Source organism: Bufo gargarizans, chromosome 2, assembly GCF_014858855.1.
Source record: "Bufo gargarizans isolate SCDJY-AF-19 chromosome 2, ASM1485885v1, whole genome shotgun sequence".
Lineage (NCBI taxonomy): Eukaryota > Metazoa > Chordata > Amphibia > Anura > Bufonidae > Bufo > Bufo gargarizans.
Window position 1 is genome coordinate 115144302 of NC_058081.1, and position 72089 is coordinate 115216390.

Consider the following 72089-nt stretch of genomic DNA (forward strand, 5'->3'; position numbering starts at 1 on the left):
GCACATATGCTGTGCTGGTGCGCTGAGCTTGCATAAAATGGCCACCGCCGCCCATCTAACTAACAGAGGGATACAGGTAATTTTTCTGTGTCACTAGGCTCAGGGCAGGGTAAAAAGATTGTGCACTGCACCCACAAAACAAAATCTATGTAGATCGCTGAGTTAATAAGCACTTCAGAATAAATGTCTGTGAAGGTTCTCATTTATCCAGGTCATGGTATATGAACACCTTTGACCCCATGCTGGGTATAATTACCAGATGTTGATTCAGTTACATATTTATTCCCAGAGAATTCTTGTACAGTCACTCAGAATTGAGAAAGCTCGTTGGAAGAACGAGTGAAACGTTTTCAAGAAATTTACAGTAAGTCCAGTTGTCTTGATTTATTCTTTACAGATACTTCAGATTAAAGATTCTTTCCTATTCTCTCCCTCACAGCAGCAGCATCCTATCCATACACTAACCAGAGCAGAGTGACGTGCAGTGCTACGTGACTCCAGCTTATATAGAGCCTGGGTCACATGCTGCACTGGCCAATCACCACCATGCCATTAGTAAGCATGGCTGTGATGGCTTCTAAGGGCACAAGAGTAAAACGCTTGTTGATTGGCTGCTCTGCAGCCTTTCAAAAAGCGTAATTAAATCGCTGAACTCCGAACTCGAACACAAACTTTTACTGACAAGTTCGGGTTCAGGTCCGGTGTCCAAAAATCCTAAAGTTCGGTACGAACCCGAACTTTACAATAAATAAATGTAACACAGCATGCCTTAGATAAAAAGTGAAAAATACAAAATTTATTCAACACATGTTGATACAGGCAACGTTTCAGCTCTCTCACAGAGCCATTATCAAGCCAAGTGAGGCTTGGCTTGATAATAGCTCTGTGAGAGAGCTGAAATATTGCCTGTATCAACATGTGTTGAATAAATTTTGTATTTTTCACTTTTTATCTAAGGAGTGCTGCGTTACATTTATTTGGATTGTGTTTGTACCCCAGAACCCAGGGGAAAATGCTGGCACCTGAATCATTTGCATCACTTGAAGTGAGGAGTGCTGCCCTGCCATCCTTTGGATATATATATATATATATATATATATTTATATATATACAGAGCTATAATAAGTATAATAGATGCAGAATGTACAGATATACAGTATGTGGTCAGTTATTCATTATGATCACTGTGTGTCAGGTATATTAGGTAGTGGTTACTGTAACTGTCTGAAGTATTATATATGAGTGAGCAATGAGTAAAAACAGGACATGGGTGGGGGGGCAAATAAAGAGAAAAGTGGTGGACCTCCTCTTACCATTCTATTCGAGTCTGTATTCTAAAAGACGAAGTTAGAGCAATTTTCCGAATATTTGTAAAATGCACATATAGACCGTAATTTGGCTAATATAGTGCTATAATCTTTTTTTTTTGTCAATTTTTTTTGCCTCTTTTGAACTTCAGTTTTGGAAAATATGTACACTATTAAAAAAATTACTATATCACTATATTAGCTAAATTGCAGTCTATATGTGTATTTTGCGAATATTCGCTTTATTGCTATAACTTTTTTAGAATATTCGTAATATTCTAAAAGACGAAGTTATAGCAATAGAGCGAATAAATTAGTTATTTAGAATATTCGTCTTTTTTTTTCCAATGTGTACTGTTATTCCACTTTGGCATACTGCTCCCCGACAAGCAGCCCCGTAACCATGGGAACGCCTGTGGGTTAGAATACACAATCGGATCTGAGTTTTCACGATCTCAGGGAAAACTCAGATCCGATGGTATTTTCTAACCCACAGGCATTCCCATGGTGACGGGGACGCTTGTCTGGGAGGAGTATGCGAAGAACTGTACAGATAGGAAAAAAATAATGCCAAAATTCTAAATAACGAATATATTCACTATATTGCTATGTATTTGTTTTTTAGAATATTTTTCATTTTATTTTCCATATGAAAACATGAATCCCCCCTGCTTAAGTTGCTTGTAGGCCAATGGCTTATTGACCCACAAGAAAGAAGCAGGGAGGAATCATGTTTTCAGATGTAAAAAAATGACGAATATTCGATATAACGAATATATAGCACTATATTCGTAATATTCACAAATTTACAAAGTTACTATATTCGCAATTAATATTCACTATTCGAATATTCAAGCTCAACACTATTATGCATCACACGGTGTAAAATGTAAAAAAAAAATATATTTGTAGTTATTGATCTATTTGCTTGTGACGGGCCAGCCGCCACCATCTTGATTGAAGATCTGGCACAAAATCTTGCACGATCTGAGATGACATCATCACGCTGGCCATCATACGTCACCGCACACAGGATTTCAGCCAAGATCTTCATTCAAAATGGTGGCTGTCGGCCCGTCATGAGCAAATGGAGCAGGTAAGTATGATTTTTATATTTATTTTTTTGCAATTTCAGGTTAAATTGATTCTCCACCACGAAGCACGAGGAAATTCGGCTTCGCAGCAAATCAAATTCGAATTTGCTCAACACTAGCAGCAGGTCCCCCTCTCTTCTGGACCCCTGGGCAGCTGCACATATGATTATGTCTCCCCTTGAATTTGTCTTTACACTGTCATACACCAATATTTGTGTGATTGGATCAAAACAACAAGAGGAGCTGTTAGTTAATAAAGTAAATTCTGCACCACGTGTCCACTGGTCCTATACACATCCTGGCTCCACATGGCTGCTGGTTCTTGGTCCAGTGGGTATCTCTCTATGTGTCTGACTGAGGCATCCTACAGCACCTGTCTCTCTCCACTGGTATTAATTCAGAACTGAAATGTGCCAAATCCTCCTTATAGAGCATGTCCCTGTTCAGTGGCCAGTACCCTGGTTATCCTCTCCCTCTATCAGTATTCCTAGTGGACGCTGATTTCATTTTTTCCCTAGGCAACAGTCTCAGTGACATAGAAATAAAAGCATTTACCAGAGTGGAGATAATAGAGGACAGACAGGGCAGACGTACTTAGGTGAATTATATGCTGACAATTCAGTGACATTAGTGATGTAGATGATACATCTGATACATAGATGTAAATTCATCACTAGCCGCAAGTGAAAGGGAATTACATGAGATGTGCTGATGTACGTTCTTCTTTCTACAGAAGCTTAACAAAAGAAGTCTTCACAAGAATCTAAATCCCATTAACTACCCCATCGATTAAAAAGGAGAAAATGAGGGATTTGTGTTACATTGTCTGAGAATATGGCAGAAAAATTGCTGCGCTATGTCATTACCAGAGCTAGGACAGTGAACGCTTTTCTTGCTGAATTCCTAGCCTTCTAGCTGAAGAGAGCAGTCATAACGGCTTAGAGTACTTTCACACTAGCGTTATTCTTTTCCGGTATTGAGTTCCGTCACAGGGGCTCTATACCAGAAAAGAACTGATCAGTTTTATCCTAATGCATTCTGAATAGAGAGCATTCCGTTCAGGATGCATCAGGATGTCTTCAGTTCAGTATTTTTGACTTTTCAGGACGGAGGTAATACCGCAGCATGCTGTGGTTTTATCTCTGTCCAAAATTCCGGAACACTTGCCGGAATGCCGGATCCGCCATTTTTTCCCATTAAAATGCATTAATGCCGGATTTATCCCTGAGTGTTCCGGCAAAACAGATCTGGCATTGCGGTCTGCGCATGCTCAGACCGAATTTTTTTTTAAAGAAATAAATGCCGGATCTGTTTTTCCGGAAGACACTGGAGAGACGGATCCGGCATTTCAATGCATTTGTTATACAGATCAGGATCCTGACAAATGCCATCAGTTTGCGTCCGTATTGCCGGATCCGGCGGACAGTTCCGGCGACGGAACTGCCTGCCGGAATCCTCTGCCGCAAATGTGAAAGTACCTTTACTTCTATAATACTTCATTTCATCAATTAGATTTCATTCTAAATGCACATTATTTCCAAATAATGGAAAACTGCTGAGCGCCATGCATGTGAAAAATACCTGCAGTGATGAGAAAGGGATTCTGCCAGTTAAACCTCCTGTGAAAAGGACCTGTCACCTCACCTGACATGTCTATTTTAGAAAATACTGGTATTCTGTAGTATTCTTCATGAAATAACATTCCGGAGCATTCTGTTCTGTTCTCTGTAATCAGAGACATGCACAGATCTCAGCCCCTCGATAAATAAACAAACAAAAAATATAAATAAATATATTTAAAAAATTGTGTGCCTCCCATAGAATTTTTTTATTTTATTTTTTAAGTGGAGGATGTTTTTAAAGGGCTTCTGTCATTAGATTTGTACCAATGAAACTAGCTGACCTGTTACATGTGCACGTGGCAGCTGAAGACATCTGTGTAGGAAGTTTTGATTCATGCAAATGAGACTCTAGGAGCAACAGAAGTGTTGCCTTTACTCCTACAGGCTCCGATCTCTCTGCACCTGCTCTACCCCTTGCTTTTAAGATGATACCTCATGAATTAGACTGAGAGATAAATGTCTGCATATGGGTCATATGACTGATACACTTGAAGCATCTGGAACTTTGGTGCACATCTATAATGGATGGGTGGGGAAGGGGGAGGGGTTGTGGAGATTTATACTTTGTTGGGTAGTTTTTCTTTTTCTTTATTTTTACATGTGGTACTCTCTGGTATGCATAAATAATAGAAATTCATAAAAACTATTTGATTTAAAAAAAATTATACCTCATAAAATAGTTATTACTTAACATTTCCCATATGTCTACTTTATGTTGGCATCATTTTTTTAGAATGTTAGAAGACTTAAAATTTTAGAGCTAATTTTTTAAATTTTTAAATAAATTTCCAAAACCCACTTTAAGGATCAATTCAGTTTTTAAGTCACTTTGTGAGCTTAAATAGTAGGAACCACCTATAAAGGACTCCATTTTAGAAACAACACTCCTCAAGTTATTAAAAACTGATTTTACACACTTTGTTAACCTTTAATTCATGTTTCACAAGAATTAAAGGTAAATGGAGATGAAATTTAAAAATGTCACACTTTTTTGCAGATTTAAAATTTTTATCAATTTTTTTCCAGTAAAGCAGCAAGGGTTCACAGCAAAATAAACCTGAAAATGTATTATCCTAATTCTGCAGTTTACAGAAACTCATATGTTGTCATAAACTGCTGTATGGGCACACTGCAGGGCTCAGAATTGAAATAACACAATATGGTTTTTGAAGGGCAGATTTTGCTGGAATAGTTTTCTTTTTGGGTGCCATGTCATATTTGAAGAGAACCTAAAGTATACCTACAGTGAGACCCCGTTTTGGAAACTACACCCCTCAAGGAATTTATTGAGATGCGTACTGACCACTTTTACTTCACAGCTTTTTAGGAAGCAGGATGATGAAAAGGCGGAAAATCTTCCATTGCTTTTTAAATTTTGTTATGGCGGCGAACACCGTGGAGGAAAAATGACAGGTTACTTTTTTCTGCTGGTCAGTACGATTACAGAGATACCAATTTTATATCATTTTTTTTTTACTTTTTTTTCTCCTTTTACACAGTACTACAAGGATTTTATTTTTTTTAAATGCTGTTCTTGCATCACCTTTTTCTGAGAGCCTAATTGTCTTGTGTAGGGGATAATTTTTCGTGGGATGAGTTGAGGTTTTCATTGGTATCATTTTGGGGTACATAGTACTTTTGACACCTTTTTTTTCTATGGTGTTCATCTGACATGGTAGGACATGTGATATTTTTATACAGCCGGTCGTTGTTGATGTGACTAATGCGTAATATATAAAAAAAAAATAATCTTTTTTGCAATCTTACATAAAAAAAGCTTTTTTGCTCACTGTTAAACTTTTTGTATGGCAACGGCTATTTTATACTTTTTACGGTGTTGACAGGGTAGAACTTGAGAAATTTGGTCGTTAGGAACGCGGCAATACATAATGAGGGTCATTTACTTAATTAGGTTTATTTCAGGTGCAGATAGCAGTGCAATGGTTAGTTGTGCTGCTTGCTGTAACTTTTCACCGCTCACACCAGGTCTAAAATTGTGGGCATGGGGTGGGTGGGAAAGGGGATGGGCCAGCAGGTCTGTCTCATTCTCCATTTTCTACGACTGTTTTAGGCATAGAAAAAGGTCTAAATCTAAGACCACTCAGAAGCTATCTTACATTCAGAACTGGCGCTGGATGCGCAGTAGTTATGGAGAGACCTGCACCTCTTCAAAAATTAGTTGGATTAAAATGTCGGTCTTAATAAATGTGCCCCAATAAGTGCATGTTTATTTATTTATTTATTTTTTAATTATACATAGCGTGATTATTGGAAAGAGTGTTTTTTTACTTGAAACTTTATTGTTAAAAAAATATTTTTTCCACTATTTTATTATTTCTTATTTTTGTCCCACTATGGGACTTCAACATTTCAGGGTCTGATCCTTGTTGCAATGCAGTAGAATACATGCTGCATTGTACTGCATTAACTTTCTGCGTATTACAGTGACAGTTCTCCTATGAGACCCAGTCTTGGGACTGTGCCTCATAGGCCTCTGTAGCTGCCAGGCCCCAAGGGCTTTGGAAGGTTTGGGGCTGCCATGGCAACCATCAGGGCCCCACTATTGCAGAGCGGAGACCTGATGGGGTGAGAGAGGGAGCCCCCTCCCTCTGTAAACCTCATATATGCCGCGGTCAGCGTTGATTATGGCAAAAAGAAGGTTAATCCTCCATCATCTGTGTTTTCACCGATGCTGGCGAATACAGCAGTAGACATGCTGTCTGTAACAGTTAGGCCCCTGCCGAAGATCAACGGAGAGTGTAAGGAATGGCTGGTTAACCGCCGGACGAGAACTCTCGTCCTAATATGTTAGCAAGGAGTTAATGGCAAGTTCCATGGAATTCTTTTGCACTATCTAGTAAACAACATTATTTTTAGTGGGATCCGTAATACGACATATTAATGGAGAATTGTATTTGTGTCATGCTGTCTCATGCTACATTGCACTAAGAGGCCTCTACGTACATGGCAGCAGGTGCTAAAATCTTGTGTATACACGGACCAGGCTTCTTCTCTGGTGTCACTTCAATCTGTCAGACATCTTTGTCAATAAAATACTTACCATTTTCTGCTTAATAGTGGATGCACTGCTAACGTGACACTTATCCCACGACCAATGCATCTCCCAATCAATGTCAATGTGTTTCATGTCATTTAACGTCTTTTTGATTCTGTTGTGAGTGAGAAGGGTCAATATATTTCATTAGTTCGTTTCACCTGAAGGATACATAAATCAGTTTGTATTAGTACAGTGGATTGCCTACAGAGTCGCATATCTGGGTGTGCAGCTGTCACATTACATGTTTGGCTTCCATCAAAAAACATCTACACAACGCTGGGGCAAGAATGGAGCCTTCTCTTCTATATGTCTTCTAACTTATGTACTATTACATTATCTTTAGCACATTGAGATATATTAAGATACCTAAGAGGACTTCAAACTGTTATCTGTTATATGTAAAGCTCAACTGTTTTAAAAAATACAACTTCAGTAATATTTAAAAAAAATCTGTCATTTGCAGACTATTCAATTTTCAGGAACAAGGAAACATTCCAGTCATCTGAAAAACTAAATATGTCTTTTGGATATCATTTGCGCATCTTCTAATGGCCAGGTTCTGGTCTGAAAAGACCATTTCAGTCAAAAATGACTTCCCAACTTTTACATTCTTTAGTCTTTCTACGCATCTACAGATCTTTCTACGTTACTACAGATTTTCCCAGTTCCAGCATTAAATGGCTGCTGACTCCATAGGGGAGATTTATCTAAACTTGCACAGAAAACATCAATCTTCATAAATCTCCCCCATGGTGTCTGCACTGCTGAATGTGCCTAATTTATGAAGAGGCGCAGGTATTGTCATAAATTAGGTGCATCCTTCACTAGTCCACCTGCCTAAACAGAAATCTACAGCTGCCATAAATGTCTGTCTTGTGCCAGAAAAATAGTGCAAATGAAAATAAATGTGACTGGACCACTGGCCCAGCCTCCTGTCCATTCCTCACTATCCCCCCTTTTTAGAAAGTGACAACATTTTTTATCCTCCCTTGCTTGATGACAATGGCTGTGTTGTCAAAATGCTGGGAGTGTCCAAGGTGAGGCATACTTATACCTTGCAGGGTTGGTTGACATGGGGATTAAAGGGTATCCATCACCAGCAATCTGCCTATCAGACTGTTTCCACAGACATATTGCTGTAGTTCACGTTGTTTTATTTTTGTTGATCCGCAGCTCCATTCCTGAGTTATGACACTTTTTCTCAACATGCAAATTAGACCCTTGGTACAAAGAGGGCATCACTGTTGCTCTTGTTGCATACAAACGCCACTCGTTCCTGTGGACAGACCCTCCTTCATCGTTTTGCCAATACCTGGCCCTTTCAATCAAAGCAGGGAGGGAGGGCTGGCTACAAGAAGGAATAGAAGTCGCTATTGATGGATTCCCTTTAAGCCCCATGTATATCAGGCTACATGCAAGCTCTCAGCAAGCTCATAAAACCTCCCCTTGGACACTTCCGGAATTTCGGCAAAACGGTCATTGTCATCAAGCACGGGAGGCTGATTGGTGTGTGCAGGGGTCTGAGTGTCTTATCCTGGTGTTGAAGGGTACAGTACTATTACAAACTTGTTTTCTATGAACCCTGGAAACTAAATGTGTCCATGGGTGTGAATGTGAGAAAAGTATAACCAGATGCCCTTTTAAGATTAGGCTCTGTATATACATAGATTTAAAGAGTAACTATACTTTTCGACAACCTTCCTTTAAAATGTTCTAAATAGCATACAAATGTTGTTTTGGGGGGAATATACTGTATTAATCAGAAATACATTTTTTTCTGCTCAAATGGACACCCAAAGTTTTGGGTGCTATCGTGTATTAAAATTAATTATCCTAGAACAGATTGGAGTATGTATTTCACTGGGGCTGTGCTTCCCTCAAGCTTGGCTTCCTTCTGGCACTGCACATTGGTACCCTTGCTGAGCAGAGTGAGCTCTTGCCTGAACCTACTCCTCTCAGCTCAAGGCTCTCTATAGCACAGGTACAGGAGCAGCAATGTGCTATAGAGAGCATTGAGCGGAGCGGGCTCAGGCAAGAAATCGCTCCGCTCTGCTAAATACTGGCATAGCACATCTGTACAGGACACAGGGTACTGATGAGCTGTGCCACTGTTTCACCAAGCTTGAGGGGTGCACAGGCAGGGTTCTTAATCTGTGCAGTGTTCGCCGTGCCCCCCCCCCCCCCCTGTGAAATCCGCACACCAGTACAGCGCTAACAAGCAGTTCTAGAATAATGATTTTAAGTTATGATAGCACCCAGGACTTCTGGTGTCTATCTGGGCAGGAAAACTGTATTGCTGATTAATAAAGTATTTTATCGGCTATTTAGAACATTTTAAAGGAAGGTTGTAGAAAAGTTTAGTTACAATTTAATGTTAAAAATATAAGAAAATTATTTTAAAAAAGAAGTGATATTTCTCACAATATTACTGTATTACCCAGTCCTGTATGTAGGCTGACCTATGCATACAGATCTCATACCTTGTATAAATGTCACTATGCGAGGCATTTACCACTTGTGCCACATGTAGCAATTATTTTAAAAACATGACAATTGTTGATCAATGATAAATAATAGTTTATTGCTCTCCGTTATTAACACCAAACAATTATCATTACAATTGCTCAGACATGAGCAAATGATAGTGATAATTGGTGAGGGTAAATGGGCCATTAATGGGGAAACTTATTAAGGCTTAGTGCCTAAGGCTGTGTGAGCTGTAAATACTGTATGGCCTAGCCTGCTGTAGAATTCAGCAATGGAAGTATAAAAGTATGAGGCCGTTTTTAAAGGATTGTGCTAGGCCATTAAATTCCAGTGGTCGTGTAACGATGCTGGTTGTGCACAAGACCTCAGAACTGGACTTCGCGTATATATAAGTTGCCTTTCCAAGTGCTAACAATGTCTCTCGGTGCCCAGATTTTCCCAGGACAGTAGAGCTGAACTGAACAACCATACCATAGCTAGAGGTACATATAAAACACATATCTATACTGGCAGACAACAAGGTACTAAAATTAACTCAATGATTTATGACAGGAATCAAATGTTGACATCATGTGGGTTGATATTGGATGAATGACAGTGAGAAGAAATTAGAATGCAACCAGAAAAAGAAAAACCATACAATGGCCGCACATCAAGATAATAAACAATTTATTGAAATATCAAAGTTAAAAACAACAACATGTGCATGGGGCAGACCCCAGGGATGGTACAATAAAAAGTATGACAATAGTTTTATCAATGTGTGATAATGTCCCACAAGTAGATCAATACACAAGCAATTATGCCATAAAATCCCTACAAAAATTGTATCCCTCAATCCTACAGCGGGGACATAAACACGGTGGTAACACACATAGCATACAAAACCTATCCAGGAGGCATGCATTCAAGCCTAACGCGTATCGCTGGTTCCTAGATCAGCTTCCTCAGAGGTTACATGGACCTCTGAGGAAGCTGGTCTAGGAACCAGCGATACGCGTTAGGCTTGAATGCATGCCTCCTGGATAGGTTTTGTATGCTATGTGTGTTACCACCGTGTTTATGTCCCCGCTGTAGGATTGAGGGATACAATTTTTGTAGGGATTTTATGGCATAATTGCTTGTGTATTGATCTACTTGTGGGACATTATCACACATTGATAAAACTATTGTCATACTTTTTATTGTACCATCCCTGGGGTCTGCCCCATGCACATGTTGTTGTTTTTAACTTTGATATTTCAATAAATTGTTTATTATCATTATTCATGTTATATATATATACCAGGCCAGCACTCTGTTCAAATGATTTCTGGTGTGCCCCCCGTGTTTTAGTATTATAGTGAGAAGAAATTAGGCTATACTGAACTGACACTGCTCTGAATTCAATCTAGCAAGACATCAACAACTCAGCAACAAATGTGTTTCAAAACAGAGGAATGAAAGACCACAGGACTACAAATTCCAGAGTACACGGTTTACTCACTGACTAGAACACACTACAAAGAATCTAGAAAGAAATGTGCATGGCATATGCTATCTTCAGCACACCGAATGAAATAAAGCCTGGGCGTAAAAAGTCTAAACAATCAACAACTTCACCCTCTAATAACCAGACCAAGCTAGGTAATAACCTACCCTAATTTAGATGCAAGTCAATTACATAGCATGTATAGCATGCTAGTAAATAGGTGAACATGAAGCAGCAGGGAAATCCCTATAGCACATAGGAGGTGAGTAAATTTAATGACATTTTAGATAATTGTATGCGCCTAACTTTGTGGCAACAGTGTGGAGAAGACCTTTGTCTGTTCCATTATGACCGTGCCACTGTACACAAAAGAAGGTCCATAAAGACATGGCTTGATTTATTCAATGCGGTTGAACTTTAATGACCTTTACAGAGCCCTAAACATAACCTCATCAAATACTTTTCAGATGAAATGGAATATCAGTTGCAAGCCAAACCTTATTCAACATAGTTCCTAAATTCAGAGGCACAAATTCCCACAGATACTCCACAATCTTATGGAAAGTATCTTATGATTGGAAAGAGAGTGGAAGCTATAATGACTGCATAAGGAGTCCTAAATCCATAATAGCCATGATTTTGGAATGGGATGCACAACAAACTCATATAGGTGTACCTAGGTGACCATGTAGTATACCTAATATATTTTTTGGTGTTTTAATCAACAATTTTTAATTACAAGCTGAAGCGATTTCTATAGTCACATATAAACAACAGTTCCTAATAATACATTTAGCCTGTATTTCCTTTCCTTTAGTAATATAATTTTGTAAGCCACCATAAAGCAAGTTTTAAATGCTTTATGTTATAAATTATAAATCAATTCAAGTGTCCACTTGTGTCATTACATAAAACATTATTCGTATTCCAAGTATTCCCTTAATTCAGGCATGTTGTTCAACCCAGTCAAATCAGAAGGTCCATCTCTGGATAGACAACTAAATATGCAAGTATGTATTTCTGCCAGACTACACCAGATATGGTGCTCTTTGTTCTAGATGTGCTTCTAGCCATCTTGTTGCATTTGCAGAATGGCAACATAGTAACATAGTTTATAAGGATGAAAAATGATATACCTTAATTTACTTCAATTCATTCAGTTCAACGTGTTATCCAGCAAAGTTGATCCAGAAGAAAGTAAAAAGCCCTCATGAGGTAAAGCCAATTTTTCTAATTTTAGTGGAAAAAATTCTTCCCGAGTCCAAACACGCAATCAGAATAACTCCTTGGTTCAACGACCCTTCTCCAGAATTCTAGCAACTATAACATGTAATATTATTACTAGTGTTAAGCAAAGTAAAGCATTTAAAGTAATATTGTTGGTCCAAAGTTTAGGAAAACTTCTATTTGCAAAAAATAAAAATTTTCTTGCGCTTTGTGGTAATGAATCAGGTTTTCCTAAAATGGTGGCTGCATGTGTTACAGAGTAAAAGTAAGTGTAGAGGAGGCACGAGATCACCCATGATGCCGTGCAGCCAGCTAATCCACAACCCTATAAAACTCTCATCCCGCCTGTGAGTTGAGCATAGGGAGAGACGTGGCAAGCACTCATGCGCTAGGGACAGTGTTTCTGAATACGATTAGTAGAATATTGGAAACTGCAGGGAGACATCAGTTTTACTTATTTATTCCTACATTTACTTATTCCTACATCAGCTATAAACTAAGATATGTAATTCAATACCAATAAGATGGATGCCTTTATTATTCCACTGCAAACGTGCCAACCAATACCATCCAGTCTGCACCCCTTAGGTGGGGCCAGGTCTTAATGATGACCATCCTCATGTTTTTCTGGCTTTACTTCTTCCAAAACATCCTTTAAAGTCTCCCATGTCCTAGAAAAGTCAGCAAGAGAGGGGAGGATCTGGGGTTGGAGAAGTGGGTATGTCAGAGCTTATTATGTGTTTACTGTTAAATAACCTGCAGGAGATTACAGGCCAGAACAGCAATAATATGCATATTGTGTCCTCACCTAACCAGCCAAACCCCATACCAGCAACAGCCCCTGTTTACAGGTACATTAAAGGTGCCCCCCATGAACTCTTTTAGTGAGGTCACCATCATCACCTCCACTGGCAGAGAGTTCCATAGTCTCACTGCTTTTATTGTAAGCAATCCCCTTCAATGTTGATGGCGAAACCTTCTTTCTTCTAGACATAGATGATGTCCCCTTGGTCACAGTCCTGGGTATGAATAGATCATGGGAGCTGCCTGACACTGGTTGCCACAGTTAACTTTACTATCAAATAAAATTTCTATGTCCTTTTCCATGTAATTGTTAACTAGTGTTTTACCATTTAGTATGTACTGGTGACTTGCATTATTCCTTCCCATGTGCATAACCTTACTTTTTTCAGTGTTACATAGTTAATACGGTTGAAAAAGTCCATCAAGTTCAAGCAAGGGATAGGTGGAGATGCGAATCCCAGAAGGAAGTGCGACTCAGATTTCTACACATTTTCATAAACATTAATGTCATTTACTTGTCATTTAGGTGTTAAACCTCATCTGCCACTTCTCTGCCCAAGCCTCTAATCTCCCATGTTAAGTACTTTACACAGTTTAGTGTCGTCTGGAAAATGTTATATTTTACTGTGCAAGCCTTCTACAAGATAATTAGTAAAATACAGAAGAGACTAGGGCCCAATATTGACCCCTGTGGTACCCCACTAGTGACAGTGACCCAATGGGAGTATGTACCGTTAATAACAACCCTCTGTTTTCTATCACTGAGCCAGTTACTTACCCACATACAGACATTTTCCCCCAGTCCCCCAGTTAGGGTGCTGGCACACAGTGCAGTTGTGACGCAGTTACTGCATCAACAAACATGCATTCACAGCGCAGTTTTTGAATGTAGCCAGCTGAAATTAATTAAATCATTTAGATAATTTCTCCCATGCAGAACACCAGGGTTTAATAAGGTGCTAAACTGGCTAAATTCTATAAACGCGTTGTCAGTGCATGTTTGTTGGTGCAGTAACTGCAAGAAATCAACAGCACATGTTTTCAACTGCATCGCAACTACACTGTGTGCCAGCACCGTTAGAAGTTCCTTCAACAGATTTATTCTAAGCAAACATCTCTGAAGATGTGTTGCCCGCTTCTTATTTTCAAAATTTTCCAACCATTTTTTTCTGCTTTAAATGTTTAAACAAATTCAGACAAACAAAATATTTGAACACCGGGTTAAACAAACAAGCACAGTAAAAATAAAACAATATTGGAGTAGGCCATTTCATCATGACCAACACAATTAATATTGCATATGTGTTTCCAAGGTTGTAATATTTTATGTTTTTGCAGTTAGATGATCTTTCTTATATATATAATTTATATTATTTTTTTTGCCAGTCGTCAAACCTTCTAAAAGACTTTCAGTTTCAGCAATAGAAGGAGCCTTTCATCTCTTGGCTGTAGTCCGTGAGAATGCTCAGCCCAGTGCTGCAGCTTCCTGCGGCTTCAGATCAGGTTAAATCTTTGAAATATTTGCTATCGCTTACCTCTTCGTTTTTTCATGTGTATGGAACATGCTGCTGCCCCTAGCTCTCCTTTTCCCTTCCACCTTTTCATAATCCAGTGTTGGAAACACTTGAAATAAAATGAGAGAAGGCAAGAAGCTATCATAACGGCCCCATGCTGTGGAAGTGGAACTTCAAACCCATGAACAAACTTTATGACCTACTGAGCGGACTTTGTCATGTTCTTACATGGTTATAGAAGATTCTAATTTCCTTGGCCTAGTTTTGTGTCTACCCTTTCTTTGTAACATTAACAAGTGTGTGAAGATTGATGACAAACCAAGACTTAGATATGTGGTGAACTTGGACTTATTCAACCGTCTATGACCACAGAAGAAACTTAACAGCAATATGCTATAACTATCATTGAAGAATTTGTAATTGACAATTACAGTTTCTAAATCTCCCTAATAGGCAGGTACAAAATAAGCATCCACTCAAAATACCTTAATTGTCTGAGAGCTTTATTTTTTGTCATATTTTTAATTATTATGTATGTGTAAATTATGCATTTGGATATTAAAATGGAACTCAAAAGGAAGTTTTCAGATTTGAAGAAAGTATGCACTTTTCAAGTGGAACTATTGGGGTTTGTGGTGTATTTAGAATTATGTATATGTAAATCATGTATTTAGATATGATGTAGTGGGAAGCTGAAAAAAATTCCAAATGGGGTGTTATAAAATACAATTCTGCCACAGTTTTATGGGTTTTGTTTTTATGGTGTTCCCTGTGTGGTAAAACTGATCTGTTATCTTCACTCATTTTTTTATAATCTGTACTTTTCATTAAAACCATTTTGTGGTGTGTGACTTTCTGATCACTTTTTATGAAATTTGTGGGGGGAGGTGATGTAATGAGTAAATGGAAAATTAATCACTTTGAATCTTTTATCTGTTATGCCATTTGCCATATGAGATAAATATATATTTTTATTTGTTTTTATTTTGGGGAAAGGGGATGATTTGAGATTTTCTATTTTTTTCAATTTTTAAAAACTTTTTTTTTTTTACTTTGTTTACTTTTTTTTAAATCACCCTAGTCAGGGATGGGCAAACTGCGGCTCTCCAAGCTGTTGTAAAACTACAAATCCCAATATGCCCAGTCTGTCTACAGCTATCAGTCTACAGCAGGGCATGATGGGATTTGTAGCTTTGCAACAGCTGGAGAGCCGCAGTTTGCCCATCCCTGCCCTAGGTGAAGATAAGGAATTAAGATTTTATTCTATAAAGGATATATATCCATCACAGAATACAGCATTTAGTATATTCCAAAGCAGTGCTGCCACCTGCAGGCCTGATTGGAATATATATCAAGCAGGCTTCAGGCTATCACTGGAATATAACAGCTTCCCTGATCTCAGCTGGAGCAGGAGAGCATTTTCGCATTCACATTTGACCATGATATCTGAGCAGTTATATATCTGTGATCTGCCTTATTCCATCGTGCATGTAAGTTAGTCAAGGTGTTAATGTGGGTTAATGTGGGATAGTTTTTATATTTAAATTTGGCAAAGGCCCTTTGGTACTAAATAATAGGGACCATTTTTTGGCACATTAACACCTTAAGGACCTCACCATTTTTCACCTTAAAGGGATTCTGTCACCTCCCCTAAGCCAAAAAACGATTTTAAAGCAGCCATGAAGCACAGCTTACCTGGATTAGGCTGTGCTCTTTTATCTTGAAATCCGTCCAGCAGTTACTGCAAAAAACGACTTTGATTGATATGTAAATGTGTCCTGAAGGTGCCCAGCAGGGAAGAGCGAGCATCGGACGTCACTGGGCTCAGCGCATGCCCAGTGACGAAGATGAAGCTGCTGCCCTCAGTCTCCTGCTGATCGCACAGGCGCAGCCCTCAGTGGGTACTGCGCCTGTGCGAGAGTTCGTTCGGCGTGAGGGAGGGGGAGGAGAGGGAGGAGAGGCTGTGGCAGGCTGGAGGCGGCGGTTAGACAGTACAAGGAAGGCGGGCTGGGCACTGAAAGAGGGGCGGTACTGGGCTCTCTAAGAAGAAAAAAACGCCCCTCTGGGCACCTTCAGGACACATTTACATATCAATCAAAGTCGTTTTTTGCAGTAACTGCTGGACGGATTTCAAGATAAAAGAGCACAGCCTAATCCAGGTAAGCTGTGCTTCATGGCTGCTTTAAAATCGTTTTTTGGCTTAGGGGAGGTGACAGAATCCCTTTAAGGACAAGGCCTCATGTCACATTTGAAGCCCCCCGATGCACCCCTAGAGTAGAAACTCCCAAAAAATTACCCCATTTTGGAAACTACAGGATAAGGTAAGCAGTTTTGTTGGTGCTATTTTAACATACATATGATTTTTGGTTGCTCTATATTACACTTTTTGTGAAGCATTGTAACAAAAAATTGCTGTTTTGGCACTTATTTTTTGTTATTTACAATGTTCATCTGACAGGTTAGATCATGTGGTATTTTTATAAAGCAGGTTGTTACGGACGCGACAATACCAAATATTACTTTTTTTGGTTGTTTGTTTCAGTTGTACATAATAAGGCATTTTTGACAAAAAAAGATTTTTTAGTGTCTCGATATTCTGAAAGCCATAGTTTTTTATTTTTTGGGTCTTATGTAGGGGCTAATTTTTTTCGGTATGAGATGAGATTTTAGGGTGCATAAGACTTTTTGATCACTTGGTATTACACTTTTTGTGATGTAAGGTGACCAAAAATGTCTATTTTGTCCCTTTTTTTTTTTTTTTTTTTTTTTTTACAGTGTTCACCTGAGGGGTTAGATCATGTGGTATTTTTATAGAGCAGGTTTTTACAGACGCAGCAATACCTAATATCTCTACTTTTTTGTTTATTAAAGTTTTACACAATAACAGCGTTTTTTAAACAAAATAACTGCGTTTTTGAAACATAAAATAATGTTTTAGTGTCTCTATATTCTGAGGGCCATAGTTTTTTTTTTTTGGGCCATTGTCTTAGGTAAGATCTTATTTTTTGCGGGATGAGATGACGGTTTGATTGGTATGATTTTGGAGTGCGTATGGCTTTTTGATCGCTTTGTATTACACTTTTTGTGATGTAAGGTGACAAAAATGGCTTTTTTTTAGCACAGTTTTTATTATATTTTTTTTTACTGTGCTGACTAGACAGGGTGGATCATGATATATTTTTATAGACCAGGTTATTACGCACACGGTGATACTTAAAATGTCTGTTTGTTTTTCTCTATTTTTTACAATTTTATGTGTCTCTTTTTATGGGAGAGGGACTTTTTTATTGAAACTATATTTTTTTCTTGTTAAAAACACATTTTTTCACTTTTTTTTTGTCCCACTCTGGGACTTCAACATTACAGGGTCTTATCCCTGTTTCAATGCAGCACAATACATCTGTATTGTACTGCATTGACTATTAGTGTATTGCACAGTATAATACACTGATAGTTTCCTTATGAGAGGCTGGGCCTCATATGCCTCCGTACATGCCGGGCCCCTAGGCCTTGGAATCGCTTGGGGCTGCCATGGCAACTATCGCGTTCCTGACACTGCAGCGCAGAGACCCGATGGCTAAGAAGAGGGAGCACAAACCTCCCATATGCCGCGGTCAGCGCTGATCACGGCATATGAGGGGTTAATCCACCGGCATCAGCGTTATCACTGATGCTGGTGGATGCAGCAGGGATCCGGCTGTCAATAACAGCCGGATCCGTGCTGCTGATCGTGGCATCGCACATGGGGGGGGAGGAAGGACCGCCGGGCAAGAATGCTTGTCCTGGGGAGCAAAGTACCGGCCATTTAGGATGAGAATTATCGTCCTGGGTCATTAAGACATTAAGATCCATACTGATGGCTATATTATGACTGCTTACAACCTCAGACTTATACAAAGATATAATAGAGTACCAATAGGCTTCTTTGTGGCCTGACTCAATATCTAATTGCCTGTTATAGGAAGACATATAGAGTTTATTTTTTTTATAGTGGTATACTCCATCACATGCTATATACTGTATTATGGAGGTATTGTGCAACGCAGCAGCAACGGCCAGGGCCCCTTTTGTAATTGATGGTGGTACCCAGGTGTAGGAATGGCCGAGTGGTATAGGGTGGCCTAGAATGTCCCTTAATGTTTTGTATGAGTGTCACGGTGCTCCTACCTGGATACGGTGGACCCCAGGCGTTGGCTCCAAAGTAGACAAATAGGGGGAAATAGTTGAGGTATTTTAAGAAATAATTGAGTCCAGACCTTGTGATGTGATGAAGTTGAATAGCAGCTTTACTTTGATAAACTTCCTACAAAATGGTTTACACACTTTGTCTTGGTCCCAGCAGGCTTTAGCATTAAAACTCTGGCAGGCAAACTCAACTCTGCTACAAATGTTTCTTTATGGCCCTGCTGTGCTGACAGGCTTGCTGTATAACTTAGATTCTTCTTTATGCTGCAACTTCTCTTTGTATGGCCCGTCTCTTAATTATGCCAGGGAACTCTCCTTCTGGCTCCTGAGGCTCCAAGCTGTGGCCTCCACATCCAGCAGAGCTGATGGTGCTCTAACTGGCTTGGCCTGTCCATGTCCAGCAGAGACATGCCCAGCACTTGCTTCCTTCCCCTAGCAGGGGGTAAGCTAGACTGCTATAGAAACTGGTCCCCTCCCTTCCTGCAGGACTTGCTCCACTCCTCCACAGAGGGGGGTGTAGAATGAAATGAAAAGCTCCATTCTATGTAGCTCTGCCTTGTTTGCTGCCACCTGCTGGTGAACCAGGCACATTTCACGTGAACATAACAGTTGCAAAATAGGAAAAGCACAGCGTTTGGACCTGGAATAAATACACATGATGACATGAGGTTAACCAGTAAAGACAATAGCGAGGTGCAAAGGTGGTAATGCCACTCTGGGGCATTACAATTGTATACTAGAAGTATGGCAACACGTTCCTCCAAGGTACAAGAGTAGCAGGATGTCCAAAGACAAAGTATTGGTATGGTTATATAGCAGAGTAGCCTAGGCATGGGAAATCATGTTAACTTCTTAAAAAAAATTTCTGGAGAGGTCCTGGCTCTGTCTTGTTAACATTTTTTTTATATACTTCTGATGACAGTAAAGGTTAAATTGCATGTTTTAATTTTTCATGTTTTAATTCTAGAAATCACAGGAAAAAAATGCATCAAACGGATATGCCACTGACTATACTGGCTAGTCATACAAGCAGATATTAAAAGCTGAGACTTTTGCCAATAGATTCCTGTCAGGAACACATCGGAGCCCTTCATGCACCACGTCACGGTCTCTCAGCATGGCAAGGGGTCCTACCACTACGCTAACTATGGTGTGAACACGGTCTGAAGGTGATGAAATCCAGCTCACAGACAAGCTTCCACACTTGTTTGCTGCGGTCCACATGCGGTGGGACTGCTCCCCCTAATGAGAAACACGCTACAGTGTTTGGGGTCTGAGCAGTTCCCTCATATTGGCCACTATATTTATGTGATTTTGTTCCATATGTATTGAATGTGCCTTCACCTGGCATTAAACATTCTTTTGCACCTGGTAGCCTCCATCACCCGGTCTGATATGGGTGTGGCTTACAGTCTTGCTTTTTTCACATTGCATTAGTTGTCCTGCTAATAGTTAGCGTAGTGGTAGGACCCTTGCCATGCTGAGAGACCGTGACGTGGTGCATGAGGGGCTCAGATGTGTTCCTGACAGGAATATATTGGCAAAAGTGTCAGCTTTTAATATCTGCTTGTATGACTAGCTAGTATAGTCAGTGGCATATCCGTTTGGTGCATTTTCTGTGATTTAAATATTTATATATTTTCATCCGCACAATGCTTCGTTTTGTGTAGGATGCCTTTGTGGTGCATGTGGACCATGCCGGCATCCTCCATTGTACGCATTTTTTGCTGGGGATGGTCGTTTGCTGTGGTCCACATGCGGTGGGGCTGCTCCCCCAATGAGAAACACGCTACAGTGTTTGGGGTCTGAGCAGTTCCTCCATATTGGCCACTATATTTCTGTGATTTTGTTCCACATGTTTTAATTCTAGAGTAAAAAATAAGTTTATTTTTGATATTTTTAAACACTGTAATTTAAAATTCCTACCTATAGAGGTGCAATATTTTTATAATATTGAAGGGGTTGTTTATTCTCTACAATCTCTTTTCATGTGTCTACACTGGGAGCCCCTTGGAGGAAGCAAGAGCGAAACGTACGACGTGGTCTGTTTTGTTGTTTCCTGGTGTATTGTGGATCTGCTACTCGAATCATGCTGCACATGTCAGGGATTTATGTACCTGCTTACTTTCATATAGATGGACTTATGTTTGCCTAGATCAGGCATGCTCAACCTGCGGCCCTCCAGCTGTTGTAAAACTACAACTCCTACAATGCCCTGATGTAGACTGATAGCTGTAGGCTGTTCAGGCATGCTGGGAGTTGTAGTTTTGCAACAGCTGGAGGGCCACAGGTTAAGCATGCCTGGCCTAGATTGATATACTGAGGAATTTGGGTTCCTACTTGTTTGTAGGTCTTAACCCTGCTATAATTAATGACATGTGCAGCTGTAATTAGTGATGAGCGGCAGGGGCAATATTCGATTTCGCAATATTTTGCGAATATGTGTTAGAATATTCGTCATATATTCACAAATATTCGTATTCGAGATTAAATCTGCAATACAAAAATCCCGAAAGATTATTTTCATGATTCCGAAAAATCTGCAATGTAAAAATTGCGTAATGCAAAGTGGGTCAAAAACGAATATATAGCACTATAGAATATGAATTTGTTTTTTAGAATATTCATCATTTTTTTTCCCATCTTTAGTGAACAGTCATTGGCCCACAAGCAATTTAAGCATGTAGGAATCATGACTTCAGATGGAAAAAAATGACTAATATTCTAAAAAACTAATATATAGCATACACAGCGTTTTTTAGAATATTAGTCATTTTTTTCCATCTGAAGTCTTGATTCCTTCCTGCTTAAGTTGCTTGTGGGTCAATAACTCATTGGCCCACAAGCAAGAAGCAGGGAGGAATCATGTTTTCAGATGTAAAAAAATGATGAATATTCAATATAACGAATATATGACTATATTCCAAATATTTGCGAATTCTCGAAGTTGCGATATTCGCGATAAATATTTGTAATTTGAATATTGGCGCTCAACATTAGCTGTGATGAGAATCTTATGAATAGGAAGACAACTTTGAAAGTTTGGGTGTGTATTTTTTTATCACCCTTTTATATATATATATATATATATATATATAAACTGAGCGGTGTTGCTGGTGACGACCTCCTGGTTGCCACATATGGGATCAATTTTTTTAAAATTTGTATTGTGAATTATTGCCATATAGGTTTTAATGAGATTTCAATAAAGATATTTGTTATTAATAATAAATGGAGGTGTGGCTTAGGCCTCTTTCACACTTGCGTTGTCCGGATCCGGCGTGTACTCCACTTGCCGGAATTACACGCCGGATCCTGAAAAACGCAAGTGTACTGAAAGCATTTGAAGACGGATCCGTCTTCAAAATGCTTTCAGTGTTACTATGGCAGCCAGGACACTATTAAAGTCCTGGTTGCCATAGTAGGAGCGGGGATCCGGGTAGCGGTATACTTACAGTCCGCGCGGCTCCCGGGGCGCTCCAGAGTGACGTCAGAGCGCCCCATGCGCATGGATGACGTGCCATGCGATCACGTGATCCATGCGCTTGGGGCGCCCTGACGTCACTCTGGAGCGCCCCGGGAGCCGCACGGATGGTAAGTATACTGCTCCCCCGCTCCCCACTACACTTTACCATGGCTGCCAGGACTTTAGCGTCCCGGCAGCCATGGTAACCATTGAGAAAAAGCTAAACGTCGCATCCGGCAATGCGTCGAAACGACGTTTAGCTTAAGGCCGGATCCGGATCAATGCCTTTCAATGGGCATTCATTCCGGATCCGGCCTTGCGGCAAGTCTTCAGGATTTTTGGCCGGAGCAAAAAGCGCAGCATGCTGCGGTATTTTCTCCGGCCAAAAAACGTTACGTTCCGGAACTGAAGACATCCTGATGCATCCTGAACGGATTTCACTCCATTCAGAATGCATTAGGATAAAACTGATCAGGATTCTTCCGGCATAGAGCCCCGACGACGGAACTCTATGCCGGAAGAAAAGACGCAGGTGTGAAAGAGCCCTTAGTGGTGTTAAGTATTTGAGTGGGACCACACTCGGAGTATATGGTACTTGGTATACCGATTAGTGGCGGAGTATCTTGGGAGGATGGTAAAATGTTTGGAGTCAGGCTCGGGGTGTACTACAGCTACCATCATTGTTGTTTCCTCTATACCGTTATCTAGAGAAGACTGCAATTTGATATCTTTTAGAACCGTGACTTTTGCTGCTTTATGTACACTACTACTACTCTCACCATCAAAGAGACTGTTATCTGATTCAATCAACCGGCTGCTTATTGACTCCATCATCAGCGAACCACTTCATCTGCATTTTTGCCTTGCACCCAGACAACACCTAACATCAAGGGCACCCTACCTAACACTAGGCAGGAGCCCCAATACCAGCGAGTGCCCCTAAGGAAAAAAGGGTACGTCCTCCAGCCTCCTACTGTGATTTGTGAGTATTACTACCACCCACATACACATTACCACTCCCATCCTCCTCACAGCACTTCCCTTGTGGGCTCCCTGCAATGTGACTAGTGCGTCAAAGGGTAGTCGCATTTTAGAGTCCATATTACACTCAACCATAATCTTCTAAAATGCGGCCACTAACAGTCTAAAAGTAATGTATGCTCTTTTAAAGGAATCTTTCATGTAAATCTTTAAATATAGATATTTTTACTTAGAAATTGCTCTGCACAGCAACTATATCATTAAACAGCTAAAACGCATGATGCTGATCTGGGATTTCCATCAACACATAGAAACAGAGTATGTCCAAAGTTTTAATAAAACATTTTCCTCCTCATAATCAGTCTGCCATGCTAGAAGTCCCAAGGGGTGTCCAGAGTTTCAGAATGAAAAACAGAACACAGATGCTTTTCTGGATTGAAGCCTCAAAACCCTCAATAGTCTGTGCCAAAATGTACACATGATGTAAACTGCGGCTATTTGGAGTCTTAGGTCTTATGTAAGAAATACTACTAATATTATAGTGCAGGATTTGGATAATCATGTAATAATCCACTCCTATAAAATGCAGGATTATCTCGTAGTTATCCAAAGTCAACTTTTTAATGCAAGATGTTGAAGGTATTTAACTTCTTGTTTGCTGAAAAAGCATGAATTGTAGAACAGACTTTTTAATGATATTTGGCTGGAGTTAAGTGGGTCGCTGACGTCTTAACTTCCCGAGTTGTAGAAGCTAAATATATATTTTTTTAGCTTTTTTCTTTTGATCTGTGAGATCATAATTTATGAAGTTATGTCTCTCTACTAGGGTCTTACAATGTAAGCCTTTTACAGTGTATTTATGAGTATACATGTCTAGATATTGGGGTATTGATCCTTCTTAAGGGTACATCCACATAGGAAGAATATGCAGCAGATTTACAGTCTTTGGATGAGGCAGATCCACGGCATTTTATGGCACCAGCAAAGTGGATGAGATTTTAAGAAATATCACCCACACGTCGCTACAACAAAAACCTGCAGCATAAATTGATCTACAAAATATCAGTTTATGCTATGGATTTCCACCACAGATGTCACCCTTTGCAATACATGGGGCGATATCCGCGGCAAAATCCATAATAAATGCACATGTGGCGCATGAGGATTTTGATGTGGATTTATCAAGGATTTTGCTGCAGAAACCCAGTGGCTGTGCCTTTGCTGGATTTCAACATTTAGTTTTTTTATGCAAGTTTTATAGGAGCAGATGAGAAACAGAGGACACATATTTATTTATTTTTGAACTTATATAACGCTACTATATTCCGCAGCGCTTTACAGACATTAGCATCACACTGTCCCCAATCTAACCTCTCTATCAGTATGTCTTTGGAGTGTGGGAGGAAACCGGAGTACCCGGAGGAAACCCACACAAACACGGGGAGAACGTACAAATGAAGGAGAAGCAGCGTCTTCTTCACTGTTTGCATCCATTTCTAGCGTTGACTTCTAAAAACTGCATAAAAAAAACCTGAATGTAGAAATCACCATAGAACCAAACTAAACCATACAAATTACAGCAAATAAGAACTGAAACATATGCAATTTAATACATACTGCATGGGATGTTTAAACTATCAAAAAGAAAAAAATAGAAAGATCATGTTAATTATCAAGAGCTGCAATGACAATAAACATATTGCTGGAACAGATTGCTGGGACTTGTAGCTCTTCTCACCTTTAAAGATCCACAGGTTTTAAACATTAGCTGAAAGTCTCTCTGTCATGTGACACTAGGGGGCGCTGTAGCCTTCTTAATGGCTATTTGTAAAGCAGAGGACTGAGAATACTTTTTGTTCCTGGACTGGTGTCATTCCCTATTTAATGGCTGTCAGTGAGCAGGAGAGACAACGTAGCGACTAATTAAAACCAAATTGCAGGCAGGAGATGACTGCACATGAATGATATTGTCATTAATACTGATTTATCATGCACCTGGGTAAGGTGAGGAAGGGCGGGAGAAAAATTCCCCATCCCCATTTAACCCTTTCTCTGACAAAGACCCTTTGTTTTGGCAGCACATGTGCGAAATCATTATTTGAAGCAGTAATATTAGTAGTTGTAATAATAATAGTGATAATGATAATAATGATAATAATTGTTTCCATTTTTTGAATCACAATATGTGCATCTGATAACAAAACTCCATGCCTAATGCTTTGGCGCCATAGATTTCTATTTGTTTTCCTGCTGCTGCAAGAGATGAATTAATTTACTTACGGAAACACCCTTTTCAAATTATTAATTAGCTTAACACAGGCAACCGACAGTGGAAAATATGCTGATGGCATCAGTTTGCTTTTCTGAGGGCACATTCGCACCAATAATTTTCAATGTCTTGTGTGTCATTTTTCATTTGATACTTTGTTTTATCCAGTTACCCGGGTTATACGTTCTAATTGTTCTATTTATATGCCAAAAAGTAGAAAACAACGCTGGAACTGCAGAGTAGACTGCGTAGAGTTAGCTAGGGGGTTCAGTAGCTAGTCCACACGTTCCTTCCGGTATAGCATGCATGTATGAGATGAAGCCATTAACGAAAGTCGCACACGGATAACATGTAAATCAAGACCACAATGCGACTTTGGTTATTCTCTAAGGTGGAAAAAAAATAAATCATATATCTATCTGCTCATGTTTTACAGAAAGGCACATAGAGGGGAATTTATCATTCCTCTTAAGCTTCTTTTAGGCATCAAAAAGTCACCAAATCCACCAGATTTGCGACTCTTCAATGCATTTGCGACTTTTTTAGTTGCAATCTGCATTTAAGTTCTGGGCACAAGACATTGCTGTGTGCATGAGGCCTTAGGCCACTTTCGAAAGGCAGTTTTTTGGTCAGTATTTTGCGTCAGTATTCATGAATCAAACCCAGGACTGGTTCCAAAACTGAGAAGAGATACAAATCTTTCCATTATATCTTTTCTCACCTCTGGTTTTGGCTCCCAAATAGTGACGTAAAATACTGACTAAAGTACTGCGGTGTGAAAGTAGCCTCTGTCAGAGGCTTAGCACTTTTTCAACGTCTGGCAACGCTCCTGGTGCCAATGAGCACATAAAATCACCGCAATATTTTTCTACACCTCCATAACAGTGGAAATTGTGCAGGTTACAAATTTGTGCATATGAAATGAACAAGAAATCTTGGCACCTGCTCTATATGCCTGGGAAAGGGAGAAGAAAAATGTATGCCATGTTAAAATTAAATAACTAAAAAGCATAAATAACCCCAACATCTAGTCATTTTTTTGACATTTCAGTAGCAAAAGCCTTTTTGGATGCTACGAATCTTATTTTGGACTCTGCTTCTTGCCTTACCCCTTGGATTTGTCTCCTTATCATCTTGCCTTAGGTTTGACCTGTGGCACTTGTGTCTTTTCTTCCTCTGGATTTGTCATTCCATGCTCTTTTGTGCCATATTGTTTTTCTGAGAATCCCTGTGCTACGATGTTTCCATAAATCTCATTCACTTCTGTGGGAATTACAGAAATAGTGCAGCACAGTGAACACGGCTGTTTTCGGAACTCCAGCCTGTCTTTCTTACCCAGCCTGGATGTAGTGGCCGGTGGCAAAGAGTTAGAGGACAGGGGCTGGGGACCTCCATTCAGAGACAAGTGTGGGTTCAATCACTGCACAGCTTTTGTTTGTTTTTTAATAATAAATGAAAGTTTTGCTGTGATTGGTTACTATGGGCAATAAAAACAGTTTTTCATTTTTGACCGTTTCATAAATCTACCCCCTGTTGTTGCCAACATTGCTTCTGCTGACAGAATAGTGAGACAACTCCCAACCTTTTGGATAGTCAAAGAAGGACACTTCATTGTCTGCAAGATTGATTTTTCCTGCAATTCTACGCATTTAGATTTCTTTTACACAATACTGCAAACATTATCAGAATATCGAAATTTCTACTATCCAAATTGTATCAAATAATGAAATAATATACATTGTGGGCTCTAATATAAAGCTCGGAAACCAAGCAGACACTTTCTGGCTCAATATAGTAAATGTAATAGTGCAAATCCTTTCCTCAGATCAAAAAAAGAGGGGCAATTAAGGAGCAAAAAGGGACAGAAGGACTTGGGTCATAATTGTCCCTCTAAAGCAGGTGCACATAGGAGGTTGGACCCCCTAATTTTTGAATTGTCTAGGACAGGGATGCCAAACCTGCGTCCCTCCAGCTGTTGCAAAACTACAATTCCCAGCATGCTTGCACAGCCTACAGCTATTAGGGCATGCTGGGAGTTGTAGTTTTGCAATAGCTGGATGGTCGCAGGTTGAGAATCCATGGTCTAGGACATAGGTTGCAAATTGTGGTAACAAAGAAATCCCCAATGACATGGCAAGAACCATGATACTTTACCTTACCTAATCCAAAAACACATTATAGTACATTTTAGGAGAAAACTATATTTCATATTGTAGGAGACAGGTTGTCAGGAATTTTTTTTTTTTCATTTTTTATTCCCATTTATTGTTGTATTCACCATCAGATTAATCTAGTATCTAATCAAGAACCTAAGCAAATCAATCTGTGACATGCACTGTCTACTACTGGGTCATATTGGCTTCTAAATACTTCACCTATGGTTCAGTAACGTTTGATGCCTGGACCACGGAAGCACTTGACAATATGATAAAAGGAATTGTGATTCTGATGAAAATGAGTGAGAATGAGTAGAGGAGCTTGGTGCTGGCTGGTAGTCAGCGGAAGCTGCAGGTGACCACAAATATGCACCTGTTCTATAGACTTGCCTTCAGGAGACATGTATATGAAATGTCACAAGATGTATTAGACCTTTTGAAGCTTAGTGTGTACAAACAAGACTACTGATATTATTGAATACCACTTTATATTGTAACTTACATATTTGAAGAATTTGAAGGTCATACATACATACTCTTAAGAGAGGTCTATTCCCTAGCTTTTCTTTACACAAATGAAATTGCAGATATCATTGTCACCAATGTGTACATCGGGCTGCCATATAACCTCTCCATTAGTGCTCATGCACACGAACGTATTTTCTTTCCGTGTCCGTACTTTTTTTTTTTGCGGACTGTATGCGGAACGATTCACTTCAATGCAACCGCAAAAAAAAAGTATTTCCGCCCCGCAAAAAAATAGAACATGTCCTATTATTGTCTGCATTACAGACAAGGATAGTACTGTTCTATGAAGGGCCAGCTGTTCCGTTCCGCAATATATGGAATGCACATGCATGGCATCCATATTTTTTGCAGATCCGTTTTTTGCTGATCGCAAAATACATATGGTCGTGTGCATGAGCCCTTATTCCTTGTATGGTATCGGTGATGTAGAAGGATACCGATGAGCAATGTCACACAGGTGTACAAGAATCTGCAGACATTTTGCTTCTCATTCTCATGACATGTAAGGTCCTCTTGTATTGTTTGTACTTTCTATTATATTCTCCATACATGTAAACGATAAAGGTATCCGTCTTTTCCAAGGTTTCAGAAAATAAAACATGTGACTTAGTGTTCCTTATGTTCCTCAGATGCACCACACACGTAGACGGTCAGTGTGAAAGAATGGCCGTTTTAAAGGACAATACTTTAGAAATTGATCACTCGGGCCATGCTCTATCTTGATAATTTATCACCATTCAGTTTGACACATATATTAATTGCTTTTTGACCGGAAAGTGAGAAGCTAATAATTTATTATCAGGCGGAACATGGATTATCAGAATGTTTGGAAAGCCACTAATGTGCTTGGAACAAATTCAGCGTGAGGGTGTCCTGGGACAAGCCATATATCAAGCAAACTTACAGTGATCAATGCTTCATGTGCAGATTCCAAAAATAAGTATTTCAGAGTAGGCATTCCAGCAACTTATTACGAGAGAAGACATGTGCCTCAGTTTACCTATCTGTCCCTAAATATACATGTCTGGCTTCTAAATTCATTTTAACACCTCCCACCCACCCAGTGGGACCTGTCAAGGGAACTATACTTACTTGCCACGCATCTCCAGCTCTGTGGGTCCCTGGCTATTTTCACTGTACTTCCAGGTCCCGCATGTAATCTTCCTGCATGGATGGGGTCACATACTGGCCTCAGCCCAGATGTGTCCCTAAGTTGCACGTCACTGCTGGGAGCATGTGACCCATTCATGCAGAAAATTTACAAGTGAGGGCTGGAAGTGCTGTCAAGACAAAAGTGGAACCAAACACATTTGGTTATAAATATTGAAAATATAGGATGTAAATCCTACTATTGCTATATTTACCACACAAATGAATATGAGGTACTTAGAAAACATACTTTGATTGAAATCACTTATGCCCATCCACCTTGGCAAGGGGAGCTCTTTTAGATGGGACCCTACTCTATAATGACTCCTCTTCTTTTGTCAACTGGCCTCAACTGAATTCAGGCTCCAGCTATATACTGCACTAATTAAAAACAGCCTGTGGGAAAGATATGTTTGTAAGGAGTTCCCAACCAAAATACAGTCACACCTCCAAATGCATACTGCAAAAACAAAGCACAAAGTTAGTCAGTACATCCAATAAAATGAGGCAAAACACATTTGTACATTTACTTCATTTTATAAGATATTATATGTTTTAGCAAATACAGGTGAAGGAGAGGTTGGTTTAATTTTGGTCATGCAACCTTAACCAACCATCTTTCCCAAGACTATGTTTAATTAGAGCAATATATAGCTAGATCCTGCTCTCCCTAAATTCATTTTAGGCCTGCTGACACAAGGAAATGAGTCATTATAGAGTAGGGTTCCGTCTTAATTATTTAAAAATATGTTTCACATGAAAACTTAATTTAAACAATATGCCATTTTCCGATGACACATTCCCTTTGAGGGGCAGCCAACAGCATTTTAATTTTAGACACGCAGGACAACCTGACATGATGTACTTTTCTGAAATAATTAATTAAAGGTAGTGTGGGGTCAGAATGACCTATTGTTTAAATTAAAGGGCATCTATCAGCAGATTTGTGCGCCTGGTTACTGACGACATCTGTGTTGGTCCCATGTTCATATGTGCCAGCATTGCTGAGAAAAAACATATTTTAATATATGCAAATGAGCCTGTAGGAACAACAGGAACATTGCCATTACACCTAGAGGCTCTGCTCTCTCTGTAACTGCCGCACTCTCTCCACTTTAACTGACAGGGCCAGGCATATGGACTAGTGTTGGGCGAGCACACCAGTTCCACTTGAGTATTGCTATGCTCGGCACATCACGGTGTTTAGCAGAAGTCTCATATTTTATTTATTTATTTATTTTGAGTAATTGGCCATGCAGCTCTATAGTGCAGTGGTTAACATTCTGGGCTGTAATGTAGAAGCTTGTGAGTTTCAATCCCATAAGAAACTTTTTAGAAATAGAGGCTAAATAAAATTTATATATTTTATATTTGTTTTGTAATTTTAAAAAATGTGTAATTAAGTGTATGTGAGGGGGGGAAACTTTTCAAGATGGGTGGTGACCATAGCGGCCATTTTGAAGTCGGACATTTTGAATCCAGCTTTTGTTTTTTCAATAGGAAAAGTTTCCCCCCTCACATATACTAATGTGCCACAAGCAGGAAGTAAATATCACCAACCATTCCCATTTTATTAAGGTGTATCCATATAAATGGCCAACCCTGTATATATATATATATATATATATATATACAGTGGATATACACACCCCTGTTAAAAATTCAGGTTTCCGTGATGTAAAACAATGAGACAAAGATAAATCATTTCAGAACTTTTTCCACCTTTAATGTGACCTATAAACTGTACAACTCAACTGAAAAACAAACTGAAATCTTTTAGGTGGAGGAAAGAAAATAATAATAATAATGTGGTTGCATAAGTGTGCACACCCTTAAACTAATACTTTGTTGAAGCACCTTTTGATGTTATTACAGCACTCAGTCTTTTGGGGTATGAGTCTATCAGCATGGCACATTTTGACTTGGCTCACTCAGATTTGCTCACTCTTCTTTGCAAAAACACTCCAAATCTGTCAGATTGCGAGGGCATCTCCCGTGCACAGCCCTCTTCAGATCACCCCACAGATTTTCAATCGGATTCAGGTCTGGGCTCTGGCTGGGCCATTCCAAAACTTTAATCTTCTTCTGGTGAAGCCATTCCTTTGTTGATTTGGAAGTATGCTTTGGGTCGTTGTTATGCTGAAAGATGAAGTTCCTCTTCATGTTCAGCTTTCTAGCAGAAGCCTGAAGGTTTTGTGCCAATATTGACTGGTATTTGGAACCGTTCATAATTACCTCTAGCTTAAATAAGGCCCCAGTTCCAGCTGAAGAAAAACAGCGCCAAAGCATGATGATGCCACCACCATGCTTCACTGTGGGTATGGTGTTCCTTTGGTGATTTGCAATGTTGTTTTTGCACCAAACATATCTTTTGGAATTATGGCCAAAAAGTTCAACCTTGGTTTCATCAGACCATAACACCTTTTCCCACATGCTTTTGGGAGACTTCAGATGTGTTTTTGCAAAATGTAGCCTGGCTTGGATGTTTTTCTTCATAAGAAAGGTTTTCGTCTTGCCACTCTACCCCATAGGCTAGACAAATGAAGAATACGGGAGATTGTTGTCACATGTACCACACAGCCAGTACTTGCCAGATATTCCTGCAGCTCCTTTAATGTTGCTGTAGGCCTCTTGGTAACCTCCCAGACCAGTTTTCTTAATCGAGAGTTTTCTCGTATTTTCATAAATTTTGGAGGGACGTCCAGTTCTTGGTTATGTCACTGTTGTGCTATATTTTCTCCGCTTGATGATGACTGTCTTCACTGTGTTCCATGGTATTTCTAATGGAAATTCTTTTGTACCCTTCTCCTTACCTTTTAACAATGAGATCCCGCTAATGCTTTGGAAGCTCTCTGTGGACCATGGCTTTTGCTGTGGGATGCGACTAAGAAAATTTCAGGAAAGACCAACTAGAGCAGCTGAACTATTTGGGGTTAATCAGAGGCACTTTAAATGATGGTAGGTGTAAGCTGACTCCTATTTAACATGATTTTAAATGTGATTGCATAATTCTGAACACAGCTATATCCCCAGTTATAAGAGGGTTTGCACACTTATGCAACCTCATTATTTTAGTTTTTTTTTTCTTCCCTCCACCTAAAAGATTTCAGTTTGTTTTTCAATTGAGTGGTACAGTTTATAGATCACATTAAAGGTGGAAAAAGTTCTGAAATGATTTATCTTTGTCTCATTTTTTACAGCACAGAAACCTGTAGACTTTTTATATCCACTGTATATACAGTACAGACCAAAAGTTTGGACACACCTTCTCATTCAAAGAATTTTCTTTATTTTCATGACTATGAAAATTGTAGATTCACACTGAAGGCATCAAAACTATGAATTAACACATGTGCAATTATATACATGACAAAAAAGTGTCAAACAACTGAAAATATGTCATATTCTAGGTTCTTCAAAGTAGCCACCTTTTGCTTTAATTACTGCTTTGCACACTCTTGGCATTCTCTTGATGAGCTTCAAGAGGTAGTCACCTGAAATGGTTTTCACTTCACAGGTGTGCCCTGTCAGGTTTAATAAGTTGGATTTCTTGCCTTTTAAATGGGGTTGGGACCATCAGTTGCTTTGTGGAGAAGTCAGGTGGATACACAGCTGATAGTCCTACTGAATAGACTGTTAGAATTTGTATTATGGCAAGAAAAAAGCAGCTAAGTAAAGAAAAAGCGAGTGGCCATCATTATTTTAAGAAATGAAGGTCAGTCAGTCCGAAAAATTGGGAAAACCTTGAAAGTGTACCCAAGTGCAGTCACAAAAACCATCAAGCGCTACAAAGAAACTGGCTCACATGCGGACCGCCCCAGGAAAGGAAGACCAAGAGTCACCTCTGCTGCGGAGGATAAGTTCATCCGAGTCACCAGCCTCAGAAATCGCAGGTTAACAGCAGCACAGATTAGAGACCAGGTCAATGCCACACAGAGTTCTAGCAGCAGACACATCTCTAGAACAACTGTTAAGAGGAGACTGTGTGAGTCAGGCCTTCATGGTAGAATATCTGCTAGGAAACCACTGCTAAGGATAGGCAACAAGCAAAAGAGACTTGTTTGGGCTAAAGAACACAAGGAATGGACATTAGACCAGAGCAAATCTGTGCTTTGGTCTGATTAGTCCAAATTTGAGATCTTTGGTTCCAACCACCGTGTCTTTGTGCGACGCAGAAAAGGTGAACAGATGGACTCTACATGCCTGGTTCCCACCGTGAAGCATGGAGGAGGAGGTGTAATGGTGTGGGGGTGCTTTGCTGGTGACACTGTTGGGTATTTATTCAAAATTGAAGGCATACTGAACCAGCATGGCTACCACAGCATCTTGCAGCGGCATGCTATTCCTTCCTATTCCTTTGCGTTTAGTTCGACCATCATTTATTTTTAAACAGGACAATGACCCCAAACACACCTCCAGGCTGTGTAAGGGCTATTTGACCATGAAGGAGAGTGAAGGGGTGCTGCGCCAGATGACCTGGCCTCCACAGTCACCGGACCTGAACCTAATCGAGTTGGTTTGGGGTGAGCTGGACAGCAGAGTGAAGGCAAAAGGGCCAACAAGTGCTAAGCATCTCTGGGAACTCCTTCAAGACTGTTGGAAGACTGTTTCAGGTGACTACCTCTTGAAGCTCATCAAGAGAATGCCAAGAGTGTGCAAAGCAGTAATCAAAGCAAAAGGTGGCTACTTAACATATTTTCAGTTGTTTCACACTTTTTTGTTATGTATATAATTCCACATGTGTTAAGGCTACTTTCACACTTGCGTTCAGAGCGGATCCATCTGGGGTCTGCCCAGACGGAACCGCTCATATAATACAGACGATGGGATCCGTTCAGAACGGATTTAGAAAAAATTCTAAGTGTGAAAGTAGCTCAGACGGATGCGTCCAGACTTTACATTGAAAGTCAATGGGGGACGGATCCGTTTGAAAATTGCACCATATTGTGTCAACTTCAAATGGATCCATCCCCATTGACTTACATTGTAAGTCTGGACGGATCCGTTTGCCTCCGCACGGCCAGACGGACTCCCGAACGCTGCAAGCAGCGTTCGGGTGTCCGCCTGCTGAGCGGAGGGCAAACGCTGCCAGACTGATGCATTCTGAGCGGATCCGTATCCACTCATGCATTAGGGCAGTACGGATGGGTTCGGGGCCGCTTGTGAGAGCCTTCAAACGGAACTCACAAGCGGAGCCCCGAACGCTAATGTGAAAGTAGCCTAATTCATAGTTTTGATGTCTTCAGTGCGAATCTTCAATTTTCATAGTCATGAAAATAAAGAAAACTCTTTGAATGAGAAGGTGTGTCCAAACTTTTGGTCTGTACTGTATATAGATAGATAGATAAAATCATACTTCTGATATATTTGAATGCATAATATATAGGAAACTACTACTGATGTTTTAGCCATAACATATTTACAAAAAATATGATATATTTTATATACTAAATATATAATAATATATGTAAATATATTATGGCTAAAAACATATATATATATATATATATATATATATACATAAAAGAAGTTTCAGGCAGCACTCCTGTCGTTTTACTCAGCCGTAGCTGTGTGGTGCCGGCGGTGGTCCCTCGATTCGAGACGTAAAACAATGAAGAAAATCCGCAGCACTCCTTGAAGTATAGAAAAAATGTGTAGTTTTATTCACACATGTCAAATAAGACAACGTTTCGGTTCTCTCACAGAACCTTTTTCAAGTCAAGTCAAGAACCACTTGACTTGAAAAAGGTTCTGTGAGAGAACCGAAACGTTGTCTTATTTGACATGTGTGAATAAAACTACACATTTTTTCTATACTTCAAGGAGTGCTGCGGATTTTCTTCATTATATATATATATATATATATATATATATATGTTTAAATTAAATTTACAGTATTTTTCGCCCTATAAAAAATATTTTTAACCAAAAGGTGTGCTTTTGGTGGGTTTGAACTAATGGCGGTCTGTGCATGACACTATTATGGGGGATCTGTGGATGATGCACTGCTATTGGGTGGGGGATTTGTGGATGGCACTGTTATGTGGGGGATCTGTGGATGGCACTGTTATGGGGGGGTCTGTGGATGCATTATGATGGTGGGGGGATCTGTAGATGGCATTATGATGGTGGGGGGGAACTGTGGATGGCATTATGATGGTGGGGGGATCTGTGGATAGCATTATGATGGGGGGATCTGTGTATGGCACTGTTATGGGGTAGTGGATCTGTGGATGACACTGCTATATGTGTTATCCACAGATCCCCCCATAACAGTCCTATCCACAAATCCCCCATCATAATGCCATCCACAGATCCCCCCCAGCATCATTATGCCATCCACAGACCCCCCCCCCCATCATTATCCCATCCACAGATCCCTAAGGAGGGTCTGTAGTAGGCAGGGAGAGCGGCGGGGCTGTGCAGGCACTGTACTCTGGCCCCGCCGCTCAGTATGTACTGTATTATATGTAGTGTTAATCAGATCTAAACTGCGCTCCCTCTGCTCCCCATGTGTACCGTACTTACCGTTACACGTCACGCTCCTGTAGTAAGCACTAGCAGCTAGCAGGCAGGCCGGGCTGCAGGCGGCCGTAACTCACGGAGGTCACGTGCCTGCTCTGCCAACTTTATGAATGAAGTACATTGCAGATTGCGATGTAAATTGCCAGCATTTGCCCCATAAGACGCAGGGGCACTTTCCCCAATATCTTAGAGTATAAAACAATTCAATCAGGGGTATAGCTAAAGGCTCCTGGGACCTGATACAACGGTTCAGCTTGGGGCCTGCCCCCCCCCCCCCCCCATCCCTCCCCATCCCTCCCCATCCCTCCCCATCCCTTACCATCCCTTACCATCCCTTACCTCAGTGTTTGGCCCGGGGCAGAGAAGCACATAGCCTTCATTCTGCCCAAGGCAAAAATTGAAACAGCAAACCCCCCATGCCAAATTTTTGAACTAACCTCTTCCCTCCAACCAGAGGTGTAACTTGACCAGCATGTACTTTCCATAATACTGGTTTCTTCTTATGACTTAGGCCTCTTTCACACTACAGTATGTCCATTTCAGTGTTTTGCGGTCCGTTTTTCACGGATCCGTTGTTCCGTTTTTTGCTTCCGTTGTGGTTCCGTTTCCGTTCCGTTGTTCCGTTCCGTTTTTCCGTATGGCACCATGTACTTTCCATAATACTGGTGTCTTCTTATGACTTACAAGGATCTTTGTGCCCCTCAGGCTCCTGGGCCCAGTAGCGACTGCAACCTTTGCACCCCCTATAGCTACTCCCCTGAATTCAATGCAATGTCCTCGACAGGCAATTTATAGCACAAGCACTAGGTGGCTTTACATAGACACATATGGTAAGGACATCTTGTTATCACTAAATATTTTATAGGGGCTCTATTATTCAAGTTGCTGTATGGATTTTCCAGTACCATCAAACTTTGTATAATGAATGAATTGGATTCAATATATTAGAGTTGGTATTGAGGCTCATGTAGTCTGAAAGGCAACATATTACATCCAAACACTAGAGTTAGTTTTATACATATAAGTTCAAATAATTGTCCAATGAATGGTCTGGTGAAGGGTTCCTGTTTTTTTTTTTTTTGTACATATGCAACTAGTAAAAAACAGGCCTTAGTTTGTGGTTTATTGTCCAAAGATACTGTAAATCACCCAAGGCATGTTCATTATGTCTCATTGATAGGATATTATTTCTCTAATTTGTCAGTTGCTGAAAACGAGCAATCAGTTGTGGCTGGCTCAGTAAAGAAACTCATACGGAGGTGGAAACAATGTTTCTCTAGAGATGTAGCTGCTGGCGCATGGTTCGTGTTCTGACCATTGATCCTTCCAATTGCTGAATGAGAAGCCAAGCCAGGCCCTGCTGTTTACTCCTGTCCTTGTTTAGGCTTCCCAGGCTTGGCCGCGTACCTTATAAATAAAATGGAGAAAAATAATCAGTCTGCACGAGATGAACTAAAAATCAGGTGGCAAAATACTGTATAGGCTGCTGTCAATATGCATTCGGTACCTTAAAGTATTTATGAAATTAATAAGAAAACATCAGTATATCTCATTACTGTCATGTAATATTTGTTGTCATATATTATTATCACTATTTTTTCTATATAGATCTCATCTTTCAGGGCTGGAGACCATTTATGTTGCATGGTGAATGTACAGTTTTCCTAGTATGCCTTAAAGGCTTTTCATAGGACCCAGTGGGCTCCATCAGCCCACCAAAATGAATCATAGCTTGACCGCAGAAGAAAGTTTCCAATAAACTTTTTGTGATGCGTCTCATTGGAAATCCTACATATGCTGACATCACATCTTAAAGTCTAAATACTGGTTTCCAGTCTGGTCTGTGGACTGGCACATGACTTCCACAGTCTAGGATTGGTGAGCATTTGACCTGGACTGTGGACTGGGCCAGAATTGTTCATCTTCCTAGCACATGTGCAGATGAAGTGGATTAAGATGTTTGCGCATGCGCCAAAGAGATGAATTGTATAGTTCCAGCCTTGTCCATAGCCCAGGTCACATGCCTGTCCATACACCAGACCAGAAGACTGATATTCTGACTGGTATTGTGACTTTAGCATATGTAGGATTTTCCAAACAGGAGCGTCACACGACTAGTTTCCAGAATGACCAATCCATGCAATTTTAAGACAGTAAATAAATTGGAAAGTTTTTATTTCCAGGCAAGTTTTGATTAATTAAAGGGGTTGGCCACTTTTTGGGTATTGTTGATCAATGTGTTTGTGAGATGATTATATTGCACTTATTAATACAGCATAGCCTTTGTTAAAATGTGGCACCATTTTTAAAAATATTTTTACAAGGTATGTCTCCTTGTTTACAGAGTCTTTTGTGTTGTCCACACTAAGGTCTGGTCCATGAGATGGACACAGATGACGGGTCATGTGACCAGACAAATCACCTTTATGTAATGCCTCCTCCATTCAAACACACTGCACCTGTCATCTGCACTTGTTTCAACTAGGCTATGTTAGTATGTGCCATATAATTATCTCACAAACACGTTGGCCAACAGTAACCAGAAAGTGGTCAATCCGTTTAAAGTAGGGTGATGGGTTCCACTGAGTCCTGGGAAACCCTCTAATGATGAGAATAAGGCTACATTCACACGTCAGTATTTTTCTATAATCCGAATTTCGGTCTGTTTTTTGCGGATCCGTTGTTCCTGAAAATGTTTCCGTATGTCATCCGTTTTTTGCGGATCCGCAAAAAACGGAAACATGTATACATTTCAATAATCAAATAAAGTTGTTTGGATTTCTTTGAAAAAAAATTGAAAAAAATGAAAATTTGCTATGTGTTTCCAGGAACGGATTCCGCAAAAAACGGAAGACATATGGAATGACATCCGAATGTCTTCCGTTTTTTGCGGATCCATTGACTTTGTATTGTACCAGGATCCGAATTTTGCGGAAAAGAATAGGACATGTTTTATATTTAAACGGACATGCGGAACGGAACAACGGAAACGGACAGCACACATTGTGCTGTCCGATTTTTTCCAGGACCCATTGAAAATGAATAGGTCCAGATCTGGTCCTGATCTGTTCCGCAAAAAACGGAACAGATCAGGAAAGAAAAAACGAACGTGTGAATGGACCCTTACTCTAGAATCCAGGGTTTAACTGGATACCTCAAAAGTAACTGATGAATTGATGAGTATTGTATGGTGTAAGTGCGATTGATTTTAATTTATAAATGGAAGGTACATAGAAATATAGAACATGTAACAAACACATATAAAAGAATCAACTCTATTGATTCTAGAAAATATATATCCTGCTTGTTTCTCTATCATTCTTTGTCATATAAAGACACACCATGTTTTTGTACTATAAGATACACTTTTTAGCAAGAAAAACATGTTGTTAAAAAATGTCTGCGCCTTATAGTCAGCAGTCAGGGTGGATCAGCAGTGTCAAACCTCCCTGACTGCTTCCTTAAAGGGAACCTGTCACCAGTTTTATGGTGTCCTAACTAAGGGCAACATAAATAAGTGACTGATTCGCTTAGCAAAATGCTGGGTCACTTTCTTTAATTGACCCAGTCAATCTGCCTACATCTTGTTGAAAAGCTCCAGCTGATAATGATGAGTCATGAATATTCATGAGCTCCTGACTCTCCCCGCCCACCTGCTGCTGAATGACAGTTTGTTTCCATATTAATCAGCAGCAGGTGGACAGGGGAGTGGCTATAGCTCTGAATTAAATATACGCTGGACTCAATGACATCACGCCGGACTCGAATCATCATTAGCATGCGGCATCTTTGTGTGTATATTATGAGGTAACCATCTGTCACACCAGTAAGTGACTACATCTAAGGTACTTTTTAGTAGTTAATGATTATATATAATTAGTTAGATTATAATCAAATATCCACATGACAGGTTCCCTTTAATGATCTGGCGGTGAACTCATGCAGGGCTTTCCTGGATCAGTCAGAAAACTGCACATCTGCACACTTCTCGCTCTCCCTGCCTGATGCCGATCTGTGTGATCAGTGCAGGCAGGAAAGAAGACTGGGCGATCCTGGAGAAACACTGCTCTCTCCATCCTAAACTAACTGCAGCTAGAAGACCTTTGTTGATGTCACGAGTGGGAGGGGCCAGACCTGAAAGAGCATACAGAGGGTGTCAGTGTACAGAAATGTGATATATTATTAAAGATAAAATTATGTGTGTGCATGAGAGACAGAGAGAGAGCTGTGTATGTATCAGAGCATTGTGTGTGTATAAATGTCAGTTTTGTATGCACAGAGCTGTGTTTGTCAAATAGAAGGATATTGATACTTTGGAGAGAGTTCAGAGAAGAGCTACTAAACTGGTACATGGATTGCAGGATAAAACTTACCAGGAAAGATTAAAGGACCTTAACATGTATAGCTTGGAAGAAAGACGAGACACAGGGGATATGATAGAAACCTTTAAATACATAAACGGAATCAACAAGGTAAAAGAGGAGAGAATATTTAAAAGAAGAAAAACTGCTACAAGAGGACATAGTTTTAAATTAGAGGGGCAAAGGTTTAAAAGTAATATCAGGAAGTATTACTTTACTGAGAGAGTAGTGGATGCATGGAATAGCCTTCCTGCAGAAGTGGTAGCTGCAAATACAGTGGAAGAGTTTAAGCATGCATGGAATAGGCATAAGGCCATCCTTCATATAAGATAGGGCCAGGGGCTATCCATAGTATTCAGTATATTGGGCAGACTAGATGGGCCAAATGGTTCTTATCTGCCGACACATTCTATGTTTCTATGTAAATATATATTTTGTGAACATAGAAATCACTGGACCCCATAGCAAGAATCTAAATTGGGTCCCCATGCCCCATTCATAGGTCCTCCCACTACCCGTTCCTGGCCAGTATATGAAGCAGTTTACTGATATGTGAGGTATGAGGTATAAATTACAGTACACTGCTGTATATACTATATATCTTTACACACTGCATCTATTATACCTTGTACCTGACATGTCGGTACACTACTGTATATACTATATATCTTAACACACATATATTATACCTTGGACCTAACATATCAGTACACTGATGTATATATTATACATCTGTACATACTGCATCTATTATACCTTATACCTCACATATCAGTATACTGCTGGGTATACTACATACCTGTGTCCACTGCATATATATATATATATATATATACGTATATATATATAAAAGCAAAACACGGAACAGCACCTCCTGAGACAAATCGCAAGGTGCAAGCTACCCGGCAATAATACAGCAAACAAATAAAGTAGCAGAACACCACTAAATGCACTAAGACTGAGTGAACAGGTGAATGTGTGAACAGGGTCAAATACATGACACCAATACTTACTGCAAAGCAGTGAAGAAGCTCTTAGCGCATATTATTGATCAAAAATATGTCGGGCCCACCTACCAGACGACAAGGTAGCTTCTTATCAGGTGGGACCTACTCTAACATGGAGGGTCCAGCTCCATTTTCACTCTGATTAAAAACACCAAGGGGTGGGGGATGGGCGGGGAGTGCTAAGTTCCATATATATATATATTGGAATACAGAAAATATAGTGGCTCACCTATTCAGTTACTGTAAGTAGTATACAAATACACAAATAAATCAAATAAAATAGGATAAAATAAATGCAAAGGTATTTATTATGGGACAAAATACAATGTGATCACCTGAAAAGGAAATGTACTGGCACTATGGATCAGATGTTGGTCTGCAGCAGATCTATCTGCAATTACCTCCTTCTCATATGGCCAACATGTGGCAGTATAATATTACCATAAGTTCAATATTCATTAATTTGCAACAATGTGAAGCGAGTTAATATTATTATTTTCAAAACAAGTTCTATATCACCACAGGATGGTAACAAGGACCAGAAAGGGACACCTGGTGCGCACAGTATACCAAATTGCTCCAGGTATGTTCATAAAATAAGAAATTTGAACTTGTAGCAGCAAGATTGTATCAAGTCCCATCAATTAAGATGCCACCACTTTTGCTAATGTAGTTAATCAAAGGTTGACAGGAACGGTCATGGATTTTTTTTCAATATTTCTGCTGTTATTTGCATTTAGCAGTTAGAATAGTCGCGGATGTCCCAATGTGCGCGGGTGTACTTGCCGCTTATTACCTGTCCCGATGTCCGCGCGGAGCTCTTGCTGTTTATATAAGGCCAGCTATTTGCCTGCAGTTCGCGTCCCACGTGTTGCCTCCAACTCAGCATCCCACATGTCTATATCGGCTCCGATGTATATGTTTGGCTTAAGCGGACAAAATGTTCCTTGAAGTTATTAATGGAAGCGCTTCCAAATTAACTGCCTGGTATATTTCTTCTCAGAACAGGATGTACGGGTATTATGTCATATCATTTACATCAGACGCGTTTCAAAGTCTATTCCCGACTTCTTCCTCGGTGGTTACCCGTTATTCCCTATTGCAGGCTTTTAATACCCTCCCCGAATTAAACAGAAAAGATGGAATGGATCTCATGATCGGATGTTAGGAGATATTGTAGAGTTAATGTTGCGGTGACATTGCATTATATTCATTCACATTCCTTCATTAGAAGAAGTGTGGCTATAATAGGTTATTATATTCCCATGCAGAATCATTCCTTTGTGGAATGAAAATGTGCATAAATATGCCGTATTAATCCATCCTTCATATAAGATAGGGCCAGGGGCTATCCATAGTATTTAGTATATTGGGCAGACTAGATGGCCCAAATGGTTCTTATCTGCCGACACATTCTGTTTCTATGTTTCTATGTTAATAGTATAGTGGAGTTCCTGGTGCGATAAGGTTGCATGTTTCTTCTTCTATACTCCTTATTTGGAATAGATCTTTACAACATATTATGCATTATATGGGCTATGATAAAATAGGTTATCAATTAAATAAATTGATCCATACCTATGTGCATATACTATGCAATAAATAAAATAAAAATGTACAAATGCAAGAAAAAGTATGTGAACCCTTTGGAATGATATGGATTTCTGCACAAATTGGTCATAAAATATGATCTGATCTTTATCTAAGTCACAACAATAGACAATCACAGTCTGCTTAAACTAATAACACACAAAGAATTAAACGTTACCATGTTTTTATTGAACACACCATTTAAACATTCACAGTGCAGGTGGAAAAAGTATGTGAACCCTTGGATTTAATAACTGGTTGAACCTCCTTTGGCAGCAATAAGTTCAACCAAACATTTCCTGTAGTTGCAGATCAGACGTGCACAACGTCTTGACCATTCCTCTTTACAGAACTGTTTCAGTTCAGCAATATTCTTGGGATGTCTGGTGTGAATCGGTTTCTTGAGGTCATGCCACAGCATCTCAATCGGGTTGACGTCAGGACTCTGACTGGGCCACTCTTGAAGGCATATTTTCTTCTGTTTAAGCCATTCTGTTGTTGATTTACTTCTATGGTTTGGGTCGTTGTCCTGTTGCAACACCCATCTTCTGTTGAGCTTCAGCTGGTGGACAGATGGCCTTAAGTTCTCTTGCAAAATGTCTTGATAAACTTGGAAATTAATTTTTCCTTTGATGATAGCAACCCGTCCAGGCCCTGACGCAGCAAAGCAGCCCCAAACCATGATGCCCCCACCACCATACTTAACAGTTGGGATGAGGTTTTGATGTTGGTGTGCTGTGCCTCGTTTTTTCCACACATAGTGTTGTGTGTTTCTTCCAAACAACTCAACTTTGGTTTAATCTGTCTACAGAATATTTTGCCAGTACTGCTGTGGAACATCCAGGTGCTCTTGTGCAAACTGTAAATGTACAGCAATGTTTTTTTTTGGACAGCAGTGGCTTTCTCTGTGGTATCCTCCCATGAAATCCATTCTCGTTTAGTGTTTTACTTATCGTAGATTCGCTAACAGGGGGTTTTGTAAGTCTTTAGCTGACACTCTAGGATTCTTCTTCACCTCATTAAGCAGTATGCGCTGTGCTCTTGCAGTCATCTTTACAGGATGACCACTCCTAGGGAGAGTAGCAGCAGTGCGGAACTTTCTCCATTTATAGACAATTTGTCTTACCGTGGACTTTGTGCGGGCATTATTCACATCAGGCAATGCTTCTTGTGAAAAGCAAACCCAGAACTGGTGTGTGTTTTTTATAGGACAGGGCAGCTGTAACCAACACCTGCAATCTCATCTCATTGATTGGACTCCAGTTGGCTGACACCTAACTCCATTAGCTCTTGGAGATGTCATTAGTCTAGGGGTTCACATACTTTTTTCACCTGCACTGTGAATGCTTACATGGTGTGTGTGAATAAAAACATGGTAACATTTAATTATTTGTGTGTTATTAGTTTACGCAGACTGTGATTTTCTATTGTTGTGACTTAGATGAAGATCAGATCACATTTTATGACCAATTTGTGCAGAAATCCATATCATTCCAAAGGGTTCACATACTTTTTCTTGCAACTGTACATTAGGTCCAAATTTTTGGGGGAACGGCTGTATATTTTAATTATATAATTATATGTAAAGCAAGCTCATAGGACAGAACTCTTAGACTGTTCACCAGAGCAATCTTTGGTCCAAGACAACAATGCTGTCCTCTTAACCTTAGCAACAGCAGTTGTTTAGTCCAGATCTCTTGAAAATTTTGACAGACATCTTCTTCAACAACAAGCATTGGAGACTGAGCTGACATAGGCTGAGGACAATCTGACTTCGTTCATAGAAAGTCTTGAGGGATGATTTTCCAGAGGACTCTGAAGAGTGGTTGTTATGGGGGAACATGGCATAAGGTAGCAGATCAAGACATTTATCCTGATAACAACTGACATAGGTTTGAAAATACAGCACAAGGACTTGTTTGACCTACTTAGTCTAGCTGTTACATTGAGGATGGTATCCAGAAGAGATGTCCAAGGCAATCCCCAATGTTTTGAATAAGGCTGTTTGAACTTGGAAACAAAGTGTACTCCTTGTTCTGAAGCAATAAGAGTTTGGTAGGCTATGGAGACAGAACATCTCTTCAAAGCTAAGATACCAGCCAGTGGGACGAAATAAACCATCTTGGAAAATGTATCCATTACCACCCAAATAGTAAAGAAACTTTGGTTAGAAGGGAAATCTGTAATGAAGTACATGGAAATTTCAGACCAGGATTGTTTTGGAATGGGTAGAGGCTAGCGGAGACCACAGAGTGCTAATGAAGAGCGCTGGAACTGCACATCAATCAAACGGAAATGCACAAACTTCTTAACTTCTTGCATCCAATCTGGCCATCTGTAGTAGAACATGAGTAGCTTAGTGGTGTGTGCAACTCTGTGGTGTCCTGACAGGAAAAAAGAATAGGCCCAGGAGAAAACTTTCCATTAAAGCTAAGCATCCACTAGGAAGAATATCTGCAGTTCAGATGAATGATGTCAGCAAGGAATATGTAAGGATAGATATGTGTAAGGAGAGCTAACCACAAAAAAATCAGATGTAAATTTTGAGCTCAGGAGAGCACATAGAAATCATTGGGTCCCCATGCCCTTCCACTTCCCACTACACACCCTAGACCCTACCACTACCTGTCCTTGTTATGTTGGGACAGAATACCAGAATCTGATTGCAAGTGTGCGTCTAACCTTACCTGATAAACCATGCCCGCTGCCTTTTATACAGTGTGCAATCCTTCCCCCATGGACTGTGCCAGCTGCTCCTTATTATATAGTGTGCCATACCCCCCCCCCCCTTCCCCTGAAATACTGACTTATTGTTTGTGCTTATGTAGCTGGCTGTCACTGTAGAAGACCACAGTCAGGAGGCCTGGGCCAGATCTTCACAGCACTGGACTGGGTCTGGACGGGTGACGCTACTGGATCAGGTCCGGACTGGTCGGTAAGGTCACAGTGCGATGCGTGCTGACATTGGAACAGGGCCGGGAAAAGGTATTCTGGTGCCCCAGACAGTTTGGGCAAATGCGTCCCCTTTGTAGAAATAATTAAAAACTGACTTATTTGTTAAAAATTTTTTTTTTAAACATTTTACAAGGTGCAGACAGAATGCTAAAGTATTTAATCTAGCCACAACTGATGTTTTTCTGACTGCTGTAGAACCACCTAATACACACCTCAGCTGCTGCAGAACCTCAGAATACATACCTCAGTTACTGCAGAGCCTCATAATTCACACCTCAGCTGCTGCAAAACTTTGTAATACACTCCTCAGCTGCTACAGAACCTCATAATACACATCTCAGCCACTGCAGAACTTCATAATACACACTTCAGTTGCTGCAGAACCTCCTAATACACACATCAGCTGCTGCAGAACCTCCTAATACACACTGTAGCTGTAGTGTTGATCGCAAATATACTAATTGTAAAGCGTTGATACTCATCCGATCCTCATAGTGACCATCCCTGGTGTTGAATGCTGTCTTTCAGTCCCTTTGATCCAATCAATGCACTTAGAGATAAGAAGTTGTGGGAAACACTCCTTTAATGTGATATTGCTTGTAATCTCCCCAGGTTCTCAGGGTCTTTATTATACAGATGAAGCTGGGGTTCTTAAATACGAGGCATTAGGCCATTGGATAACCCAGAAGCAATGTTTGTTGGTGAGTTTTATTAATGTTCTTCAAATGTAAAAAAAAATGGGATGTGTGAGAAATTGCAATTAACACACCAAATTATACTACTAAAATAGTCACTATTTATAGTCTACAATTAGAATATGTCCACAAAATTGTCAGTGTGGATTCCGTGTCTATTTTCAGACTTACATGTTACTATGTATATTCCTACAGCGAGCCACACAGTTAGGGGTCATGAGCCACAAGTGGCTCCCATAACACTTGTTGGAGACCATTGTTCTAAACTGTTTTCGACTCCCAAGTCCCAGTGCTAACCACTCTCACTAATGTTATCTGTTTGAAATGTTCATGCATTAAAGCACAGGGTTACCTGGAAATAAAAATTTCCGCCACATTCTACTTTATGAGGTTCTACAATTGCAAATGTTTATTTAACCACTTCTCGACTATAAACGTCCTTGGGCAGTCGATTTATTTCTGAATAGACGTTCTGGAACGTCCTTTAAGAGATGGCAGCTGCATGCTAATCTTGCAGCTGACGAGCAGGGGAAGGCACTGTCAGTGACAGCAGGGTAACCCAGAGAGAAGGCTGGGACCGTTCCTGTATGTCCCTGCCTTCTAGATCTCTGTATACACAGCGCTCGTTGAGCGCTGTGTATACAGATCAGGAAGTGCTATGCCGCTTCCTCTCCCGGCCCGATGGTCATGTGCAGGAGTGCAGGAGCTGACGGGTCTTCCATAGACCACGATCAGCCCTGCACTGAGGCTGTACATTGCAGTATTATGCTATACAGCCTCTCTGAGGGGTGTATTTACACTGTAACTGGGGCTAATTCTATAAAACACCTGTTGAGTGAAGTGCTTGCTACACCCTTTAATAATTCCTTGGGTGGTGTAGTTTACAAAATGTGGTCACTTTTTGGGGGTTTTGACTGGGGGAACCTCAGGGTCTCTTCAAATGCAACATGGTGCCCAAAGACCATTCCAGCAAAATCTGCCCTCCAAAAACCATATGGAGCTCCTTGCCTTCTGTGCCCTGTCGTGTGCCAAAACAGCAGTATACGACCACATATGGGGTGTTTTTGCAAACTTCAGAATCAGGGTAATAAATATTGAGCTTTGTTTCGTTGTTAACCCTTGTTGTGTTCCAGGAAAAAAATTATTAAAATGGAAAATCTGCAAAAAAAGTGAAATTTTGATATTTCACATCAATTTTACTTTAATTCCCATGTAATACCTAAAGGGTTAACAACATTTCTAAAAACTGTTTTGAATAGTTTGAGGGGTGTAGTTTCTAAAATGGGGTCATTTATGGGTTGGTTCTATTATGTAAGCCTCACAAAGTGACTTCAGAACTGGTCCTTAAAAAAGTTGACTCTAAACTTCTAAACTTTCTAACATCCTAAAAGAATAAAATTACATTACAAAAATGATGCCAACATAAAGTAGACATATTGGGAATGTTAATTAATGAATATTTTGAGGCACCACTATCTGTCTTAAAAGCAGAGAGATACAATTTTAGAAAACAGTGAATTTTTTCAAATTTTCATTAACCTTTAGATTTTTTTTTAAGTAAAGGTAAAACATGTTGACTCAAATTTACAATTAACACGAAGTACAATGTATCACGATAAAACGATCTCTGAATGGCTTGGATAAGTAAAAGTGTTCCAAAGTTATTACCACATAAATTGACACATGTCAAATTTGCTAAATTAGGCCTGGTCAGGAAGGGGGTAAATGGCCCGTTCTGGAAGTGGTTAAAAAGGAAACACTAAACTTGCCTTCACAACAGTTTTGATGCTCGTGTAAAAGATCTCAGATTTATATTTCAGCCACCAAATCTGTGCAGCTGCCAGAAAAAGTCATGTAAATCATAAGAAACACATGAAGTCATTAGGCAACATAACTATTATCACCTCAAATTGGAAATAGTTGACACTTAATTATTTTAGTTAAGCATTCCAATAAATTGAAAGAGTATGCAATCAGATCTCCCCTGAGCAGTATGTATAACTCCGGGAGAGGAGCAAATGCAAAAATTTGTCATAGACAATCATATTGCATTGTTACACTGTTTAAAGTGATACTAATACTATTAAGTTCATGTGATTTCGAGGTATATAATGCAACTAGCAGCTGGTACAAATAAACCGGGTTCCCTTTAATCTTAAACTAAGCAAAGCTGGCATTGGACAATATAAAATGTTCTTCTCATTAGGAAATGAGGATTTGAAATATTAGAAATCTATTTTTCAGGTGCGTTTAATTGCCAATTACACAAGTCTCAAAGCTCCATATTAACAAGTCTCTTGTTAATATCATGGTTTGAAACGTATCAAAGAAACATAAAGCCTTGACCATGGCTTCTTCTATTCCAGATGGAGGTTCTGTTACTCTTTTAATATTAGGTAGGTATCTCTAGTTGTCGGTGGCCAGGCACATGATTTTTACACTTTCATCTAAAGTTAAGTTTCATTTTTTTTTTTTCTGGGACCTTACAGTTTCTATGAACTTTTCCATGTTTTATGGCTGATGCTATTGTACACCTAATAACCCAGCAGGCTCTGGAGGAAGCTTTGTTCAGTATAAAACATTGTGAGCAGCTACATTTGGAAAATCTATTGAATCTATCTACAAGCTGGCACATACATAAGGTACATGTAGACTTTATTACAATTGCAGTCTGAAAAATAACAAAGAATTATTTAACCTAGGTTCCAGTATAGGAGTTCCCCCTAAGAATGAGATATTGGGAGATGCTTTTGAAAAACTAGGATGGAGATTTATCATGAGGAAAATTTTGAGGAAAAGTCAGTTTTGCAGTCGTTTGTTCTATTGTAATTTGCACCTTTCTTTTGGAAAAATGAAAGGTAAAATCTGATTGGTTGTTATGCATAACTAGGCCAGTTTTCCTTTATACCAGTTTTGATAATTCTCCTCCAATGTTTGATAAATTTGGTGCATCTTTGAGTCTGACACTTCTTTCTTGAGATGCTGGTATAGTGCCCTGGAGCAAGGGTACTGTGAAGTCTGGACATTTGTGGACATTTTCCCCTGTCTACCCTTTGCAAAGTTTTAAACGTCTTACTATAAATTACTTGAAAGGGTTAACGTGCACTGGTTAATACTGTGTAACTGCAATTATATGTGTGCTTTGATATATATCCTATTCATTTGAATTATATTTGTGAGGCTCTGTGGAAAGGGTTAATGAATACTGAAAGACTTTTGGGACTTTGAATAATAAGCTGGTAAGTTTTCCACAGCTGCCATAGGGTTTAAAGAAGAGCATGTTTGGAGGGAAAAAGCCAGACTTGTTTACCACCAATACCAGACAGGCTGACCTTTTGAATGTTTTGTTTTAGCTATGTTGTTATGTCTGGAAACTTATTTTTGTATGGAAAAACTGCTGTGTCATTGCCATTGAGTATCATTGAAGCTCTAATGTAGGTCTATGCCAGATATGAGTAAAAACTTTGTAATTAGAAGGTTCCAGTCTAGCTAGAAACTGTATATAAGGAGAGCAGTCAGAGCCCCTAGTGTTCTGCAGTTAGGGACAGAGCTTGGAGGGGGAGACTCTGTCAGACTACTGTGACCAAAAGAAGACCCAGAGATGGGGATGCTGAGCCACAGACCATGGGTCACCAGCCCTGTGACCAAGGAGCCAGCCGGACTACTGAGCTACAGACCGTGGACCTCCAGCCTTTGGACAGGTTACCAGCCTTCTGAGAGAAAGAGAGAGGGACAGCTAGCTCAGACCTTTCCTCACCATCAAACCCTTCTTCTGCAAGGGAGGAGACTTAAGAAGCCAGCCCTATGCCTAGCCTGTATTGTTTTGCACCCGAATCCCTCCATAAAATAAGCACCTTGGTTTACTGCAGATGCTGGGGTGCACCACAACTTACTATCCCTTCCGGACAGCAGCAACATGTGGTGACACCTCGGCTGTTTCCAGGGGTCCCAGCGTAGAGTTGGGGCCACCCTAAACCCAGCCTCTGCACTCCTCCACTTTCTGCTCCAGCCCTTTAGGTTATGGCCACACAGTCAGGTTTTCTGATGCAGTTTTGGAAGCCAAAATCAGAAGTGAATTCAAGAAATAGCAAAAGTGGTACATGTCCTTTATACTTTCTCCCATTATATGACCTACTCCTGATTTTGGCTTTCAGAACTGCATGAAGAAACATAAACTTGTGGCCGTAAAATAAGTAACATTGCTAACTAGAGTTGAGCGAACACCTGGATGTTCGGGTTAGAGAAGTTTGGCCGAACTTCCCGGAAATGTTCGGGTTCGGGATCCGAACCCGACCCGAACTTCGTCCCGAACCCGAACCCCATTGAAGTCAATGGGGACCCGAACTTTTCAGAACTAAAAAGGCTGTAAAACAGCCCAGGAAAGGGCTAGAGGGCTACAAAAGGCAGCAACATGTAGGTAAATCCCCTGCAAACAAATGTGGATAGGGAAATGAATAAAAATAAAAATAAAATAAATAAAAATTAACCAATATCAATTGGAGAAAGGTCCCATAGCAGAGAATCTGGCTTCACGTCACCCACCACTGTAACAGTCCATTGTCATATATTTAGGCCCCAGCACCCAGGCAGAGGAGAGAGGTCCCATAACAGAGAATCTGGCTTCATGTCAGCAGAGAATCAGTCTTCATGTCATAGCAGAGAATCAGGCTTCACGTCAGCCAAAACTGGAACAGTCCATTGTCATATATTTAGGCCCCTGCACCCAGGCAGAGGAGAGAGGTCCCATAACAGAGAATCTGGCTTCATGTCAGCAGAGAATCAGTCTTCATGTCATAGCAGAGAATCATGCTTTACGTCACCCAACACTGGAACAGTCCATTGTCAGATATTTAGGCCCAGGCACCCAGTCAGAGGAGAGAGGTCCCGTAACAGAGAATCTGGCTTCATGTCAGCAGAGAATCAGTCTTCATGTCATAGCAGAGAATCATGCTTTACGTCAGCCAACACTGGAACAGTCCATTGTCAGATATTTAGGCCCAGGCACCCAAGCAGAGGAGAGAGGTCCCGTAACAGAGAATCTGGCTTCATGTCAGCAGAGAATCAGTCTTCATGTCATAGCAGAGAATCATGCTTTATGTCACCCAACACTGGAACAGTAAATTGTCAGATATTTAGGCCCAGGCACCCAGGCAGAGGAGAGAGGTCCCGTAACAGAGAATCTGGCTTCATGTCAGCAGAGAATCAGTCTTCATGTCATAGCAGAGAATCAGGCTTCACGTCACCCACCAGTGTAACAGTCCATTGTCATATATTTAGGCCCCGGCACCCAGGCAGAGGAGAGAGGTCCCATAACAGAGAATCTGGCTTCATGTCAGCAGAGAATCAGTCTTCATGTCATAGCAGAGAATCATGCTTCACGTCACCCACCACTGGAACAGTCCATTGTCAGATATTTAGGCCCCGGCATCCAGGCAGAGGAGAGAGGTCCCGTAACAGAGAATATGGCTTCATGTCAGCAGAGAATCAGTCTTCATGTCATAGCAGAGAATCATGCTTCGCGTCACCCAACACTGGAACAGTCCATTGTCAGATATTTAGGCCCAGGCACCCAGGCAGAGGAGAGAGGTCCCGTAACAGAGAATCTGGCTTCATGTCAGCAGAGAATCAGTCTTCATGTCATAGCAGAGAATCAGGCTTCACGTCACCCAACATTGGAACAGTCCATTGTCATATATTTAGGCCCCGGCACCCAGACAGAGGAGAGGTTAATTCAACTTTGGGTTGCCCTGCAATATAATGGTAAAATGAAAATAAAAATAGGATTGAATGAGGAAGTGCCCTGGAGTACAATAATATATGGTTAAGGGGAGTTAGTTAATGTCTAATCTGCACAAGGGAAGGACAGGTCCTGTAGGATCCATGCCTGGTTCATTTTTATGTACGTCAGCTTGTCCACATTGGCTGTAGACAGGCGGCTGCGTTTGTCTGTAATGACGCCCCCTGCCGTGCTGAATACACGTTCAGACAAAACGCTGGCCGCCAGGCAGGCCAGCACCTCCAAGGCATAAAAGGCTAGCTCTGGCCACGTGGACAATTTAGAGACCCAGAAGTTGAATGGGGCCGAACCATCAGTCAGTACGTGGAGGGGTGTGCACACGTACTGTTCCACCATGTTAGTGAAATGTTGCCTCCTGCTAACACATTGCGTATCAGGTGGTGGTGCAGTTTGCTGTGGCGTGTTGACAAAACTTTTCCATATCTCTGCCATGCTAACCCTGCCCTCAGAGGAGCTGGCCGTGACACAGCTGCCTTGGCGACCTCTTGCTCCTCCTCTGCTTTGGCCTTGGGCTTCCACTTGTTCCTCTGTGACATTTGGGAATGCTCTCAGTAGCGCGTCTACCAACGTGCGCTTGTACTCGCGCATCTTCCTATCACTCTCCAGTGCAGGAAGTAAGGTGGGCACATTGTCTTTGTAGCGTGGATCCAGCAGGGTGGCAACCCAGTAGTCCGCACACGTCAAAATGTGGGCAACTCTGCTGTCGTTGCGCAGGCACTGCAGCATGTAGTCGCTCATGTGTGCCAGGCTGCCCAGGGGTAAGGACAAGCTGTCCTCTGTGGGAGGCGTATCGTCATCGTCCTGCCTTTCCCCCCAGCCACGCACCAGTGATGGGCCCGAGCTGCGTTGGGTGCCACCCCGCTGTGACCATGCTTCATCCTCATCCTCCTCCACCTCCTCCTCCTCGTCCTCCAGTAGTGGGCCCTGGCTGGCCACATTTGTGCCTGGCCTCTGCTGTTGCAAAAAACCTCCCTCTGAGTCACTTCGAAGAGACTGGCCTGAAAGTGCTAAAAATGATCCCTCTTCCTCCTCCTCCTCCTCCTGGGCCACCTCCTCTTCCATCATCGCCCTAAGTGTTTTCTCAAGGAGACATAGAAGTGGTATTGTAACGCTGATAACGGCGTCATCGCCACTGGCCATGTTGGTGGAGTACTCGAAGCAGTGTAACAGGGCACACAGGTCTCGCATGGAGGCCCAGTCATTGGTGGTGAAGTGGTGCTGTTCCGCAGTGCGACTGACCCGTGCGTGCTGCAGCTGAAACTCCACTATGGCATGCTGCTGCTCGCACAGTCTGTCCAGCATGTGCAAGGTGGAGTTCCACCTGGTGGGCACGTCGCATATGAGGCGGTGAGCGGGAAGGCTGAAGTTATGCTTTAGCGCAGACAGGCGAGCAGCGGCAGAATGTGAACGCCGGAAGCGCGAACAGACGGCCCGCACTTTATGCAGCAGCTCTGACATGTTGCCCTGCGATCCTTGGTGGCGGAAGGACGTGCGCCAAACAGCTCTCCGCCTGGGGCCCAGCCGCCACTACATTTACTCCGTGTGCAGTTAGGGAGATATAGCGTCCCTGGCCGTGCTTACTGGTCCACGTATCTGTGGTTAGGTGGACCTTGCCACAGATGGCGTTGCGCAGTGCACACTTGATTTTATCGGATACTTGGTTGTGCAGGGAAGGCACAGCTCTCTTGGAGAAGTAGTGCCGGCTGGGAACAACATACTGTGGGACAGCAAGCGACATGAGCCGTTTGAAGCTGTCTGTGTCCACCAGCCTAAATGACAGCATTTCATAGGCCAGTAGTTTAGAAATGCTGGCATTCAGGGCCAGGGATCAAGCGTGGCTAGGTGGGAATTTACGCTTTCTCTCAAATGTTTGTGAGATGGAGAGCTGAACGCTGGCGTGTGACATGGTTGAGATGCTTGGTGACGGAGGTGGTGGTGTTGGTGGTACATCCTCTGTTTGCTGGGCGGCAGGTGCCAACGTTCCTCCAGCGGAGGAGGAAGAGGCCGAGGGGGCAGCAGCAGAAAAGGTAGCAGGGGGAGCCTGAGTGACTTCCTTGTTTTTAAGGTGTTTCCTCCACTGCAGTTCATGCTTTGCATGCAGGTCCCTGGTCATGCAGGTTGTGCTAAGGTTCAGGACGTTAATGCCTCGCTTCAGGCTCTGATGGCACAGCGTGCAAACCACTCGGGTCTTGTCGTCAGCACATTGTTTAAAGAAGTGCCATGCCAGGGAACTCCTTGAAGCTGCCTTTGGGGTGCTCGGTCCCAGATGGCGGCAGTCAGTAGCAGGCGGAGTCTCTTGGCGGCGGGTGTTCTGCTTTTGCCCACTGCTCCCTCTTTTGCTACGCTGTTGGCTCGGTCTCACCGCTGCCTCTTCCTCCGAACTGTGAAAGTCAGTGGCACGACCTTCATTTCATGTGGGGTCTAGGACCTCATCGTCCCCTGCATCGTCTTCCACCCAGTCTTGATCCCTGACCTCCTGTTCAGTCTGCACACTGCAGAAAGACGCAGCAGTTGGCACCTGTGTTTCGTCATCATCAGAGACGTGCTGAGGTGGTATTCCCATGTCCTCATCAACAGGAAACAAAAGTGGTTGTGCGTCAGTGCATTCTATGTCTTCCACCGCTGGGGAAGGGCTAGGTGGATGCCCTTGGGAAACCCTGCCAGCGGAGTCTTCAAACAGCATAAGAGACTGCTGCATAACTTGAGGCTCAGACAGTTTCCCTGGTATGCATGGGGGTGATGTGACAGACTGATGGGCTTGGTTTTCAGGCGCTATCTGTGCGCTTTCTGCAGAAGACTGGGTGGGAGATAATGTGAACGTGCTGGATCCACTGTCGGCCACCCAATTGACTAATGCCTGTACCTGCTCAGGCCTTACCATCCTTAGAACGGCATTGGGCCCCACCAAATATTGCTGTAAATTATGGCGGCTACTGGGACCTGAGGTAGTTGGTACACTAGGACGTGTGGCTGTGGCAGAACGGCCACGTCCTCTCCCAGCACCAGAGGGTCCACTAACACCACCACGACCATGTCCGCGTCCGCTTCCCTTACTAGATGTTTTCCTCATTGTTACCGTTCACCACAATAAGAAAAATATTATTTGGCCCAATGTATTGAATTCAAAATCAGGCCTTTTTTTACAGACACCTAACACTATCTGGCTATCTATTTAGGTACCGTATTACACAAATAAAGGCACACCAGTAACAACAGATTTAGCTGAATATAAATTTGAGGCCTAGTATTTAGACGCTGGATGACAGGTATACGTTTACGGACAGAATTCGATTTGGAAATGCACGGTAGCGTGTGAAGTTATTGTGGATGACCCTATCAGCACCTTGAATCTAATATACCCTTTTATGGATAGATTTAAAGTAGGTCTGATACAGCAGAAACCACTAATTTAGGAAATTGCTAAGTTGGGAATTGTATTTCAACCCAGAACATAAACTGTGCTTTGACGGACACAAAATACAGGGCCGTCTTTAATATTGATTGGACCCTGGGCAAAAATTTACTTGGGCCCCCTGGATCCCGCCTTCCCACACCTTAGCAGGCAATCACGCCCTCCACTATAACACACACACATAAAATCCACACATCTGGTAGAGTCCAGTGAATGACTGTAAATACTTCCAGTTCTGAAGACTCCAGCGGCTCAGGATCAGTGCTCTGGGCTCAGGCAGGAAGTGGGCACCGCTCTGCTGGAAGGAGACCAGGGCTCGGCTCATCCTAGTGTTACAGTGCACCCCAGCACCCCACAGTATGCAGTATAGCACCCTATAGTATACAGCACCACACAGTATGCAGTTTAGCACCCCACACTATACAGTACCCCACAGTATATAGTAGAGCAGTATAGCAACCCACAGTATACAGCACCCCACAGTATACAACACCTCACAGTATACAACACCCCAAACTATACACGATACAGCCCCCCACACTATACAGTACAGCAGTATAGCACTCCACACTATACCGCACCCACAGTATACAGTATACAGACCCCCACAGTATACAGTACAGCAGTATAGCCCCCCCACACTATACAGGCCTCCCACTATACAGGACCCCCCACACTATACAGGACCCCCCACACTATACAGGACCCCCCACACTATATAGGCCCCCCACAGTATACAGGCCCCCACACAGTATACAGGCCCCCACACAGTATACAGCCCCGCACAGTATACAGGCCCCCCACAGTATACAGGCCCCCCACACTATACAGCCCCCCCCACAGTATACAGGCCCCCACAGTATACAGCCCCCCACAGTATACAGCCCCCCACACAGTATACAGACCCCCACACAGTATACAGCCCACCACACAGTATACAGCCCACCACACAAAATACAGCCCCCCACAGTATACAGGCCCCCCACAGTATACAGGCCCCCACACAGTGTACAGCCCACCACACAGTATACAGCCCCCACACAGTATACAGCCCCACACAGTATACAGCTCCCCACAGTATACAGGCCCCCCACAGTATACAGGCCCCCACACAGTATACAGCCCACCACACAGTATACAGCCCCCACACATTATACATTCCCACACAGTATACAGCCCCCCACAGTATACAGCCCCCCACAGTATACAGGCCCCCACACAGTATACAGCACCCCACTATACAGTAGTTTACAGTATATTAACATTACAGCCCCTGTCACCTTTTTCTGATGTAATCTTCACACAAAAAAGCTCCACAGTTAACTTCTGCAACACTCCTGCTAGGACCTGTGATGACCTCATAGCCATGTGACCAGTAATTGCTAGGTTACTGGTCACATGGTGATGATGTCATTAAGGTCCTAGATCACAACTTTAACACAGTACGATCATGATGCCTGGACTCAGTCCCGGCAGGCATGCAGCACCCCCTGTGTAGCTGACAGCTTGACACCCGGGGCAGTAGCTAGCAGGGCTCAAGAGGCAGCTGCCTTGGGCCCCCCAGGAGCAACTGGGCCCAGGGCAAATGCCCCTTTTGCCCCTTGGTTAGGACGGCCCTGACAAAATAACTTGACCAGCTACAGCAATAACCACAGATTTAGCTAAATATAAATTTGAGGCCTATTATTTAGGCGCTGGGTGACAGGTATACGTTTACAGACAGAATTAGACTTGGAAATGCACAGTAGCGTGTTTGTAAAGTTATTGAGAATGACCCTATCAGCACCTTCAATCTAATATACCCTTTTATGGATAGATTTAAAGTAGGCCTGATACAGCAGAAACCACTAATTTAGGAAATTGCTAAGTTGGGAATTGTATTTCAACCCAGAACAAAAACTGTGCTTTGACGGACACAAAATAACTTGACCAGCTACAGCAATAACCACAGATTTAGCTGAATATAAATTTGAGGCCTATTATTTAGGCGCTGGGTGACAGGTATACGTTTACAGACAGAATTAGACTTGGAATTGCACAGTAGCGTGTGTGTGAAGTTTTTGAGAATGACCCTATCAGCACCTTGAATCTAATATACCCTTTTAGGGATAGACTTAAAGTAGGCCTGATACAGCAGAAACCACTAATTTAGAGAATTGCTAAGTTGGGAATTGTATTTCAACCCAGAACAAAAACTGTGCTTTGACGGACACTAAATAACTTGACCAGCCACAGCAATAACCACAGATTTAGCTGAATATAAATTTGAGGCCTATTATTTAGGCGCTGGGTGACAGGTATACGTTTACAGACAGAATTAGACTTGGAATTGCACAGTAGCGTGTGTGTGAAGTTATTGAGAATAACCCTATCTGCACCTTGAATCTAATATACCCTTTTAGGGATAGATTTAAAGTAGGCCTGATACAGCAGAAACCACTAATTTAGAGAATTGCTAAGTTGGGAATTGTATTTCAACCCAGAACAAAAACTGTGCTTTGACGGACCTAAAATAACTTAACCACTTCAACCCCGCTAGCTAAAACCCCTTAATGACCAGGCCACTTTTTACACTTCTGCACTACACTATTTTCACCGTTTATCGCTCGGTCATGCAACTTACCACCCAAATGAATTTTACCTCCTTTTCTTCTCACTAATAGAGCTTTCATTTGGTGGTATTTCATTGCTGCTGACATTTTAACTTTTTTTGTTATTAATCAAAATGTACCGATTTTTTTGCAAAAAAATGAAATTTTTCACTTTCAGCTGTAAAATTTTGCAAAAAAAACGACATCCATATATAAATTTTTCGCTAAATTTATTGTTCTACATGTCTTTGATAAAAAAAAAATGTTTGGGCAAAAAAAAAATGGTTTGGTTAAAAGTTATAGCGTTTACAAACTATGGTACAAAAATGTGAATTTCCGCTTTTTGAAGCAGCTCTGACTTTCTGAGCACCTGTCATGTTTCCTGAGGTTCTACAATGCCCAAACAGTAGAAAAACCCCACAAATGACCCCATTTCGGAAAGTAGACACCCTAAGGTATTCGCTGATGGGCATAGTGAGTTCATAGAACTTTTTATTTTTTGTCACAAGTTAGCGGAAAATGATGATTTTTATTTTTATTTTTTTTCTTACAAAGTCTCATATTCCACTAACTTGCGACAAAAAATTAAAAATTCTAGGAACTCGCCATGCCCCTCACGGAATACCTTGGGGTGTCTTCTTTCCAAAATGGGGTCACTTGTGGGGTAGTTATACTGCCCTGGCAATTTATGGGCCCAAATGTGTGAGAAGTACTTTGCAATCAAAATGTGTAAAAAATGGCCTGCGAAATCCGAAAGGTGCACTTTAGAATATGTGCCCCTTTGCCCACCTTGGCTGCAAAAAAGTGTCACACATCTGGTATCGCCGTACTCAGGAGAAGTTGGGGAATGTGTTTTGGGGTGTCATTTTACATATACCCATGCTGGGTGAGAGAAATATCTTGGCAAAAGACAACTTTTCCCATTTTTTTATACAAAGTTGGCATTTGACCAAGATATTTTTCTCACCCAGCATGGGTATATGTAAAAAGACACCCCAAAACACATTGCCCAACTTCTCCTGAGTACGGCGATACCAGATGTGTGACACTTTTTTGCAGCCAAGATGGGCAAAGGGGCACATATTCCAAAGTGCACCTTTCGGATTTCGCAGGCCATTTTTTACACATTTTGATTGCAAAGTTCTTCTCACACATTTGGGCCCCTAAATTGCCAGGGCAGTATAACTACCCCACAAGTGACCCCATTTTGGAAAGAAGACACCCCAAGGTATTCCGTGAGGGGCATGGCGAGTTCCTAGAATTTTTTATTTTTTGTCGCAAGTTAGTGGAATATGAGACTTTGTAAGGAAAAAAGAAAAAAAAGAAAAATCATCATTTTCCGCTAACTTGTGACAAAAAATAAAAAATTCTAGGAACTCTCCGTGCCCCTCACGGAATACCTTGGGGTGTCTTCTTTCCAAAATGGGGTCACTTGTGGGGTAGTTATACTGCCCTGGCAATTTAGGGGCCCAAATGTGTGAGAAGAACTTTGCAATCAAAATGTGTAAAAAATGGCCTGCGAAATCCGAAAGGTGCACTTTAGAATATGTGCCCCTTTGCCCACCTTGGCTGCAAAAAAGTGTCACACATCTGGTATCGCCGTACTCAGGAGAAGTTGGGGAATGTGTTTTGGGGTGTCATTTTACATATACCCATGCTGGGTGAGAGAAATATCTTGGCAAAAGACAACTTTTCCCATTTTTTTATACAAAGTTGGCATTTGACCAAGATATTTTTCTCACCCAGCATGGGTATATGTAAAAAGACACCCCAAAACACATTGCCCAACTTCTCCTGAGTACGGCGATACCAGATGTGTGACACTTTTTTGCAGCCTAGATGCGCAAAGGTGCCCAAATTCCTTTTAGGAGGGCATTTTTAGACATTTGGATCCCAGACTTCTTCTCACACTTTCAGGCCCCTAAAAAGCCAGGGCAGTATAAATACCCCACATGTGACCCCACTTTGGAAAGAAGACACCCCAAGGTATTCAATGAGGGGTCCGGCGAGTTCATAGAATTTTTTTTTCTTTGCATAAGTTAGCGGAAATTGTTTTTTTTTGTTTTTTTCTCACAAAGTCTCACTTTCCGCTAACTTAGGACAAAAATTTCAATCTTTCATGGACTCAATATTCCCCTCAGCGAATACCTTGGGGAGTCTTCTTTCCGAAATGGGGTCACATGTGGGGTATTTATACTGCCCTGGCTTTTTAGGGGCCCTAAAGCGTGAGATGAAGTCTGGAATATAAATGTTAAAAAAAAACACAGATTTAGCTGAATATAAATTTGAGGCCTATTATTTAGGCGCTGGGTGACAGGTATACGTTTACAGACAGAATTAGACTTGGAATTGCACAGTAGCGTGTGTGTGAAGTTATTGAGAATGACCCTATCAGCACCTTGAATCTGATATACCCTTTTAGGGATAGACTTAAAGTAGGCCTGATACAGCAGAAACCACTAATTTAGAGAATTGCTAAGTTGGGAATTGTATTTCAACCCAGAACAAAAACTGTGCTTTGACGGACCCAAAATAACTTGACCAGCCTCAGCAATAACCACAGATTTAGATGAATATAAATTTGAGGCCTATTATTTAGGCGCTGGGTGACAGGTATACGTTTACAGACAGAATTAGACTTGGAATTGCACAGTAGCGTGTGTGTGAAGTTATTGAGAATGACCCTATCTGCACCTTGAATCTAATATACCTTTTTTAGGGATAGACTTAAAGTAGGCCTGATACAGCAGAAACCACTAATTTAGAGAATTGCTAAGTTGGGAATTGTATTTCAACCCAGAACAAAAACTGAGCTTTGACGGACACTAAATAACTTGACGAGCCTCAGAAATAACCACAAATTTTGCTGAATATAAATTTGAGGCCTATTATTTAGGCGCTGGGTGACAGGTATACGTTTACAGACAGAATTAGACTTGGAATTGCACAGTAGCGTGTGTGTGAAGTTATTGAGAATGACCCTATCAGCACCTTGAATCTAATATACCCTTTTAGGGATAGACTTAAAGTAGGCCTGATACAGCAGAAACCACTAATATAGAGAATTGCTAAGTTGGGAATTGTATTTCAACCCAGAACAAAAACTGTGCTTTGACGGACCCAAAATAACTTGACCAGCCTCAGCAATAACCACAGATTTAGATGAATATAAATTTGAGGCCTATTATTTAGGCGCTGGGTGACAGGTATACGTTTACAGACAGAATTAGACTTGGAATTGCACAGTAGCGTGTGTGTGAAGGTTTTGAGAATGACCCTATCAGCACCTTGAATCTAATATACCCTTTTAGGGATAGATTTAAAGTAGGCCTGATACAGCAGAAACCGCTAATTTAGAGAATTGCTAAGTTGGGAATTGCATTTCAACCCAGAACAAAAACTGTGCTTTGACGGACACAAAATAACTTGACCAGCTACAGCAATAACCACAGATTTAGCTGAATATAAATTTGAGGCCTATTATTTAGGCGCTGGGTGACAGGTATACGTTTACAGACAGAATTAGACTTGGAAATGCACAGTAGCGTGTTTGTAAAGTTATTGGGAATGACCCTATCAGCACCTTGAATCTAATATACCCTTTTAGGGATAGACTTAAAATAGGCCTGATACAGCAGAAACCACTAATTTAGAGAATTGCTAAGTTGGGAATTGTATTTCAACCCAGAACAAAAACTGTGCTTTGACAGTAGCGTGTGTGAAGTTATTGAGAATGACCCAGATTCTCTGCTATGGGACCTCTCTCCAATTGATTTTGGTTAATTTTTATTTATTTAATTTTTATTTTAATTCATTTCCCTATCCACATTTGTTTGCAGGGGATTTACCTACATGTTGCTGCCTTTTGCAGCCCTCTAGCCCTTTCCTGGGCTGTTTTACAGCCTTTTTAGTGCCGAAAAAGTTCGGGTCCCCATTGACTTCAATGGGGTTCGGGTTCGGGACGAAGTTCGGATCGGGTTCGGATCCCGAACCCGAACATTTTCGGTAAGTTCGGCCGAACTTCTCGAACCCGAACATCCAGGTGTCCGCTCAACTCTACTCCACAGTTCACTGTCCTCTTAAGAGACCTCCATAACAGCCTGCCCCTTTAACAGTGACCTGCACAGCGACCACCCCTTTATTAGTGACCTCCACAGTACCCCATCTCCTTAACAGTGATTTCTACAAACAACGTCCCCTTAACAGTGGCCTCTACAGCAATTTGTCCCTTTACACTGACCTCCATAGTGGACTGTCCTTTTAATTGTGACCTCCACAGCAGCCTACCCCTAGGATGGCCAAAGGTCCGGTTTTAGGCCGGACAGTCAGGCTTTCAGACTCCCTGTCCTCCATTTGGCGCAGGGCCTGGACGGACACAGGGATGTCCTTTTCAACAGTTCAATCACAGACAGCAGCACTGCGCTGTCTGAGCCTGAGCTGCAGGGAGAAAATCACCCTCCCTCCCATCCCTTATCAGTGATTTCCACAAACAACGTCCCCTTAACAGTGGCCTCTACAGCAATCTGTCCCTTAACACTGACCTCCATAGTGGACTGTCCTTTTAATTGTGACCTCCACAGCAGCCTACCCCTAGGATGGCCAAAGGTCCGGTTTTAGGCCGGACAGTCAGGCTTTCAGACACCCTGTCCTCTATTTGGCGCAGGGCCTGGACGGACACAGGGATGTCCTTTTCAACAGTTTAATCACAGACAGCAGCACTGCGCTGTCTGAGCCTGAGCTGCAGGGAGAAAGTCACCCTCCCTCCCATCCCTGTAGCTGACAAAAGTTGATTTTTACCTTCGTTTTTTCAATCCTTGTCAGATGCGGAGTGGGCATGGCCTAACCGGATTAGGTGTGGCTTAGCGGGACCTGGGGACGGGGTTTTAAGTCAATCTTTTGAGTGTGGCCTGAATGGTTACTCTACCTGCCCCTGAACTGTGACCTCCACTGCACTTTGCTCCCTTAACAATGTCATCCACAGCGCCCTGCCGCTTTAAAGTTGACCTGCAGCAGTGAAGAAAAATGGCGGGGTTTTTATGGAAACCTGGTGTAAAAATGTGTGTATGTGGAGACTAAGGACCTGCAAGCTCCAATTGGCTGATAAGGTACATGTGACCGTGTGTATGGCAGTTGGCATATGAAGAGAAAGACCTGCAAGTTTATATTTGCTAATGTAGGTCATGTGATGTTCCATATTTGCATTTTTGGGGAATATCTCAGGAACGGTACATGCTAGAGAGCTGAAACCCAGTCTAAAATCTTCCCAGACACCTGATGTACCTGTGTGCCAAATTTTGTGATTGTAAATGTGGATTCCTTTAGTGGACATACACACACACTAGTCACCTGTCAGTATAAGCTATGCAAGTAAGTTTCTCCTCTAAATATTGGTTGCAACTTGTGGCAAGTGTTTTAAAGTTGCCATGGCACACTATGCCAAACACCATCTTTTATCCTCACACCTTGGCTATGTTTATATGCTCACTTCCCTGTGGGTTGATATAGAAGGATGTCCCCAGAATACCCCAGGCTATACCAGGCCAGATACAGTACTCTGTCCTATGGGACCCCAGCTTTATCTGATGGGACTCCTGCCTATTCTAGAACTATCCCACCCACTGCAAGGCAATCACAGTCAAGCTAATACACTGCTATACATGCAGTAGATTACTATACTAAATATAACCGGGTTCTATCAACGCTACTACACAGCATAAAACTAAACTCATGTCCCTAAAGTGGTTCATTAGTTCATGCCGTGGAGCTTGGCTACATCTCTCCAGGGAGCTGTGTCCTAATGTTATGTTATTGCTCCACTCACAGTCTCTCCCCCACATGACTAGGTGTTTTTTTTTTACTTTGTCTGGGAAAACACACCCTATGTTCCCTTTGCCCAATCATATGGTTAGCATTGAAGGCCTCCAGCCAATTAATTTGGTGACCGGGGCTACAGGGTTTTGAGGCTCATTTTCATTTTCTTTAAACAAAGGCAATATGGTGCCGAGCCATGCCATGATCCTCCACTGCCTTGACTAATCTCGGAAGGAATGGGAGGTCATAGACCACACCTCACAGCCAACACACTACAACCCATTAACCCTGTGTCTGCTCAGTACTTACCCCTCCATTGCTTTGCCGATTCTTCCGTATTTGCTGTGCTCATATTATCATTGGGACTGAATGCGGGCTCAGATGTATTCCTTGTATCATGTTGCTGAATGGAAAGTCTCAGGAACAAATCCTGTTGCGACTTGAACGGAAGAACCCACATAAAGTTTTGGCGATCACAAGAACCCAGCGGTAGCTTTGGAATCAGCAACGCTTTAGAGGGCTAAGTGCTGAGCAGATAATTTTCTCACCTCAGGTCAGCACATGGTAGGATTTTCACCAAAGCCCTGAAAAACCCTTTAAAGAAGTTGAACTTTTTGTGTATATTTACAAATATTCAAATATATACAGTCCTATACAGCTGTGCATACTTTTATCATTCTGACAAGCCACACCCCCTTGACCGCACGTCTTTCCTGAAAATGGAGGTTCATATGATGGAACACTTTAATTAGTAATGTCAGCACTTCGAGGATTCGCGAACATTTAGAATATAGGGCTATATATTCATATTCGCGAATAGTGTTGATATATTCTAAAATTTATCGTGAATATATTACATTGCCAATTTTCACAATCAAGTAAACAATGACTGGAGATCACAAATTCTCAAATTTGCAAATTTATAGAGAATATTCGGCTAAAAATTCACAAAATATACAGCATACCAAGCAAAACACCATTCATTGTATAATGGCTGTGCTTGGAAAAACAACCTAGGCTCATAAACTTGAAAGGGACTAAGCTGTACTTAGGCTATGTGACTGATGAAAGTGACATCACTGGCATAGCAAGAGGCTACAGCACTCACCTGAGTATTGCAGCCTCTGAAAAACATCTGATCGGCGGAGTGGCCATTTGGAGGTCATCATATCATATGTTTGGAAAACCCCTTTAATTCAAGGGTTGTCCATATAGACACAGTTTTACTTCTTATTTGATTTTTACTTGATTTTTTTTTTCAAACTGCATGTCAAAAGTACTAAACATGTTCATTCAGAGACTGTATGAGTCTACCACGATCTCGTGAAGATTCATCCAGAACACAAGGAAAAATTGCTAAGATTAAAGCCTCATTCACTCGTCAGTGGTTTCCATCAGTGATTGTGAGCCAAAACCAAAATTGGAGCCTCCACAGACATAAAGTATAAGGGAAAGATCTGCATCTGTTCTGTGTTTAGCCCCACACCTTGTTTTTGGCTCAAAATCACTGATGGAAATCACTGACCGAACACTGACTGTGTGAATGAGGCATAACTCGAAACAGAATTTAGGTGTTAACCAACAGGTTAGCATTAGAGTTGAGCGAACACCTGGATGTTCGGGTTCGAGAAGTTCGGCCGAACATCCCGGAAATGTTCGGGTTCGGGATCCGAACCCGATCCGAACTTCGTCCCGAACCCGAACCCCATTGAAGTCAATGGGGACCCGAACTTTTCGGCACTAAAAAGGCTGTAAAACAGCCCAGGAAAGAGCTAGAGGGCTGCAAAAGGCAGCAACATGTAGGTAAATCCCCTGCAAACAAATGTGGATAGGGAAATGAATTAAAATAAAAATTAAATAAATAAAAATTAACCAAAATCAATTGGAGAGAGGTTCCATAGCAGAGAATCTGGCTTCCCGTCACCCACCACTGGAACAGTCCATTCTCAGATATTTAGGCCCCGGCACCCAGGCAGAGGAGAGAGGTCCCGTAACAGAGAATCTGTCTTCATGTCAGCAGAGAATTAGTCTGCATGTCATAGCAGAGAATGAGGCTTCACGTCAGCCACCACTGCAACAGTCCATTGGCATATATTTAGGCCCAGCACACACACAGGCAGAGGAGAGAGGTCCCGTAACAGACAATCTGGCTTCATGTCAGCAGAGAATCAGTCTGCATGTCATAGCAGAGAATCAGGCTTCACGTCAGCCACCACTGCAACAGTCCATTGGCATATATTTAGGCCCAGCACACACACAGGCAGAGGAGAGAGGTCCCGTAACAGAGAATCTGGCTTCATGTCAGCAGAGAATCAGTCTGCATGTCATAGCAGAGAATGAGGCTTCACGTCACCCACCACTGCAACAGTCCATTGGCATATATTTAGGCCTAGCACACAGGCAGAGCAGAGAGGTCCCGTAACAGACAATCTGGCTTCATGTCAGCAGAGAATCAGTCTGCATGTCATAGCAGAGAATGAGGCTTCACGTCAGCCACCACTGCAACAGTCCATTGGCATATATTTAGGCCTAGCACACAGGCAGAGCAGAGAGGTCCCGTAACAGACAATCTGGCTTCATGTCAGCAGAGAATCAGTCTGCATGTCATAGCAGAGAATCAGGCTTCACGTCAGCCACCACTGCAACAGTCCATTGTCATAAACTTAGGCCCAGCACCCAGGCAGAGGAGAGAGGTCCCGTAACAGACAATCTGGCTTCATGTCAGCAGAGAATTAGTCTGCATGTCATAGCAGAGAATCAGGCTTCATGTCAGCCACCACTGCAACAGTCCATTGGCATATATTTAGGCCCAGCACCCAGGCAGAGGAGGGAGGTCCCGTAACAGAGAATCTGTCTTCATGTCAGCAGAGAATCAGTCTGCATGTCATAGCAGAGAATGAGGCTTCACGTCAGCCACCACTGCAACAGTCCATTGGCATATATTTAGGCCTAGCACACAGGCAGAGGAGAGGTTCATTCAACTTTGGGTAGCCTCGCAATATAATGGTAAAATGAAAATAAAAATAGGATTGAATGAGGAAGTGCCCTGGAGTCCAATAATATATGGTTATGGGGAGGTAGTTAATGTCTAATCTGGACAAGGGACGGACAGGTCCTGTGGGATCCATGCCTGGTTCATTTTTATGAACGTCAGCTTGTCCACATTGGCTGTAGACAGGCGGCTGCGTTTGTCTGTAATGACGCCCCCTGCCGTGCTGAATACACGTTCAGACAAAACGCTGGCTGCCGGGCAGGCCAGCACCTCCAAGGCATAAAAGGCTAGCTCTGGCCACGTGGACAATTTAGAGACCCAGAAGTTGAATGGGGCCGAACCATCAGTCAGTACGTGGAGGGGTGTGCACACGTACTGTTCCACCATGTTAGTGAAATGTTGCCTCCTGCTAACACGTTGCGTATCAGGTGGTGGTGCAGTTAGCTGTGGCGTGTTGACAAAAGTTTTCCACATCTCTGCCATGCTAACCCTGCCCTCAGAGGAGCTGGCCGTGACACAGCTGCCTTGGCGACCTCTTGCTCCTCCTCTGCCTTGGCCTTGGGCTTCCACTTGTTCCCCTGTGACATTTGGGAATGCTCTCAGTAGCGCGTCTACCAACGTGCGCTTGTACTCGCGCATCTTCCTATCACGCTCCAGTGCAGGAAGTAAGGTGGGCACATTGTCTTTGTAGCGTGGATCCAGCAGGGTGGCAACCCAGTAGTCCGCACAGGTTAAAATGTGGGCAACTCTGCTGTCGTTGCGCAGGCACTGCAGCATGTAGTCGCTCATGTGTGCCAGGCTGCCCAGGGGTAAGGACAAGCTGTCCTCTGTGGGAGGCGTATCGTCATCGTCCTGCCTTTCCCCCCAGCCACGCACCAGTGATGGACCCGAGCTGCGTTGGGTGCCACCCCGCTGTGACCATGCTTCATCCTCATCCTCCTCCACCTCCTCCTCATCCTCGTCCTCCTCGTCCTCCAGTAGTGGGCCCTGGCTGGCCACATTTGTACCTGGCCTCTGCTGTTGCCAAAAACCTCCCTCTGAGTCACTTCGAAGAGACTGGCCTGAAAGTGCTAAAAATGACCCCTCTTCCTCCTCCTCCTCCTCCTCCTCCTGGGCCACCTCCTCTTCCATCATCGCCCTAAGTGTTTTCTCAAGGAGACATAGAAGTGGTATTGTAACGCTGATAACGGTGTCATCGCCACTGGCCATGTTGGTGGAGTACTCGAAACAGCGCAACAGGGCACACAGGTCTCGCATGGAGGCCCAGTCATTGGTGGTGAAGTGGTGCTGTTCTGTAGTGCGACTGACCCGTGCGTGCTGCAGCTGAAACTCCACTATGGCCTGCTGCTGCTCGCACAGTCTGTCCAGCATGTGCAAGGTGGAGTTCCACCTGGTGGGCACGTCGCATATGAGGCGGTGAGCGGGAAGGCCGAAGTTACGCTGTAGCGCAGACAGGCGAGCAGCAGCAGGATGTGAACGCCGGAAGCGCGAACAGACGGCCCGCACTTTATGCAGCAGCTCTGACATGTCGGGGTAGTTGTGAATGAACTTCTGCACCACCAAATTCAGCACATGCGCCAAGCAAGGGATGTGCGTCAAATTGGCTAGTCCCAGAGCTGCAACGAGATTTCGCCCATTATCACACACCACCAGGCCGGGCTTGAGGCTCACCGGCAGCAACCACTCGTCGGTCTGTTGTTCTATACCCCGCCACAACTCCTGTGCGGTGTGGGGCCTGTCCCCCAAACATATGAGTTTCAGAATGGCCTGCTGACGTTTACCCCGGGCTGTGCTGAAGTTGGTGGTGAAGGTGTGTGGCTGACTGGATGAGCAGGTGGAAGAAGAGGAGGAGGAAGCCGAGAAGGAGGAGGTGGCAACAGGAGGCAAAGAATGTTGCCCTGCGATCCTTGGCGGCGGAAGGACGTGCGCCAAACAGCTCTCCGCCTGGGGCCCAGCTGCCACTACATTTACCCAGTGTGCAGTTAGGGAGATATAGCGTCCCTGGCCGTGCTTACTGGTCCACGTATCTGTGGTTAGGTGGACCTTGCCACAGATGGCGTTGCGCAGTGCACACTTGATTTTATCGGATACTTGGTTGTGCAGGGAAGGCACGGCTCTCTTGGAGAAGTAGTGCCGGCTGGGAACAACATACTGTGGGACAGCAAGCGACATGAGCTGTTTGAAGCTGTCTGTGTCCACCAGCCTAAATGACAGCATTTCATAGGCCAGTAGTTTAGAAATGCTGGCAGTCAGGGCCAGGGATCGAGGGTGGCTAGGTGGGAATTTACGCTTTCTATCAAATGTTTGTGAGATGGAGAGCTGAACGCTGGCGTGTGACATGGTTGAGACGCTTGGTGACGGAGGTGGTGGTGGTGGTGTTGGTGGTACATCCCCTGTTTGCTGGGCGGCAGGTGCCAACGTTCCTCCAGAGGCGGAGGAAGAGGCCGAGGCGGCAGCAGCAGAATAGGCCGAGGCGGCAGCAGCAGAAGAGGTAGCAGGGGGAGCCTGAGTGACTTCCTTGGTTTTAAGGTGTTTACTCCACTGCAGTTCATGCTTTGCATGCAGGTGCCTGGTCATGCAGGTTGTGCTCAGGTTCAGAACGTTAATGCCTCGCTTCAGGCTCTGATGGCACAGCGTGCAAACCACTCGGGTCTTGTCGTCAGCACATTGTTTGAAGAAGTGCCATGCCAGGGAACTCCTTGAAGCTGCCTTTGGGGTGCTCGGTCCCAGATGGCGGCGGTCAGTAGCAGGCGGAGTCTCTTGGCGGCGGGTGTTCTGCTTTTGCCCACTGCTCCCTCTTTTGCTACGCTGTTGGCTCGGTCTCACCACTGCCTCTTCCTCCGAACTGTGAAAGTCAGTGGCACGACCTTCATTCCATGTGGGGTCTAGGACCTCATCGTCCCCTGCATCGTCTTCCACCCAGTCTTGATCCCTGACCTCCTGTTCAGTCTGCACACTGCAGAAAGACGCAGCAGTTGGCACCTGTGTTTCGTCATCATCAGAGACATGCTGAGGTGGTATTCCCATGTCCTCATCATCAGGAAACATAAGTGGTTGTGCGTCAGTGCATTCTATGTCTTTCACCGCTGGGGAAGGGCTAGGTGGATGCCCTTGGGAAACCCTGCCAGCGGAGTCTTCAAACAGCATAAGAGACTGCTGCATAACTTGAGGCTGAGACAGTTTCCCTGGTATGCATGGGGGTGATGTGACAGACTGATGGGGTTGGTTTTCAGGCGCCATCTGTGCGCTTTCTGCAGAAGACTGGGTGGGAGATAATGTGAACGTGCTGGATCCACTGTCGGCCACCCAATTGACTAATGCCTGTACCTGCTCAGGCCTTACCATCCTTAGAACGGCATTGGGCCCCACCATATATCGCTGTAAATTCTGGCGGCTACTGGGACCTGAGGTAGTTGGTACACTAGGACGTGTGGATGTGGCAGAACGGCCACGTCCTCTCCCAGCACCAGAGGGTCCACTAACACCACCACGACCATGTCCACGTCCGCGTCCCTTACTAGATGTTTTTCTCATTGTTATGGTTCACCACAACAACAAATATATTATTTGGCCCAATGTATTGTATTCAAATTCAGCGGGATATAAATTTGAGGCCTAGTATTTAGGCGCTGGGTGACCGGTATGGATTTAGTGACAGAATTAGACTTGGAAATGCACAGAAGCGTGTGTGTGAAGTTATTCTGAATGACCCTATGTGCACCTTCAATATGATCTACCCTTTTAGGGATAGATTTCAAATAGCTCTGATATAGCAGAAACGACTAAATTATGAAATTGCTAAATTGGGAATTGTATTTCAACCCAGAACAAAAAATGTGCTTTGACGGACACTAAATAACTTTCCCAGCCACAACAGGACAGCGGTAACGAGAGATTTAGCGGGATATAAATTTGAGGCCTAGTATTTAGGCGCTGGGTGACAGGTATGGGTTTAGTGCCAGAATTAGACTTGGAAATACACAGTAGCGGGTGTGTGTGAAGTTATTCTGAATGACCCAATGTGCACCTTGAATATTATATACCCTTTTAGGGATAGATTTCAAATAGCTCTGATATAGCAGAAACCACTAAATTATGAAATTGCTAAATTGGGAATTGTATTTCAACCCAGAACAAGAAATGTGCTTGAACGGACACTAAATAACTCGCCCAGCTACAGCACTAAGGACAGATTTAGCGGGATATAAATTTGAGGCCTAGTATTTAGGCGCTGGGTGACAGGTATGGGTTTAGTGCCAGAATTAGACTTGGAAATACACAGTAGCGGGTGTGTGTGAAGTTATTCTGAATGACCCAATGTGCACCTTGAATATTATATACCCTTTTAGGGATAGATTTCAAATAGCTCTGATATAGCAGAAACCACTAAATTATGAAATTGCTAAATTGGGAATTGTATTTCAACCCAGAACAAGAAATGTGCTTGAACGGACACTAAATAACTCGCCCAGCTACAGCACTAAGGACAGATTTAGCGGGATATAAATTTGAGGCCTAGTATTTAGGCGCTGGGTGACAGGTATGGGTTTAGTGCCAGAATTAGACTTGGAAATACACAGTAGCGGGTGTGTGTGAAGTTATTCTGAATGACCCAATGTGCACCTTGAATATTATATACCCTTTTAGGGATAGATTTCAAATAGCTCTGATATAGCAGAAACCACTAAATTATGAAATTGCTAAATTGGGAATTGTATTTCAACCCAGAACAAGAAATGTGCTTGAACGGACACTAAATAACTCGCCCAGCTACAGCACTAAGGACAGATTTAGCGGGATATAAATTTGAGGCCTAGTATTTAGGCGCTGGGTGACAGGTATGGGTTTAGTGCCAGAATTAGACTTGGAAATACACAGTAGCGGGTGTGTGTGAAGTTATTCTGAATGACCCAATGTGCACCTTGAATATTATATACCCTTTTAGGGATAGATTTCAAATAGCTCTGATATAGCAGAAACCACTAAATTATGAAATTGCTAAATTGGGAATTGTATTTCAACCCAGAACAAGAAA